General features: G+C 33.7%; 1 long non-coding RNA gene across 1 annotated transcript; it reads left to right on the top strand.

Annotated features, from left to right (window-relative positions):
• The first annotated feature begins 17,424 nt into the window (after nucleotides 1-17,424).
• On the top strand, nucleotides 17,425-25,599 carry LOC128552009 (uncharacterized). Its single transcript, XR_008368949.1, has 4 exons — nucleotides 17,425-19,954; nucleotides 24,193-24,332; nucleotides 24,926-24,975; nucleotides 25,358-25,599. It is a non-coding gene; the product is annotated as an uncharacterized LOC128552009 (long non-coding RNA).
• Nucleotides 25,600-51,610: the final 26,011 nt, after the last annotated feature.

Below are 51,610 nucleotides of genomic sequence, written 5' to 3'. Positions count from 1 at the left end.
TTTTGGGAAAGGAATAAGATTTTGATTTTATGGTTTTATACCCCCCCCTTTTTTTCGTTTTTTGTAGCAAATGCTTTGATCGATATTTTGTTGAAAATAGGTCTTTCTAGAAACTGTATCAAATTGGATATGAAGTCGCCTATGTGTTGTTTATGCTCATGACGTACACATAATACACATTGAAGGAACCACATATACACTGCGAGGCTAGTACTACCTACGGTAGCACAGATGTGGCATAGATGTTTTATTACCTGTTTATGTTTTTATTTTTTTTCGTGCTCACAGCCACTAATACCTGCGTGTATTGATATAAAGATAGCATCTGCGCACGTATTAAGCAATATGTTCGCAGGTAATAGCTGGTAAGTGCTTACACAATAGTAATCAAAACACCGGTACTTTCCAACATGGCGAGTGATACATTTTTACATGTGCGAGGATATATGAGCCGCGCATGAAAAAACCAACTTATGGCTTTGCGAACAGCATGGATCCAGACCAGCCTGCGCATACTCGCAGTCTGGTCAGGATCCATGTTGTTCGCTTACGGTTTCTCTTATTGCTATAGGGTTTGAAACCGAACAGCATAGACTCGGGCACAGACTGTATGGATGCGCAAGCTGGTCGGGATCCATACTGGTCGCAAAGCCACTATGTTGGTATTCTCATGGCGCGGCTCATAAAATATTTTATATTGATATGTGCGCAGCTATTTAAAATACAAGAAATGTGCGCGTTTAAGATCTAATACGTCCGCCCGAAATAATTATTATCTGCTCACGTATTTGTATGAAATACAATAATCTTTATTTCTCCTCGGTAACATTCTGCCCTGGGGTTGACAATATCAATGTCAAACACGTACCTGCCATATAAATTTATTTTATGTGACCTCTGTGCCACCGTAACAATCACTATATTCCCCGATATTTAAGATTAGTACTGTTATTTTAGGAAACGAAAAACGGCAAAAAACACCTCTAAATTTTATCACCTCCATTTTCGGATTGATAAATGTTTATTTCAAAAAAGTATTCACTAACAGAGCAGACAGCATAAACCGCACCCACTTCTTATATGTGAGGTCGTGGGTTCATTTCTCCGACCGCTTATTTATGAAACCTCATACTAAGAAAATATTTAAACGGTCTAGTAAAACATGGCATTTTTTTCTACAATTAATGAAAAAGCACTTATCGAATGGTACGTTAAGTACATACAGGTTGTAGGCTTTCTGCATCATTATACAAAACACATTTTTGTAACATGTAACGGACATATAGAAAATGAAAGAAAATAGCATAGATAAATGGTTCGGAATATTTAAACTCGATATTAAAAATACAAAATATGGTACGAAAGTCTAGTGTTTTTAATCATCAAAGTAGTATGATTGTTCGAATTGACAGAATAATCCCTTTTAAGTTTTTGACCTCAAATACCACTGAGCTGCCAGCGTACCGATCGCGTCAAAGCAGAAACTAATTTTTAAACATAAAAAAATTATTAAAAAATTTTTAGTAGTTGCGTTGCTCAAGGTGCCCTTTCATGCCTTTTTAACATTTGAGGAACCAAACTTTTTTTTCTTTTGAAAATGCCGCTTAAACACAACACAACACTGTATTAAAACAGTTATGATCTCGTAAGTTTTAACATTAAGTACAGTATTAATTTTTCAAATTCTTATCAAAACGGGGGGGGGGCCTTTTCAGGTCTTATCATTATACGTCCTTCTGCTGATTTAATTTCTAAAATGGTTCTTGACTGGGCAAATTACGGAGGAAAATTTTTTTCCAGAAGGGCGTATTTTTTAGGTTGTTGGAGGATGGTCATTATGTTTTGAATTCGAGTTTATTTTTTTAATAATGTCATTATATTGAAAATTTTTGATTTCTTCGCATCGTATTTTTAACAATTATATGAAGAATACTAGTACATTTGCTGGAGATATATTAGGCATTTCAAATAAGAAAGGAAGTACTTTAATAATGATTTAAGTCTTTGACACTAGCATTATGACAGAGGCATATCGGGTTAGATTTGGATATGTTTTTCTTTGTGAACTTCAATTTAAAAGGAGAGTTTCCTCTAATCTCCTGCTTTTTTTAAATTTTTGGATTAAAAAAGTCCCGCGGTGCATATTTGTCATGTCAAATATATCGTCTATGCTTCAGTAAGTTTTATGACCTTATTATATTATTATGTGACATCGTTGAGATCGCAATGCTACGGTCATAATCAGCAAAGCGGGCCCGTGTTTAATCTGTCGGTGGCATTGTAATTATACAATGTATAATATTTTTCGCTGAGTAGAACCCAGATGTTACTTTATATGGAATTTAGTATTAAAATAAAAAACTGATGTTTTGTTCTGTCAAAATGTCACAATATTTATTTTTAATTTTTTTCTAACCTCCCACGGGGTTGTGCCCCATTTAAAACATGGGAGTTTTCACCCGTGGGGTTTATGATTATTTTTTATTTCGCACAGTAATACACTTTAAGTTAAATTTGATTGATATTGATAAAATTATAATTAATTAGCAAAAAGTGAAACATTAAATGCAATTTCAAATTCATCGAGTCGCCATGGGGGGTTTCCTCCCCTAACGAAAATGGGAGTTTTTTTTTAAAAAATCGTTTTTCAACGCGAAATCATGTCCCCAACAGTTTTTTATTGTATAAATTATTAATTTGAGTTAAAATATTTGATTTGAAAATTTTAGAAAAAAACCCACGGTTTTTTTCTCCCGTAATTGGTAAAGTGGGAGAAATCCACTCGTGGGACCTCCCATGGGGTTTGCAAAAACCCCATGGAGGAAAAAATAACTCCATGGAGGACCCACTTTGAAAACCCCCATGAATTCATTCTTTTAAAATATTAAAAAAGAAAACGACCAATTATTACTCTATGGGATTTGAACATCGTTTAATGTAAAAAAATCAAGAAAAGTCAAAGGCAAAAGGTAGCTGAGTTTGCGAAAATTCCGGATTTGCAAACTAAATCCGGAGACTGTTTACTACAAATATATATTTAATCTGCATTAAGGAATAATGCATTATTTTGGATGTTTTTCAAGATCTCTATTTAGTAGTGAAGAACAAATTATAGCAAATTGTTGAAAAGATCTATTCTTAGCTAAGTGGCAAAACAATGTATATTTCACTAATACCAATACCAGTTTGTGAATTTCTTCTTTATATTTTGTGCACATGTTCTTGCAAAATAATTTTTGTAATCTGTGTCCCTTCAATGAAGTTCTGTTCTGTTGTTTTCAAACAAAACATGACTGTCTTTGACAAACCCAAACTACAGAGAGGTGAAATAATAATGTTCCTCAGAAAAAGACAATGACTAAAAAACCGGGTAACTATACAATGCCAGCATATAATAGTATCTAAAGGAGCAAAGGGACTTTAATTGAGGAGCTCCAGGCTGTTGGCAGAGAATTCTATTCATTATCATATTTGTAAAGTGCAGAACCTGTGATAAAGCACAGGGTTTTAAAAAAATCAGCATATTCTAAAAAAGTTAGCCAACTAATACTGGACAGTGTGGTTTGAAATAAAGGATCACAGTGGGGCACCACTTGGGTACCGTCAATGACAAGCACACTTCCCAGAAGAGATTGTTCTTCCTATCAGTTTCTTGTAATTTATCACTGTATAATAACACATTAAATTTCCTAAAGAGGGGTTAAAATTATATTTAAAAAAAGTACAAAAAGGCAGACAACTTCATCATTATTCTTGGAGATTCATTGTTATTGTGTTATTCAACAATTCTTAGGCATAAAGAAAATTGTTTGTTTCCGGTATCCCGACTTACCCTAATTTTTTTACCCGACCCTAAATGTTTTTATGGCCTTGAATATTTTTTTCAACTTTTTAGCAAAAAAAATTCAAAACTGCCTTTTTTATGCTCTAAACATGGTCAGTGATGTTAGAAATCAACTTAGTGATTCTCTAAAGGCATAATACCCTGATTTGTATTCAATTTTTGACACAAATAATTTCTGAAAAAGTCTCCCGTATTAAAAAAAAAAATCCAAGAAAAAAAATTTCCGACCTAAATTCCCTATTTTTTTTAGCATGTTACCAGAAACAAAGAATTTTTTTAGGCCTTAACAACATGTACAAAAATACCAAGTTACATCAAAATTCTTTCAGTAGAATCAATACATGAATAATAAAGTTTAATTTTAACATAATTTTTCTGAAGATCAAAAGCAGAAGACAATTACCTGAATGTAGTTATAGAAAATTATTTTTAACAAAATTACAGTAGATAATTAGCAGGTTAATGTGGTGATAAAAGGTTGCTTAAATTTTAAAATTGCAAAGTAATTAGGAGCACTTAAGTTGTTAGCAACAGATCTTTATTAACACTGCACCCAAAAGCAATTAATACTTCTAACAAATGTCATCAATACAACACTTCTTAGGACTGTAAATGGCCCTTTTAATTTGTTTTAATACTATCTTGTTTGTTTAAATTCAACAATACAATACAATAATACAATACAGAGTTGTTAAATGGTGTAAAAGTCTGTAATTAATTTCTGTTAAATTCTATTAAACCAAATAAACACAGTAACATCTCCAGGTTAAAATGACAAATCAACTCAAATGTTGCTTCCTATTTCTTTATAGAGAGTTGATGTCCTACAATCGTCATTTTCATCTAGACATCAACCCTTCATAATTTCATCTAACATTTCTGTCTTTTATAGGTTATTATTCTCTCTATTTCCTCCATAAATGAAAGCATTTACATGATAAATATAAAGTACAGGAAAGAATACATCTGTGTAGGTTATAAGCCGAAAGATTGTGCACTTTGTAGAAGAGTTTTTGTTTCTTTATGATTCTTGTGCATCATATCGTAATATTACAATTCTGATGTAGAACCCATCACTGCATGAAGTATTTTACAAAATATAGGCCGATATTTATGAAACTTTACCAGTGGTGATTTTAATTGTACTTATCATAACTTTTTATTTTTTGTTTATTTCTTAAAATAGTTGTCTCTTGAATGCTGACATGATACACATATTTGTTTGGTGTTTGTTGCAAAATTACTGGAGCGTGTCGAACTTTATGAATTTATGCATTTAAAACATGTACACATTGACCTATTTTGTAAAAATGCATGTAAAGAACAAAGTTAAAGCTGTGCCAACTAGAACTGATATAAAAGTGAATATAATGTCAATGTAGACGAAAGTAAACTTTTCTGAAACTTTTTTAGTTGACAATTTCATAAATAATAATTGTAATGTTCTCATACAATGTTCTGAAGCATATGGCAAAAAACACTGGACCTAACAAATTGTATTCATTATGCACGTATTCATAATATAAATATTGAAAAATACTTTCTAAAAACATGCAGATGATAGCCAATAAGACGTTCAGATGAAATAAGGCAAAGCGTCAAACGGAGCTTGACGACTTTGTTACAATGAAACTATTCGCTACTGAAAATGAAGTGGAAATTCTTGAGAAAGTACTCTAATAAAACAAAGTGAGTAAATCGCTGATTATGCCTCTGTGGTCACAATGAAAGTAGTCCATATCAGTATAATACAGTGCAGCCTCTGTAGAACAACACCCTTTTGGAGATACAAATATTGACTGCTATGTAAAGGTTGTTGTTCTGAAGAGGTACATGTGATAGTATATTTCAACTTAGGTAAATTTTGATGATGTTGTTATAGAGACTGTTATAATTTACAATCTAATTTACCATAAAAAGGGTTGTTAGAGATGGGTTCTATATCTAAAATGTTTCCTTATATATAATAATAAGGTATCAGATAAAAATCCAAGTTCTTCTAAGAAGTGCACTATTCAAGCCTATTTTCAGTTTTATAGCCTCCACTAAATTATAAACACAATATAAATAAGTACATTTGTCATAAATATTACAGCAAATGCAGTGTTATAAGTGTACAAAATATACAAGAATATCTGTCATAAATAACAACATCAGATGTCAATATTATACATATAATCGGTTAAAACCAAATAGATGAAAGAAAATATTTGTGTTAACTTTTACTAGAAATTTATTGTTGTACATCAAATAAGATAGTCTTAATCAAAACGAAATATTAAGACGACTTAGATGTACAATAAAATCTAAATTTACTTGGCAAAACTGCCCATTATAACAGTTGTTAGTACAGACAGTATCAAAACTGTATCACACCATACATAAAAACCATTAAAAATAAATATTTTCAAAATTATTTCATTTTCAGTCTATTCTTTTTTGCAGCCATAATATAAATGGGCAATAATTAAAATTTCAAGATCTTGTATGTCTGTTTTCATTGCTGTTCTTGATATAAAATCTCTACATGCATTCAGTGACTTACATAAGCATTAGTATTATTGAAATAGTAAAGACAACTAGGTGTGATTGTTTTTGAAAATGTCAGTATCTTGATTTTTTTCTTTACTAATGCTGGTATTGCTAAGGAATTGCCAATATGAAATTCTATCTATAACTAAAGATATCTTAAGTAGCAATTACAAAATAAAGGTTTTCAAATGGTGCAAAATCTAAAACCACAATTCAGCTGGGGAAACTGTCAATTTCTTTCTTTCAAACAAACACAATTTCTATTCTTGTTGAACTTTGTTACAACTTTCTATACACCGATGTTATCAAACCTTAACTGAGGTAAACTAGGTTCCTTGCCCTGCTTCCTGCACTTTGAAGTATACAAGTTTCTCCTTTTCACCATCCGATGCAGGTAAAACAAATGATGCATCTGGGTCATAGAATTGACAATTTTTTTAAAGCGGCTAAGCCATGAGAATGTTTGCTCTGCTGCCTGTGTATTATAGCCTGTCGGAAGTACATCAGGATTATATTTCCTTTTACATGCAGTGTTTACATGGTTAGGCAAATGAAGTTTGTCAATAACTTTCTTAATAAGCTTCCAAAGACTTTCATACGGACTTGGCAGTGGAAGGTCTTCACGAACACACTTTAATCCATCCAAATGACACATATTGTCATATGCCAAGAAGTAATTTTCAAGATGCTCTTCTAGGTGGTCTTGGGAAACACTTTTGACATCTTCATATATAACTTTAATTGTCTGAAGAAACACCTGTGAAGGGCTTTCTGACCTGCAATTGATCAAATAAAGGATATTAAACAAATAATATTGACAGATTTAACACATGAAATTATATTCTTTAATAATAGCTGTAAAAAATTATAGGACAAGAGCTAAAAATGTCAAACATGTACCCAGAATGTGGTTCCACAAGCTAAGGTAGCGGACTACCTTAACATGCGATACTTAAAAAAATATCAATAGAAAGGTAGACTATCACAAGAATACACATTCCTCTTGTTAATATTTATCTGTATGTGATGTAACGATTGATGAATAATACTACCATCATAGGTTTTATATGCAGCAGATTAGTCTGTTTGATTCAGATGTAGAAGAACATATTTGCAAGCATCAAATCAAGAAATGTGTAATTTTGATACAGATGCATTTTGTTTATATACTTTGTATATTTAAACTGCGTATTCTACAAAATCACGATTATTTAAAATGCATTTTCTACAAAATCAATTTACATAAATAGGCAGTTTATACCTGCCGCTTTATCAGAATTTGGTACAACACTGACACGCAAGTCTTGAACTCCTGGTTAGTTGTGGCTGTTATTTAAATTTGAATGTACTTTTCCAGTATGAAAATTCTATCATTAACATCGGTGAAGAAATGAACATACTAAAGATACAACATCTTTTGATAAATATCAAGAGCACACAGCCTGACCTTCAACTCGGATATGGGGTCAGGCAATAAAATACGGTTTATATAATAGTAGCTCAATCTGGGATGCTGTATTTGGCATCGGTGGATTCTGCCAGGTGTGATCTCATCCAGTGTAACCAGTCCTTGCAAAAGCCATGAGAGCCGAACACAAATTTTCAGATGTAGCTAATGTTGCAATGACCATTTTATTAAATACCTTCACCTTTTCGTTTGTTGTTTTTGTTATGTACAAAATATTAAATGTTTGCAAATGTTAAAATAGTAATAAGTGATGTTTTTGTGTGCACTATTTATAGAACTGTCAGGTTAAGCATATTAAATGGAAGTAGACAGGCAGCATGCAATTTACAAAAAGGTACACTTCAGATTTTTTTTCTGCCTGTTCATATTAACATGTGAATGACAAAGTGTATTCTTGAAAAAATTCATATAGGTACATAATAAAAAAGTCTTACTTGAACAGTGGATTGAAACTCTAAGTTATTTAAGATATCCAGACAACTGTTGCCTGTGCACAATTTCTAGTTTACAGTATGTTTACAAATTGTATTGAATGAGAACAACTAAATTTTACTTCTGAAATAATCACAATGATATGTAATACACCACATGACTTTGCTGCAAGAAATATTATGCGCTGTCTGAAAACATTTCGCTTAAAAGATACTAATTTATTATGGTTTTCAGAAGCAATTTTTGTTTAAGTTTCAGGTCAAAGGCTTTGATAGTAACAGAGATACTACTAGTATTTGACTTTACCAAAAACTTTAACAAAAGAAATTCATATTTAAAAAGAGGCAAAACTCTGTCAAAATTCAAACTGGACTGACTAATGGGGATCATTTTCCAGGTTTAGACTTTGATAGTAAAGAACAATTTTAAGTTTCAAATCAAAGGAGTTGATAGTAACAGTGATATTTGACAGTAACCAACAGTGACGACAACCTTTGGCAAGTGCAATAGCTCTACCTGTTGTTTGAAAAAGTAAAAAGGTTCTCAATTTCAATATTCATGACACATTTTTCATAAAGTGTATGATCCCCAGCTGTATTAAAAACCCATGCGGAAAAACTGCAATATGAAGCAAGAATTCAATGTATAATTCACCTGTACAGCCAATATGTTTAAGAAAGTTGTCTTTCTTCACTGGAATATTATGTCTGGTTAGAAGTTCATGGTGATCTCTGCAAAATACTGATCCTGGCATGGGTTCTCTGATACATACATTAGGAAGAGACAACAGTGGATAGCCATCAGCTTTTTGTGGGACTGCCATCATACAATGGAACATGTTCAATTTCCAGCAGGCATCAATAACTCGCAAGTTTTTGCAACCTGAAATTAATATATTTTTCAACAAACCTACGCATGTAAGGGTATTGTTGGTAAATTTGAATACATCTAATATTGAGCATGAACTTTCTGAAATTCACAGATATAGATCTATTACAGGTGTTCCAATGAATTACTGAAATATTACATTGAAATATCTCTGGTGTTTTTACAGCCAAAAATATCAGTATTTATTCAGACGCAAATGATCTTCTTGTAAGTAGGGGACTAAAATACACTCAAACCTGTTAAGAATAACAGACATAAAGAGAAAATGCCTCAGAACAAACCTAAAATTCTAAGTAACTAGATATATGTACAGATCTACTTAAGTTATGTATATTTTCACTAAGATAGGAAGGACACCGCACCAGTTTATGTGAAAAGCACAGCATTCTTGTAAATGAAGGAGAAATTTATAATATAATTTTCTAATGTCACTTCAGGGGAAAATTACAGAAAGGTTTGGATATAACATATTTTGAGTGCTAAATGTTTGTCTCTCAAATCTGACATGACAATCCTCATCAGAAGCTGATTGAAGTAAAAAATGATCTTTTTAGGCAAACCATATGATGATGATTGCATGTTAGAAACATATACTTCATTATTGACAAGTTTGTGTACTAGAGAGGTGGAACCTATGCTCGCGGTATTTTGTACATATATAATCTATTTAAGAAGCAAGAGAAACTTGCAATTTTGATTGCCTATGCAAAAGCATAAAGTTATCCTCCTTTTATAGAAACATGTTGTTGATGTGCGTCATCATGCGACTTAGTGGTCTTGTGAGCTATCGACACGGCATACGCAAAAAATTGAAATTTCACTCTGAAGGGGACCTATGCTGGTGTTATGTTACATTTATTAAACTAAAGCCAAGAAAAATAATAAAAAGTTATAAAAGAACAAACTAGTATATGCGAGTATGAAATTAAGAACACTACACATTTATTTTGTGAAAATCAAAAGAAATGAGCATGACATTTTAATAGTATGTGCCTCTATGTGTATATTTCTCTTACATATATTTCGGCAGTAAACTGTTTTGTTTTATATAATTCTTTTTTTTTTTAATAATAATTAACTCTCTTAACTTCATTTTAAAGGAATAATGATTCTGTTTTTATCAAACTAATTCAAAAAGTAGTAATAAGTAACGTATGGGTTTAATATAATTCAAACATGTTCAGAACCAAATTTATATGACTTGTTATAGCTTACTCAATCACACTCGACATAAGTATGTTCGATTTGCGACTTCATCTTGTGGTAATTCTTCTGTTACTTATTCGCGGCCGAATAAGTAACAAGTAACGTGCGGGTTCAATATAATTCAGACATGTTCAAAATTGGTTTTATAGGACTTGTTGAGAGCTAGTCAATCATGCTGAACATAAGATTTGGCACTGCATCTAGTGCTAGTGCATGTTTTACTTATTTGTGCACAAATAAGTAATAAGTAACGTATGGGTTTAATATAATTCAGACATGTTCAGAACCAAATTTATAAGACTTGTTATAGCTTACTCAATCACACTCGACATAACTATGTTCGATTTGCGACTTCATGCTGTGGTAATTCTTCTGTTACTTATTCGCGGCCGAATAAGTAACAAGTAACGTGCGGGTTCAATATAATTCAGACATGTTCAAAATCGGTTTTATAGGACTTGTTGAGAGCTAGTCAATCATGCTGAACATAAGATTTGGCACTGCATCTAGTGCTAGTGCATGTTTTACTTATTTGTGCACAAATAAGTAATAAGTAACGTATGGGTTTAATATAATTCAGACATGTTCAGAACCAAATTTATATGACTTGTTATAGCTTACTCAATCACACTCGACATAAGTATGTTCGATTTGCGACTTCATCTTGTGGTAATTCTTCTGTTACTTATTCGCGGCCGAATAAGTAACAAGTAACGTGCGGGTTCAATATAATTCAGACATGTTCAGAACCAAATTTATATGACTTGTTATAGCTTACATAATCATACTCTACATAATTGTGATCGGTTTTTGAATTCATCTTGTGATAATTCTTCTGTTACTTATTCGCGGACGAATAAGTAACAAGTAACGTGCGGGTTCAATATAATTCAGACATGTTCAAAATCGGTTTTATAGGACTTGTTAAGGGTTTGTCAATCATGCTGAACATAATATTTGGCACTACATCTGGTGGTAGTATGTGTTTTAATAAGTAACGTACGGGTTGAATCTAATTCAGACATGTTCAGAAGTCATTTTAAATGACTTGTTATAGCTGACTGAATCATACTCAACATAAGTGTGTTCGGTTTACGGATTAATCTGGTGGTAATTCATCTGTTACTTATTCGCGGCCGAATAAGTAACAAGTAACGTGCGGGTTCAATATAATTCAGACATGTTCAAAATCGGTTTTATAGGACTTGTTGAGGGTTATTCAATCATGCTGAACATAAGATTTGGCACTACGTCTGGTGCTAGTATATGTTTTACTTATTCGTGCACAAATAAGTAATAAGGTACGTACGGATTTGATATGATTCAGACATGTTCAGAACCAAATTTATATGACTTGTTATAGCTTTCTAAATCATACTCAACATAAGTGTGTTCGATTTACGAATTCATGTGGTGGTATTTCATTTGTTACTTATTCGTTTTTATAGGACTAGTTCAGGGCTCCTAAATCATGCTGATCATAAGATTTTGGACTGCATTGGGTGCTTGTACATGTTTTACTTATTCGTGCACAAGTAAGTAATAAGTAACGTACGAGTTGAATATAATTCAGACATGTTTAGAAACAAATTTATATGACTTTTTATAGGTTACTTAATCATGGTCAACATAAGTGTGTTCATGTCTACCAAAATGTCAGAGAAGGTTACTGAAATCTAGCAGGGGCTTATCAGCTAGGCAAATAATCTGTAACTGTTAATATCCCATAAATCTCCATGGCCTGCTGTGCAGACCGACATCCTCTCATTAATTGGCTGCTGTTTGACCTTATCTTGACCATATGTTTTATATCATTTTACTAATCATGGCAAAAACAGGTCCAATATTTTATAGACGTCTGATATTGGGAATGTTTTTATTATTTTTTCCGGAGAGTTATTAAATAAATTTTATACTTCTTTGTTATTTCTAACAGATGAGTAATTATATATTTTTTGTATTTATCAATTATATTCTTGAAACAAAATGTATCTTGCTAGACAATTGGCAGCACAGTTATTTTCGAGGATGTTTTTTTTAATTAATACGTGTACAATAAATCTAATAAAATTAGTATTTGTCTCTACCTGTTTAACCAGAGGGTTTTATAGTTTTACTACTTCCATCCGTCTGTCTGTCCATGCTTTAATACGAATGGTTTAGTGCTTATGTTGTTACCGGAGACAATACATAATCAATTCCCTAATTCTTATTATGTGACTTAAACTTCTGTTAGGTGACTTAAAGTCCGCCCGCCAGAACGTTCGTAAAATTATTTCAATAAGTGTACAAAAAATGGATAATGCAATAGCTTGAACTTGTTTGATGAAACTTTTTATATTATATTAAAAAACATCAGGTGATAATGCATGACATTTTGTTTTTGCCTAGTTACATATTGCCTTGGCTTTTAAGGTTTAAAGCTTTTTGTATTCTTTCAGTAAATACACTAGCTAAATTAAGTTCGTTTGTAATATAAATGAACAAGATGTCAAAATATTTGCCTTTATCTCTTTACTTCAGTCACGTTATATTCAATTTTCAGGACTATTTCCTTTTTTTGTTTGAACATATAAATCAAACAAAAACAATTATTGTGTAAGCATTACTTTTCCGTCTGATATACGGATTGTATTTCACAAAGGATTACAAAACCTACTCAACTCCCATAGGATACGGAAAAGTATTCAACAGTGGTGCTTTAGCCGTTAGGTCATGCTGTCAGAAATGATGGTGCTTTGGCGTCCCATGCGTCCAAGAGAAAGAAAGGTCATAATATACATTAAGCGTTTTTCTATAATTTTTATTTTTCAACTGCTATGAAATGTATGAATATGCAATAATGCAAAATATTTTGTTTACCTTGCTTATTGTGAATTTATGGAATCGAGTCTGTAAATAAAATTTGGGGAAAAATCATATAAACTTAAAGGGAGATAATTGAATTTACAAAAATATGTTTAACAAAGGAATATGCGAGCCGAAATACAAATCACAAAGTGCATTAATATCAATATTAATACATTTATATCAGAAGTTTTGCACACGTTCGGATCAAACATTCTATACAATGTAGAATTTGATTAAACCCTGGTTTTTCAAAACTTCAGAATATATTCTAAGAAAATTCAGCAAATAAAAAAGATAGGGTTGTTTGTTTGATATTTTGCTAGAATTATTAAAAACATGTAGACCTTACGCAAAACTACCAATTGGAAAATCGCAAATTTCATTAAATTTTCGCGAATAGAAATTTTTCTACAAACTAAATTTCCATGATACTTCTCATAGTTGTAAATATGTAAATAAACATATGACTTATAATATTGTAAAAAAAAAATCTGTAAGTCCGTGTGCTTGATTTTGAAATATTTGTCCATGATCATGATGATTAAAGTTATACGCTCATTTCAAGCTAGTTTTCAGAAATTATTTTGAATTTTAAAGGTGTCAGATATTTTGATATCATATTTTCACTTTAGAAAGATAGTAACGTTGCCATTGTAGTATATGTACTCATTACTCAAAATAATTTTCATTTTTCCATCCGCCAAATCCATGCTTTATTCTACGTTATCCGGATAGATGACGTTACGTCATCACTTTCGGTTTATCAAATGTACAAAACTATCTTAATTTATAACATTAAGATTACGTATAACGTGTTCCATGTGTTATCCCCAATTTTACCATTTGTTATTTTGATGCCACGCTTTATAATTCTTCATGGTTGTTTTGTTTCAGTAATTTTAATTCTGAAACTGGCCTTTCTTATAAATGTTTAAGTAACTATTTTTGAAGGTAGGTGAACATGTATGTTAACCTTATATATATATGGGGGGAATGAAGATGTCCGTTAGTGGCCACATTTATGACAACTTGAAGTTATCTAGTTCTCTCAGATAGTCTTTAACCACCTCAAAATAGAAGCATAAATCTTTAATCCAAGCAGGTGTGAAACAACGATCGATTAATCAGAGACAGTACCTATTATAAACATAGGTATGAAATAAAATCAAATAATTTTTGACAAATAAATTCACATGTCTATACATGCCCCAATAAATATAATTATAATATTGTATTAACATTTTATATTTTCATATAAAAGAAACAAGAGCTGTCACTAATGGTGACAAATGCCCCCGCAGCGCCTTGACCTTTGACCTGGTGACCCCAAAGTCAGTAGGGGTCGTGTACTCAATAAGTACTATCAGCATGTGGAGTTTGAAGGTCCTTGGTGCAGTGGTTCGCGAGTAAAGTGCCTTCATGCAAAAAGTTAATGTTTGCCATGGTGACCTTGACCTTTGACCTGGTGATCCAAAAGTCAGTAGAAGTCGTGTACTCAATAAGTACTATCAGCACGTGAAGTTTGAAGGTCCTGGATTCAGTGGTTCGCAAGTAAAGTGCCTTCATGCAAGAAGTTAACGTTTGACCTGGTGACCTTGACCTCTGACCTGGTGACCCGAAAGTCACTAGGGTTCGTGTACTCAATAAGTACTATCAGCATGTGAAGTTTGAAGGTCATGGGTGCAGTGGTTCGCAAGTAAAGTGCCTTCATGCAAAAAGTTAACGTTTGACCTGGTGACCTTGACCTTTGACCTGGTGACCCGAAAGTCAGTAGGAGCCGTGTACTCAATAAGTACTATCAGCATATGAAGTTTGAAGGTCATGGGTGCAGTGGTTCGCAAGTAAAGTGCCTTCATGCAAAAAGTTAACGTTTGACCTGGTGACCTTGACCTTTGACCTGGTGACCCGAAAGTCAGTAGGAGCCGTGTACTCAATAAGTACTATCAGCATGTGAAGTTTAAATGGTCCTGGGTGCAGTGGTTCGCGACTAAAATGCCTTCATGCAAAAAGTTAACGTTTAACCTGGTGACAATGACCTTTGACCTGATGACCCGAAAGTCAGTAGGGGTCGTATCCTGAGTAAGTACTATCAGCACGTGAAGTTTGAAGGTCCTTGGTGCAGTGGTTCACGAGTAAAATGCCTTCATGCAAAAAATTAACGTTTGACCTGGTGACCTTGACCTTTGACTTGGTGTCCCCGAAGTCAGTAAGGGTCGTGTACTCAATAAGTACTATCAGCCTATGAAGATTGAAGGTCCTGGGTGCAGTGGTTCGCAAGTAAAGTGCCTTCATGCAAAAAGTTTACGTTGTGACGAACGAACGAACTCACGAACGGACGGACAGTTGAAAACTAATATGCCTCCATTCGGGGGCATAAAAATGTGACCAATGCAATGTAACTGTTGCTGGACAATGGTCCTATATAATGTTCGCTAAAATATAAAACAGTGTCTTACATCGACAGATTGCATCTATCTAAGCCCAGATCGGAACTCGAATCCATGGCCTCTCTCATCTAAGGGGACACTTTACCATATCGTGGTAACAGCAGGTTTTATCGTTACGTAGTGTAAGTGCACCCTTATTTCCTACCTGGCATCTTAACGTGATCTGAAACACTATTCTCCGGATCATCGATGTATTTGTTAGCTTACGGCTTTTTTTGTTTACATTAAGATTTGATATTGTTTCCTCAACATTTTTAATCGATGAAAATTACCAAATCTTCTCTAATGTGTTTCACCCTTCACTTTTATCTACCCTTTACCTATTTTGGTATTTTGTATATAATTTCAAAGTACATATTGTTGGAAAGTTGATGCAACCTGTCTGCTATAATTTTCAGTTACAGTTTCTGTTTGTTGTTGGCTTACTTGCGATGCATGGCTCTATGGATGTATTTGTGGTGTTCTGTGCGTCCGTGATATCTACCCTTACCTTACCACTAGTTTGAAACTTCCTCAAACGCAGATGCATTTCCGAGGAAGCGTAATAGATATTAGGCTGTCTTCACATTTGAGCTATTGTGAGTTTGTATTGCGTAAAAACAATTTTATCCATCATTTTGCAAACATGAATTTTAATTTTCATTCTGAGTACAATTTTAACATAATTTACAAAAAAAAAAAACAAAAAAAAAACATGAATGAAACTTAGTTGATTTCAGTATCGCGGTAGATACGGCGGGACATGCAGATGCTATTGTTACATATGACATACTTTGAATTTGTCACAGTGATACATGTAGGTCTGATTCTCAATTTGTTATTTCCTTCCACTTGTTTATTGAACTGCAGTTAAATGTATAAATATTACCGTCGCGAACTACTTAAAGTGATATGACAAAGTAAATTTTCAAATCTCACATGTATGATTTGTATCTTAATATAGCCATAATCTTCCTAACCCATTTTTTTGTAGGTAGAGGTACAGGTATGAATGATAACGCCTAACATTGTCATTTTCTTAACGGTGAATGGTAATTCAACTGATTATAGCATGATCACATCGAATGTTTTTTGTTTGGGTGCGTTACGAGGTTGTCAAGCACAATGACATGACATGTATTTACAAGGTAATTGAGACATTGAACAAACGCATATGCAGAATAAACAACGAGCATTCTATTGAAACTATTACACCAGACGCATTGACCTTGAAATACTACCCAACCAGCAATAAATCAACAACCAAGAAGGAAGTATTGATTGTACCTAACTTTGTTGTATCGTCTGATGACAGAAATGCACTGGGGTCTTCTCAATAGTGTCTAAGATTTTACTGGCGTTCTTGCAATAACTCTACCCTTTTTAAGAAACAGTGTATTTTTGTATTAACAATATGAAAAACAATTTGAAAGTATTTGTGAATGTAATTTTCAACATTTATGGCAAACATGTGTCTTAATTTTTTCATGCCTTGATATGGTCCCTATTTGAAGAGTATTACCTAACTTAATGCTGTTTTGTACAGCTAACTTGTAGAATATACGCATATATGCACGATCTGAATGGATATTACCTTTAAAAGAACATACTTTACATAACCTGTTGAATGGAAAAAATCAGTATTGACATGATGTTAGGACAGCCTGAATCCGTCCCACAAAGAGCCAATTTTTAACAGAAATTTACCAAACAGTTTTCATTATGGCTGCAACTTTTATGAACAGTTTTTAATGTGTTTTGTTATGTTCGTCATGTGTATACATCAAGAAAATTTATAAGTGATTTAATATATATGCTGGTTTTGTATATGTTTACGTTATCGTTCATGACTGAAACTGACGAAATTGATAATTATGATCCTACCCTAAATGGGTGGCATATAGTGATAGGACCGTTCGTCCGTCCGTCTGACCGTCCGACCCTTCGGTTTACGATCGATGACTGAAGAATTCTCAAATTTAATTGGCAGTTTGGTCGTGACAGGCAAATGAACCCGATTTACTTTGAAGTTAGTTACTAGGAGGTCAAGGTCAAAATGATGCCACTGAGAACAGATTCTGCTAGCGCTTTGGGCTACGGTCGACAAACTTAATAAATATGATAATTGCCAGTCTATAGTAGATGATCCCTATTTGTAGGTCTAGACCTTTTACTGAGCCCGATACAAGATGTAATTTTAACACTTGGATGCAACGTTAATTCAAACAAACACTGCTTTTCGAAACATAGTTAAGGAATGTTTAATATCACTTCGGTCATTAAAACACCGTATGTTATAGGCAGTAGATACTTTTGGTTTACATACCAATAAGAAAATGAAATAGTTTTACAGGACGAAACAGATGCAAATTTTCACTTGCCAAAGTGTCTGTAAGACATATCTGATATTAGCATAGAGCTAAGCATTACATCGACTTCGCTCAGAGCAAAATCACTCATAATATTGATTAAGTCATAAGTAGACAATGAAGAGAAATAGCACTAATGGAACTCTACTAACGCATATTTGGTTGACAATATTAATTTTATATACCACAAATTGCTGAGCTGTAACGTGTGGTCCGATCAACCCGAAAGTCTAGTTTGCACTAATCATCACCTAAGTTTTCATTTTTCAAATGAAATCATACTTACGCAGCAAAAATCCGGAAAGTTAAACTTTGATCATCTCTTATCTGCTGTGAAAAATGACAGACTGACAATATCGCAGAACTGGGCATTATATCGACAAAGCTCAAAATCTCTATTTGTCATTGAATAAGTCCCAAGTAGTCACAGAATAGAAGTGTTTTGATATAGAATTATGCCGGCGTACAGTTTAACTCTACATGGGGCACGGATCGTCTAGTTTGAACCCTACATGGGACACGGATTGTCTAGTTCAAATCCACGCTGGACATAGAATGTCTAGTTTGAACTCTACATGAAACACAGATTCAGCTTCAAGAAAGACATAGCATAGAGTGAGATTAGAGAATGACAGCTTTTGTAATAAATTCATATCATGTATCATTGTATTCATCCGTTAATAAAAAGTTTGGATTATCTAATGCAACGTTGGTCGTGTTCTTATTATGAACCAATTTATTTTGAATATCAATGTACTAAGGTTTTCAAGCCGAAATATCATGGCAGAGAAACATGTTTATAATTCTCACGTGCATGATCTGAATCTTAAAATAGATGTTTACGTCTTAAACGAATTATTGCACAAATGTGTAGTACGTGATATGGTACAAATATGAGCGCCTAATATTATCTTTTGAGTTTCAAGGTTTCTCAATTTTAATGGCATGATCACTTCAAATGCATTTGTTTAGTAAGGTTATAAGGTTGATAAGCAGCTTTACAAAATGGGACTTACAAGGAAGTTGTTGAGCATTAACTAAATATAATAAATTAAAGTGTACAAGATAAAATCAAACTATTACACATAACGCAATGTCCTTGACATAGTAGCTAAACAATAGTAAATCAATAATCAAGAAGGGAGTATTAATTGCACCTAACTTTGCAATATCATCTAGCGTCAGATATGCACAGGGGTTTTTTCAAGAGTATTTTCGATATAACTGGCGTTTTCATTTATATTTCTAGCTTTCTAACAGTAGCATATAATTATTGTTTGTATAACATGAATCAATTAGTTAAAGTTTGCGGTTGCAATGATCGATGTTTATTGTAAAAAGTTGTTTTTATTTTTTCATGTCTTGAAATGGTCCCTATTGGAAAAATACTTAACTGCGAGCTCCTATTTATAGCAGTGTGGGTTATCTTACAATGTTGATTAATGAAAAGTTCAATTGGCGTGCACTAAAACCCCGATGTTTTGACACAGGTTGTCCCCGTCAACACAAAAGGGCGCTAGACGTAGAGATATTTACGACTGATTTTCATTGATGGTTTTACTTCTATGAACAGTAGTTGAAGTTTATTGTCCTTTTTTATTCGTAATTGGTACCCACGTGTAGCTTTATTTGTGATAGCAATATGCATGTATAGGATATTTTTCAGCTTTATATTGAAAGTAAACCAAATTAAGTGAAGTGAGACGAAATTTGTGACTTAAATTACCTGTTTATATTTATCAATTACAAATTATGGGCAGACGACAACATATAGGACGAATCCACTCTTACTGAATCAACTGATCAGATAGTATGTGCTCTAGTGTTGGTGCAGTACAGAACGTCATTAACGTACTGTAACATGAGATAAAACATTAGAAAAAAGGCAGCATGGGCTACATGATCCCTTATGTATTCATTTTAATACAGTGATTGTTAGGTAATAATGTATCTTCAATTTACAGAGTCACAGTAATTTTACTATTACTTCAGTTTAATCAACTAATTTGTTTTTAACAGTTTTGATGAATGCTTCAAGCATGTTTGAACCACTCTCGTGTCTGTTTTCTGGAAAACAAGTGTTAGTATCATGACCAAAGTGTAGCTTGAACTCATGATACCGGGATAGACTGTCCGACACCTTAACCACTAAACCACCGCTCCCTTTCAAGAGAAGGAAGAGCAAGAATTCTATTATTAAAGATAACACCAGGGAGAACAAAATAAAAGAGGTCAATATTTACATGGAGTCAAGGTATCAAATAAACTGTATTTGTTTAACAAGCAGCTTTTAGTGCCAAAAAAGTCTTTGTTCAAGTATTGTATTGATTAAAGTGAGATAACCCTTATGAAAATATGTCACCTATTGAGTTTCTGTTATTTCCCTTTAGACTGTACGGTACTTTTTTATTATGAAAGATACATATTTGTTATTTACCATTAATTATTGTACAGTTGTTTTATGCGTTGTTATTGGTAGCTGTCTTTTTAATGCAAAATAATACTAGTAATAATATCTATTAATAATAATGATAATAATTTAAGAGTAAAGCAAAATATCAAAGGATTGAATACATGTCTATTGCAAATAATTGAACAATCACCACAGTAAGGGATTGCTGATTAGATCATTATTGCATCCTAGATCTCAAATAACTGTAGTGGAAATAATCACAATAAAGCAATCACACATGTTCTTGATTAAATTAATAGAAACTGATCATCTATCACTACCATCTTCTAAATCATGTGTATAGTATAATCAAACATACATCATTGAAACTGAAGTATAATGTTACATATGGTTGAATGGCAAACGATGAACTGAAGGACTGAGATCATGAAAGTATGTGTGTACAGATGTAATAACATTGGATGAAAGTACCAACGCTCATTTCCAGTGGGGTCAAGAAACATCATTTTATTCTTGTGATTACAAGTACAAAATTACTAACTAATTAAAGAAATAAAATTTTGGAAATTGGAAGTTTATGTTTATTGTTCTTACAATATCTTAGACAGAAATTATTACTGTTAAAATCTGTCGTTTAAAAACAGATACTTAGAAGTGGTTAGTTTAGTAGCATCTTAACCTGGTTGCATTTGATCTACTCCAGAACTCTTTAAGATTAAGACACAATCATGTTTAAATTAAAAATTGCTATTGTTTATAGTTTTGTATTTTTAAGGTATAAAGCAACTGAATTGAGATTAATTATTCTGTTAAAAGAAAATGACAGTTTTGCACATTCATTTGGTGCAAATGAGGTAAAAATGTTATCAAAATGATTTCAATTTATTTTTGTTTGTGACACTTTTCTCCATATATTAAATATAAAAAAGTACAGTTGTAGCTACATCCAATCCAGTTGTATCCAAATTAGTTCAGATGGTGCTACATACTCTCTGGCTTATTTCTATTCTTAGCAGTTAGGTCTGAAATGTTATGCCTTTGCATTTTAAACTTCCATTTGACTGGTATTTCCACATTTACTATAAAATGTGCATTTTTTCCGTTTTCAATGTTTTCTGACCTCATATTTTAAAGTCAAATTCCTGAGATCTATCATATCTTCCAAATCAGATGACATAAAAAGTTCTGTTACCTGTTTCAAAAGGAGCTTCTTGACAGAAGCTACACAATTTTACACGGATATAGAAATACCTATTACACTAGAAATATAAACTATAATCAGAACATAAACATTTAGTTCAATGAGACAAAAATAACTTAATCAATAAAGCTGTCTCTGTACAGTTTTGAGAAATTTTTCTTTTGTTTAGACGACATCTCTTTTACAAACTGTCATGGAATTGTCACTGACTCCTATCGGAATTAATTAATAATTAAAGGCAGTAAATTAATGTATTTTCATTTTCCACAGTAACATTAAATTCATTTTTAGTTTGTTTAATTTACCTTTATTTTAGCAAGATTGTGACGAAATCGTCAAGTGTATCCAAACTATTCTCGTGTCTATTTCCTTGAAAACCAATACGGGTGTCATATTAGGTGTGCTTGTGACACCAGTCTGGTTTGAGCCGACGGCCCCATGGCTGAGTGGCAACAAGACCTCCCCTCCCTTCAAAGGAAGGAAGAGCAAGAATTCTATTATTAAAAATAACACTAGGGAAAGCCAAAAGGCCCTCATCAATTACATGTATTAAACGTACTACAATACAATGTAACTGTTTAACTAGTAGTAATTAATGCCAATGATGTCTTTAGTTTATTCTAATTTGTTTTAGCTCGATTGTGATGAAAGCTTCAAGCTTCCTGGAAAAACCAGTACTGGTATCATATGAGAAGTCAAGATGTCTTTGTTCATATGTTGTTTTTAAGCAGATACAACTTTATCATTTTCGTATTATTTTTTTTTAACTTTCATAGTCGAAAGGACTGTTGTCATGAAAGTATGTGGGTAAATTCCTTGGATGATCCATAAAAATACCTATGGCGTTTAGAAACACTATAATTATGTTCATTGTGATTCAAAATTGTATCTGAGACAATAAATAATACTGTTAAAATCTTATCTTTGAAAGCAGATATCTACTCCACGGTACTTACAGTGTATAAAGATATTTTTATAGTTCCTAGCATTTTAAATGTGAGGTGACCTTTCTATTTCAATATGAAAGCGCATCTATAACCAACATCATATACACATTTGTTGTGAAAAATCTTAACATTATGATTTAACGGGAACTGTTCAATCCTGTTTTCCACATTTAATAGTAAGAGACAAACAGGAGAGGCGTTTTATATCAACATTTTACCTAGGCTAAGGTTACATGAAGAAATTCTGTTCTACAAACTGCATAAGAAAAGAACAAAAATGATTTCTTCTTTTGAAATCTAATATTTTTATACAGTTGAACATTATGTATGAAATCCTAACATCTATTTGCAAATAATATATATAATAATATAGCACACCCATCAGCATATGCATTTAACTTACCATCAGTATCATTGCTAATCATCATATCATTTACATAACATACAAACAATATAGGTACCAGAGAACTTGATAGTATAAGTAATATATATCTTTGTCATAATGAATTTCTTTTTGTGTTATGAACATCAAAAATATTGATTTGTTGTTGTTGATATTCTCAATAATTTTTTCTAAGATATGTGTCTGAGATTTGAAAGTTTGATCAATAGATCGATAGAAAGTAATATTGACAATCTAGTTGTTTTTCTTTTTTTTTTTTTTTTTTTTTTTTTTTTGTTTGTTTGTTTTATCATTAATTTTACCCGTAATTGCTTTGGATATATAAGTTCATGCACAACATGAAAAATATTGTTTTTTCCAATCCTTGTTATTATGCATTTTCTCTATTTTCGTCAAAATCAAAAGCGTAAAGACCTTTAAGAAAGCAAATGTATCTTAATCCGATTGTATTTGATTTACTCCAGTGCTCTTTAAGATTGTGACTCTTGTCTAAATTGAAATGTGATATTCTGTATAGTTTTATCCCTTTAATGAAAGGAAGAGCAAGACTTCTATTTTTAAATTAACAGGTAAAGGTACAGCCAAATAAAACCGTCATTAGTTACATGTAGTCAAAGTACCAACATACAATGTAACTGTAACCAGTAGTAATTAATGCCGAGGATGGGCAATGTTGTCAGAGCATACTGACAATGATTACCAGTTTAGATTTAAGTATCTATACGTTGGCCAATGAGACCCGAGGTGAACAGATACCGTTCAGAGTTTGGCATAACTCTGCTATCGTTATATCCGAACTTGCTTTTCTGAGTGATAGCCAGTACTAACATTGCAAATTTCCGTTTAATAAGTTGGCTTAGTGACCAAAGATTTGTCATGAAAGTTGTGATTGTGTTTTAATGTTACTGTTGTACAGGATGGCCAAGAATATCCACTTAAAAATAAATTACAAATAGGCATGACTGGTCTCAAATAAATGGTGATGGATGCAAGTTTTACAGCCATACAAACAAAATTATGTCATTTAACATCATACTATTGGAAGATGACGTCATTAATAAAACCGTGTATATTTTCTCTGTGTGTGTTGTTTTTTTTTTTTTCTTTCTTTTTTTCGCCTCCATTTTCCATTAAATGGGATTTAACTTCTTCTTTAGTGTCTGAATTTCTTTGATATAGATCTACTCAGTTAATATCATTTCTTTTTTTCAAGACGGATTCCTTGGCTGAAAGTGGCACATTCAAATAAAACCCCGAATATCATTGCTGCATATTTTCTGGAGTTTGTAAAATAATTAAGAGGTGAGCAAGAACATGCCTTGCCAAGAAGTAAATGCAGAAGTATTAGACCTGGTAAGTACGTAATGCTTTCTATTCATTATGTACATGTATATGGAATTGCTTTTATCTGCTCTACGAGTCACAATACGACAAAATTTAATGACGTTCTGAATTTCCTAATTCCTTGTATGTTCGCGTCTCTACGTCGTAATGTCTTCAGGGATCCTGGCATAGTACATTCTTATACTGATAGCAGATAAATATAAGATTGTCAAAATATCTTAGTATGACCAGGAACGTGCTTATGCCTTTTATATCTTGAGATGTATACTAGGTGCAGTCGCTTACTAAAAGTGACTATGTACAAGACTAACTGACAAAACATGTTGATTTTTCAATGCTATATACCGACCATCTGCTGAGATTCTATTGAATATCTCGTCTTAATTATTCAGATTTTTTGGTATAGCCCTGCTGTGGACTATTTTTCTGTGAATCTGTTTAGAAGGAATGTGCCATAAGTCTTTAATTTCCTTCTTTTTTTCCTTCTTGATTTGAACGTTTTTGCTGTTGCCTGAATAAAATTCCGCATTATTCTGAAACATTCAGCGGTTCCTACAATTATGTATGTATGTGATAAAAGTTTCCGTATTATCATTGCACAGGAGCAGCTGTAGAAACGAAAACAGATAGAAAACAAGCGAAAATGAAGGAGGTATAGTCAATTTAATTTGTCATGATAACATTATAATAAGTAAACAAAAGCCATAGAAATAGATATTGTAATTATAATGCAGAATGTTATTGATGACTATTGGAATTAAAACACACCTAATGTATATGATAATTACTTAGTCTGATGATGTCACTGTGCCTATCTGATAATATAATGTATGATTGTTGAATGGTTTACAATCCGTGCTTTATAATATCATTTTAATTGTTCACACTTATTGAATGGCTTGCCGGTAAATATTCAAAACTATTGCCCGGGGGTTGTAGGACAAATGGGCAATAATTTTGACTATTTGCCGGCACGTCATTCAGTACAAGTTTGATAATATGACAAAAAATGTATCAATTGCTACCTATTTCAGGTAAGACTGATCCTAAAATGCACACTAATCCAACAGATTATATGAATTTGGAAGAGCTATCGACATCAAAGTAGGGAAGTGTGTGATGATGGAAACTGACATCGAAACAGAAAATTGTTCCATCAAACATTTAACGTTTTTGTTAATAAGTGTTCGTTTATATCATTGCACAAATATGCCCACAAGTGGTTAAACTGTAATTTGTAAATATCAATAGAAACCAGATAAAAGCTTCTTTGTTACCTTTGTTGTTGACTGCTGTTATCGTTTGTTTTATCTATTAGTAATACGCTGAAACGTACAACTGAAACACAATTTAAGGAAGAAAAAACACCACACTGCTAGTTTATAGTACAGTGCGTTCATTTTATTATACTTATCAAAGCAAAAGAACATTTTGGTTGAAATTGATGTTTGTGTACGAAATTAATGTGCAATATGTACCGCCACATGAAAGACCATCTCAGACCCTTGTAAATTCCGTTTTATAAAGGCTCGTGATATGATAATATACTTATGTAAGAAAATGACTATATAATTTGTTGATGATACGAAAGATGATCCCTGTAAATGTATAATATTATATCTGTATTATTGAAGTTTTGATACTTTTCCTGATCAAAATGACGTTAAGTCCTTTTTAACATGACGTGGAGCAAATACACTTTAATGGTTTCAGTTAATAATGTATTTGTAACATGGCACAAATAAATGTACTACACTGGCAATTCATTGTTACATTTTTGTTATCTGAACACAAACCCCATTTTACTACGAGCAACAGTTTTAGGAAAGTTTTGTTTTAATTTAATTGCTGAATTATATACAGTATTCCCAGCTTTAGGAGACATGATACAGAATTCGAAAATATGTTTCCGAATTATTTTTGTATCCTTGTATGTGCAGCCGCATTGGTTTAATCCCTTAAACATTTATATTCTTAAGCATAATATAAAATTTATTAATGTGTTTACATTAAAATTAATAACTGAATGAAACATCTGTAACACGGTTCCCTTGAGTAGGGCGTGGTGTATAAAATGCAGTAAAGTGTTTGGATATAGGGGGTTACAGCTCGCTATAAGCCCTTTCAAATAAAAAAATGGCAAAGACATTTTTACTTCCTTGAGTGACATATACCATTTATCTACGATCTGTTTTACAATGTTTAGAGATATAAAAGACCTTTCAAAATATGTAAAGGTTTATATTTACTTATTTATATAACAACACAAATCAAACTTTTTTACGGACTTAACACTCAACAAGCGTTATATGCCGCCTTAACTGCATTAAAATTTAAGTTCAACTTCATGGTTACACAATCTTCAAGCGCTGATTAACGTATACACATACAGACATCTTAAGAATAATTCCTAGTCTATCCTTTAAATGTGTCAATATAAACAACATGCCATGCCTTGTTTCGCCTATTGTTAGAAGGAATTGTTCGGGTGGAGCTAAGATGTCTGTGTTTTATTAGAAGGATTTTTAAAGTCCCAACATTATGTGTAATGATTTTGACAAACTTTAAGCCAGATCAACTAAATAATCTCAAAATATTTCAACATTTTTTTTTTGTTATGAGGGGACTTCATCACGCGCTTCCAGAAACAGTTACAGATACAAACACGATTTTATCATGAACAGCTGGTTTTGTTAGAGCTGAGTTACAAGCGGTTTAGGTAGCAGGGTATTCTTCGAATTTTGCCCCCCGTCAATATTTGTTATAATTAGAACTTCGTGATTTTGGATGTCTGTAAATTAAGGTGAGACATAATGATTGTTAATTCTTTAGAAAAATTAAACAGCCGATATATGTAAAATTCTGATGTAAGTTGTAAAAACTAACTGCTGCTAGCTTTGTATGAATCGGCGAGTCACCTTAGCACGGGAAATTCAAATCACGGAAGTGTTCTGTGCTTGTTGTTTGATACTCAAGAAGTTTTTCGCTATTTTGTGGAAAAAAACAAGCTGGATGGGCCCCCATTCCGTTTATATCCTGTAGTTCAGTAGGGACTATTAAATTGAGAAATGCAGAAACATTGGGCATTGTTCCTGCAGCGGGATCATTGCAGGCTGTTCAAAAAGTGCAAAATTGATGATTTTGGCATGCTATTTTTAATGGAATATGTAAAACCTTCGTTTTGATAACTTTCTGTATTCTTGTATGAGAGTCCTGATCTTGCCAATAATTAAAAGCACAAAACATGTACGCAATTTATAAAATGGCCACCCTGATTCTGCTCATAAGGAAAGTGCAATATTGCAACTCGCTACATGTAAGCCTGGCCGTGCCCAAAATGTTTGAATCTAAGTGTACCCTGCTACCTTAAAACACACCGCGCTCATCCACATTAGTGTTATTTTGTTGTAAGCATGGAATAGGCCCTTCATAAAGACGCGCTGTTCTCTATACCAGTCGGACAGATTCTGCAAGAATTTGAAATTGCTTACGGTGATTCCTCCTCATCCAAAGCCACTGTTTGTAGGTGGGTAAGGGTACTTAATAAGAACGAATCTAGAGTCTAAGTGTGTGCGCACTAAAACATCAGCATCCTCTCATAACGTTGTGGCTGCATCAGTAATTGTAGCATGTTTCCCAAATAGCTGCATCCGTTGGCAATCGACAATACGGTGGGTGCCCCATCTTTGGACAAAAATATAATAGAAATGTACAATGGAAACTGATAAGAGAAATTTTATACATTGAAAACATATCGATCAATCGGAAGGAAATAGATCTATGAATTTTGATGTTATGACACACTAAACTGCATATATTCAATAACATATTAATTAATGTAATACAATTGCTCGTATTTTTAAGATTAGATATTACTTTGTATTTTGCAATATTATATGACATTAAGTCTTCTGTTGGCTTTAATTTCTTTTCTGCAGTCATTTCACACTTGTATTACATACAGACATTATCATGAAATATATTTACAATAACAGTTGATAATTTTTTTTAATATTTTCGCAAGTAAAAAGTAAAATTTCGAAGTTTAAGTCCTGATTGTTAATCTTTAACTTCTGAAGAAATATTGTGTAACAAAATGGGTGCAAATCAGCCTAATGTAAAGTGTTTTGAAAGATGATATGTCTGACAATATAATATAGTATTATATCGACAAAGTTCAAATTACTTTACGAGAGCGATTAAATCAATAGCAATCTATTTACCTTATTATTAGACTTATTCTAATGTATCTGTGGTTGGCATAATGTAACAGTAAACACATTCCTGCTATATTGATATTTAGAATGGACCTTGAAATGGAACTTGTGCATGCTGAATTCTTGTAAATGATGTGGTAACTTGGGTGTAAAGTATGACTTGATCAGCTTGCACGTCTCCAGTATGAACACTGCCTGCTGCACGGATAATAGCGTGTATTTCAATAATATATCAAACTATCTCAAAGTCGATCCTAATGATAACTTCGTATATCATGTAACCCTTCCAATTTATATTTGGATTGAATGCGGCGCTTGTCGTGTACACAAAAAGCCCATATATTTTGAATATCGGGCCAAAACATCATGATAGTTTTATTATTCTCATATGTATGACTTGGACCTTGAAATAGTTATTTACGTCTTTTTTTTCATCTTTTTTGGTTTGTTTGTTTTTGGGTTTTACGCCGTCTTTCAACAGTATTTCAGTTATGTAATGTAATGAGGGCAGTTAACCTAACCACTGTTCCTGGATTCTGTAACAGTACGAACCTTATCTCCGCAAGTAACTGCAAACTTCCCCACATGAATCAGAGTAGGAGGACTAATGATTTCAGACACATTGACTTCCATCAAATCGTCACAGAGAACATTCGCCCCGTCCGAGGATCGAACTCACGACCCCGAAATCCGTAGAGGTGTGCTCTCCTTGATGAGCTTAGCGTGAAGGGTTGTTTACGTCTTAACCGAATATTTTTCAATCTGTAGATGACAGGTGACTGTAAGCGCCTAACATTATTAATATGATATTTTTGTGCTGAATGGTATTTCAATTATTAACATTGTCATTGGAGAAGCATGCTATCTCGGTTAACATGACCCCGTCAAAGGTATTTCGCTTCGTACGGTCACATAGTTGTTTTAAAGGTTGACAAATTGGTTCTTACACGGAAGGTATTGAGGCATTTAACAATTGGAACAAAACAAAGAGCGCCAAGATACAATCAAACCTTTTTATTTGGCTATGTGAAACTAATACGCCAAATGAAATGTCCTTAAAATACTACATTAAGCGGAAAATAATAAATCAAGTAAGTATTGATTTCACCTAACTTTGTCATATCACCTGGAGACAGATATGTATTGGGGTTTTCTCCAAAGTATGTTAATGTTAGTTTCCTTATTTTCTAAACGTCTAGCTTTTTTAAAGTAACTTTTTACATTTTATATTATTTCTATTTAGCATCTGGTACGAACTTGACATGTATTGTTCGAAAATCATAGTAAACAGTTGTCTTCATTTTCACATGTCTTGATACGATCCCTACTAGGGAACAAATACCTAACTTCGAGCTGTTTTGTACAGTGAACTAGCAGCAATGTGCACAGTTAGTGACTTTAACCTTTTACAATGTTTAAAGATTAACACACCTGATGTAAATTGTTGTCATGTGCATACATTGAGACCCAGTTGTTATAATACAGCTTGGACCATCAACCCAAAATGCCCATGAACGTATAGTAATACCCTTGCCAACATTCCGTAAGCCAGCTGGATGGCCTCCTCACGCCCCAAGCAAGGTTTCGAACGGACATTGGTGAGGGGCAATTGATTCAAAGTCAGCGACATTAACTGCTCGGCCACGAAGGCCTAAAACATTAACACAACAACAACACAAACCATTTAGCAAAAATCGGCATTAACTTGCCTTTGGCTAATGAACAAAACAAAAACATTTTATATCTTAATCATAATGTGCACATATATGAAGATATTTAACAATATATTTAGATAATACTATCAAATATAATTATGGTAACTATATGAGCCGCGCCATCAGAAACCAAACATAGTGGCTTTGTGACCAGCATGGATCCAGACCAAACTGCGCGGATGCGTCAGATTCCATGCTGTTCGTTTTCAAAGCCTATAGTTATTAGAGAAACCGTTAGCGAACAGCATGGGTCCTGACCAGACTGCGCGGATGCGCAGGCTGGTCTGGATCCATGCTGGTCGCAAAGCCATTATGTTGGTTTTCTCATGGCACGGCTCATATATAAATTATACAATTTATCACGAAGCTTCTTCACTATCACAGATTTTGAAGTATAGAATTATAAATCTGGATTTCTAACATGATATGCTTCTTTCAGGTATTTGCAAATTAAGTAAAGCCATACAAAATCAATGATTTAAATAACTTATTACTAACACATATTGAACGAATAATAGACCGACGTAACAGATACATGTAGCGCGTGCTCTAGTGGAACAGGAACATGAGACGAAAAATTTTATATTTACCCAAGTGAAAAAACAGTATGGGTTATTTGAATCCGCACATCGATTAAAGATCTTAATTTTTTTTTTTTTTTTTTTTTTTTTTTTTTTATGTTGTTGTTGTTTTTTTTGCACAGTCCATTTTTGTTATTTAAGATAGCACCTTGAAGAGCCGAAAAAGTGGTCATTATTTACATGTAGTCATAATGATTATTAAAAGGTAATCAAGGCATTGTAATAGTTTGAATAACAAATTATGCTAGTAGTATCTAGTGCCCAAGAAGTCTCTGCTAACATGTGGCCTTTAGCAAAGGGTGTGATTCTCTGATTAATGGGACATAACTCTTATAACAGTTTGTCAGGTAACGGGTAATTATTGTCTCCCGTGAGTGTATCTGATATCTAATTTTGAGTGAAAGTTGTACAGTTGTATTTTGCAATATAATTGGTAAAGACCTATTTCATGTAAGGGAATAATAGATAGATTGATGTTCAGATATTTCTTAAAGTTAACACCAACATTTGTGGTTAATGACCACATCAGCTGATTTAAACTGTGTTACAGATGTTGCACAAACTTAAAACATGAATGAGGCAAATTATAAATTGAAAGCACTCCACTGCTGATAACATGAATTCTTTATTTTATCCTAAAAATAGGAGTTTTCACAATAAAATACTATCACATGTCTCTATTCATAATAAGAGGAATAAAAATTATCATTTCTATCATGATAATCTCCAAAATCAGGTATATAGTATAATCAAAATTACAACAAGGAGACTGAAGTATAATGTTGTAAATGTATCATTACTATTATACATGATCAAGGTCAGGGTTGAAAAGACTATTGTGAAAGTAGAAGCTTATTTCCAGTAGAGTCTATCAATAGGTAAATACAAGGCCAAATATAACTGTAATTATTTATTTAGAAATAGGATATGTCTGTTTCTTGTGCTTCCACACTATATAGTGTAAGTAGGTAGTTTCTCTCTGTAGTTCTAAACATATATAATAGATGAATTTACTTGCTTATGTTATTAATCTTATCTTGTAAGGAATGTTAGTCTATACAAATGTTGTATTCTCTTTGTTGAAACTTTTTTAAATAGCTCCAGTCCAGGTTTTCCCTTTTAAAGTCAGAATTTGCATCCCTGAGAAGATTTAGGATGGACATATATTGTGAAAAATCTTTACACCATGATTAAATGTCTGTATTGGATATATGATATACAAACAGGAAACTTAAGGTGAATACCACCAACTCTTTCTCTATGTAAGGGTACATAGAAGAACTGGCACTGTATAAGTGCAAATTAAAAATAACTGCAGGTTTTAAAATCTTATACTTAGCTTGTCTATGTACAATGACATGTACAATGAAGAATGTACAATGAAGATGAGAATTAACTGCATAGCAGATGTGTGTTCATTGAAAACAGTATTTAAATGTCTGCCTGTTTCAACTTGTGTTTGATGCTTAGATTTACCAAGATGTAAGAGCAATTTATTGTCTACCAGGCATGATTAAAATTGTGTACGAAGTTTTTTGTAGATACTAGATTGGTTCCTGGATCTCTGTGTGTAAATGATGTACATTTGTAATATCACTTTTATCAACAAATATCTTACTATCATATCATTTATGTAGCATATAACAACCAACATTCCTGGAATTCATTAAGATATAAGTAATGTTTAATTCTTTAAAGATATTTGAAATGTGGCTGTCTTGAAAACATGACATTGCCGACGATTTGACAATCTGGCCAATATTTTAGGAAGTTTATGGACTTCATTGTTTTTTCATCTACCTTCACGGCTAGTACTTAATAAGCTCTTGTGATATTAAAAAAACGTGTCTTTGTAACTAAGCATTTGCATAATTTCCATTTAATCAGCTATTCATATATTTTTAGGTGAAGTATAATTAAATTTTAAGCTGGTACTCTATCTAATCCGGTATTCTTTTACGAATTTAATAGTTAAGTTCTTTACAAATAAAAGGATCAGAAATATGTCTCAGTTGAAAGGTGCAGTCTTTATGATTTCCATGATTCTTAGATTTATATCAATTGAATCTTTGACCTTCATTATATCGTACAGTGACACCCGATGTTATGTTTCCTAAGCAAACTTCTTGACAGGAGCTATACTATTCAACATTGAAATAAGAATAACTATAAAGCTCGTCAAATGATTGTTGTAATTGTCACAATACAAACATTTACTACAAAAAAACTGAATAATTTTATCAACTGCAATGCGTTAATGTATTAATTTCTGACACAACTATTACATATTTTATAAACTTTTGCTTCTGAATATGTCATGAAAACGTCATTGACTCCTATCTGCACGCGCCCTGACTGGCATATTTTTACATCTTGGTTTGTAACAGATGACGACGTAATTTCCTGTAGATCATTTGTTTACTACTATAGTGCCACTTTACCAATAGCAAGAGTTTTCTGTTTATAACATAATTCATGTCAAAATTCAAAATTCCCAGGTGGTATGATTTACAAGCACACATAAGGTTGGATAAATGATAAATGCAGCTTTATTTTTTAGAAAGTGAAATTTTTTTAGTTGTTTAGTTCTTCCAGGAAATCTGGCATACTTTTATTTCAGAATAACTTTAAATCACTTTATATAAAACCTGATATATAGCTAATATCTTGTTCTACATTTGATTTGATATATACTTGAATATTTAAACAATATGTGCCAAAAGACAAGTTCTGAAACAGAGTATAGGTTCCAAAATGCCATATTTATTGAATGGAACTTGGCATAGAAACTGCTTATTTTAAAGTATTGTACATGTCATCGGAGTAGTCCACAAACTGATAAGCTATAACGTGTGGACCAATCAATCCGAAAGTCTAGTTTAAAATCATGTTGACGCAGCATTAATCTTGGTCATTAATTTTAATCACGACTTTATTACTGCACAGCTTGAACCTGTGAACACAAAGGGGTGATACGCATAAAGAAATGTCTTTACCTATTTTCACTTTTATGAACTTGTTAGTTTGAACCCAGATTCAAAATTCATAAGAGATTCAATTAAAATTCTACCAGTGCATATGTATGAACTATTTCAATTCTATATTGAAAGCACAACAAATTGAGTAAAGCAATACGAAATCAAAACCTTTATATATCAGTTACAACTTTAGATAATGTCTAAAAATTGTTTGTGTCCGATATCCCGACCTACTCTAAATTTTTTACCCGACCCTAAATGTTTTATGGCCTTTGAGAATGTGTTTTCAACTTTTTATAAACAATACGTTGCAAAACTGCACTTTTTATACTTTAAACATGGTCAGTGATGTTAGAAATCACCGACCTACCCTATTTGTTTAGCATGTTACCGGAAACAAACAATCTTTTTTAGGCGTTACATGTAAGCGTTATCGATCCATATACATACTGGATGAAAAAATGTACTTACTGGCAAGATAGTATGCGCTGTAGCATTGATCTGCAAGTAAATCTTTTCTCTGCTCATTTGATGTTACACTTGTATGGATTACTCGAGGCCAAATTCATCCAAACGCAATGTATTGACTTTTAATATTAAATATATCTCTAAGAAGAGTCGAAAATGCAGTTATTTTTACATGTTTCTAAAAAGAGTAATAAAAAGGTAAGAGAATACACTCTTATTGTTCAGCTAGCAAGTGAGACAAAGAGTTTAGTTTTTAGTGCCCATGAGGTATTATTCACATGAGGTCTGACTGTAATATATCTTCTAATACTGATATTTGATTGATTACAGCGGTATAACTCTTAGTAAATCTACCGAAAACAGAGCAATTGTTATTTCCCTTAAAACAAAACTATACTTTTATAATCAGTAGATTTTTTTTTAATTTCAATTATTTATTGTATAGTTCTGCTTTGCAATAAAATTGGTAAAGGTTTTTTTTTTATCATGCAAAATATTAGTAATTGTAAATAGATAATTGTTTTTATATCTGTTTAGGCTGAAACCCAAATTTAAGATTTAGAACTTAGCTATTGAGTACAACACATTTAGTGCACTAACTTAAACATGTATATTTAAAGTTATTTAAAGAAACAAACTCTACCGCTGATTAGTTCACTTTTGCATCTTAAAACTCTAGAAGCTGTAACAGAAATATTACAATAAAATCAGATCACATGATCACATACTGGAACTTCTTGATAGAAGCTGCATTTCTAAACACATTAATATATCTCTTGAAATAGTTCAAACACTGTTTACATAATTGGAATAATCATATTTAATCAATCACACTGAACCAGATTATCAGTATTAATGCTTTTGTATAAATGCATTGTGAAATTATGTACAGAAAGTGTTTACTTGAACAAACAATGTCTTATGAAATGGTCACTGACCCCTATAGCAAGATAGTTTTAAATTTAGTGGAATATTCTCTTGTTTGGATTTGCAACATTATTATCAGTAATTATACTAGAGGAAGCTTAATCTGATAGCTTGCTGCATATTAAAGAATATCAAAGGATTAGAGAGTATGCTTTAAAAGTAGCATGAGATTTTTGTGTAAAAGATGTGATAATATCCCATAGAAAGTAGAACATCAGACCTGAGGTTCAATATAATATAGCTTTATGATGTAGAAAGTGAAAATCTTCGCTCAGTGCCTCTAAGAAATCTGTATCGGTACTGATTACACTATACATGTATATTGATTTCAATCTAGAAAATCTTATGAAAAAATATTTGACATGGAAATATAAGAACAACCCATGTGTGAAAAGCGTTACAAGTACCAAAAATAATCTAGAGACACGCGCAGATGTGTTAATATGGCGGTACACATGGTACCTTCCATGATACACTTGTGTGTAATTCTATGAAAAGCGGCGTATGATCCCCAGTTGAAATAATGGGCTTTCCGTAAACGGGAAAACAATGGGTAGTAAACAGAAAGGGAATCTCAGGTTTCGGAGCCTGCATATCACAAAAACTGCCAAAAGACAAAATCAAAAAGCAGACAACATATCCAAGGGATGATTATGCAATATTCAAAGCTATGAAAGCCCCTCTTGGATCACGACCGCAACTTCTCATACAAATCTTTTTCTTGGACGTGGGTCTGGCTCTGATTAAAAGTGCTAATATCTTTCTTAGATGTTTTAGTATAATTGAATGTGACATAAAAGTAACAATCTATAATAATAATAACAATGATTATAATCAAGTATACATTACATTTTCTATAGCTTTATGGAAAGCCATAGCTGTCTTTTGGTGTTGATATAGCAGTTTCTGCTGTACATATATATCAGTATACGAAGTGCCTATACTTGTATGTGCAGTGTTTATACATGTATATGATGCGCTTAACACTGTATATAGTGTGCTTTCATCACTATGTGCGGTGCTTTTAACTTTATAGGCGGTCCTTTCAGATGTATATGCAATGCTTTCATCTGATTGACAATGTGCGGTATATTTAACTTTTTATGCGATCAATTCAACTGTTTATGTGGTGCTTTCAACTTTATACATGTATGCGTCGCCTTTATCTGTATATGCTGTGCATTTAACTATGTATACTGTACTTTTAACTATATGCGGATTTAACTGTACATATGTATACGGGATGCTCTTATTATGTATATACGGTGGTTTTCGCTTTATATGTTATGCTTTTGACTTTATATGCGATGCTTTAAACTGCATATGCTGTTCTTTTAACTTTATATGATATGCTTTCTACTGTATACGTGGTGCTTGCAACTGTATATGGATTGGTTTTACATTTTCATGTGGTGGTGTCAGCTGCACATGCGGTGATTTCAGCTTTATATGTGGTGCTTTCTAATGTGTATGCGGTGCTTTAACGGTTTATGCGGTTGTTTCACCTTTCGTTGGTCCTCTTTTCATTATGTGTAGTGGTTCGATTTTCATATTGGTACTTTCAACTTTATTTGCGGTGATTTCAAGTGTATATGCGGTGCAAACTTCATTATGGTTTAACAACATTTTGAGATCCTGTTATAACAAAAAATAACGAGCATCGTCATCTATTTGTTCATCCACAAAGCGCTGGAAAATAGCGCCAAGATCTACTTCGTCAAGCGCAGCTTTCAGTGCAGACGACATCCTTGACAAAATGGCGCGGATGAACCGGCGTAGAAGAGGCAGAATGCCCTCGAATAATAACATATGACGGATGTTTTCGGCACTATTCGTCAACTTTCGTAATATTCCGATCTCATAATGTAGTTTGCACATAATGTTTTTTGTACCGCATATAAAGTTGAAAGCACAGGTCTGGATATAAATATAAAAGTACAGCATAAACAATTAAACGAACCGTATATACAATTGAAAGCATCACATATACAACATAATGCCCCGCATAAAAAGTTAAAATCACCATATGTAAATTTAAAAAAAATGCACATACAGTTGCAGGTACCTCATATACAGATGCAAGCTGAAAACACCGCACATAAAGTAATTCCGATATAATGTTATAAGCTCAGCATATGCAGTTGAAAGCACCACATATACAATTAAATGCACCACAGTAGAAAGAACTGCATATAAATTTAAAAAGACCACAAATGCAGATGGAATCACCGCATATAGTATTAAAAGCACCACATATACAGTTAAAACAGCCATATACACAGTTAAAATCACCGCAAAAATACTTATGAAAGCAGCGCCTATACAATGTTAAGCTCTTTATATACATATATAAACACCGTATATATTGGTAAAGGCATTTCATATACCGGTATATGTACAGCATAAAGTGCTATATCAACAGCAGAAGACAGCTACGGCGTTTCATAGCTTTAGGATAAGAGTTTTGATATGCTTGAATCATGCAAAATTGCCTAGTTGTGCCAATAAAAGTAGTGCTCTGTGTTCTCTGACTTCGTACATTGCTGTACCGTTACTTCTTGGTTACCTACTTGAATGTTATTCTATACTATATATAGTCTGGTATTTGTCACTTATGTTCGAGTTTACCTCAATTCGGAATCTTTTTTTTTGCACTGTCTCATGTAACTAGTTGAAAATAGGGCAAGTGAGCGGCTGTCATGCCCCAAACGCTTTTAAAAGCCGTGTATCGTTTACATAAACTAATGGCCGTTTCCTATTTTCAGCTTTTTTCTGTCTGTTTCGTTTTATATGTTATCTATACTTATACACATTTGTAACTGCTACATTTGACTTGTTTATCCTGAAATCATGTACATGCTAGTGGCGTTGTAGACTTATTGCTAAGTTGTATCGTTTGAAAGCTACCTCCCACAAGGATAGATGATATATTTAGCTGTCTTCAAAGTCGATGTTTAATAAATTCATACAACTTGTCAGCATTCCAATTAGTATTTGTTAAATGGTGTAATAATACGCTACTTTGGCGTAGGTTCGTTGTTCTTATTTATTTATTACCCAGAATTAATTGGCCTAAAACATACATATAAACCTATATTAGACAGACATAAATTTTAAAATGATTAAAACAGTACAATATTGCACATATATAATCAACGCGATCAAATACAACATACATAATAATATATCAATTCACTGGATAAAATCTTACCACAGCGTCTGTATAAGTTATTTTAATAGAAATTGAAATAAACTAAGTCATACTATGGCTGCTCTATGAAAAACGCTGCTCTCATTCTAACACCCATAAAAAAAACAACACGAAACGGACAATACGATTAGCCATGTATAATACAATAGATTGACAAGTGTTTACCAACTATAGTGCTTCAGTGAACTTCTGCAATTTCCGCGACAGGCGTTCATTGACGAGTATCACCGATTCCCTATGATTAAGTGTTGAAATTATAAAACGCCGCATTAAACACGACAGTTAAACCATAATAAAAGTTCGTTGTATTTAATGCACCACTGGTGCTGTACGCTTCGAGTCCAGTTATGCTGAATATCGAGGCAGTTTCTTTTATCTAAAACAGCATGGTATATGTTTGACTTGGACATTAAAATAGTTATTAACTTTAGCCAATTTTCTTCCAACCTGTAGGTGACTGTAAACACCTAACTTTGTTGTGATATTTCAGTGATGAATGGTATCTTGGTTATCAACATAGTAACTGGAGTAGTATGATATATCTCATTTTTGCGTGATCACGTCAAAATCATTGTTCCGTAAGGGTATTTAGTTTTTAAATAGGTTGACTTATTGGTGCTCACAAGAGTGTTATTGAGTCATTAAACAATTGGAACAAAACAAAGATCACGAGATAAAATCAAACCATTATATTTGACTATATGAAACTATTACACCAAACGCACTGTCCTAAAATAGTACCAATAACGTAAATGATCAATTGCACCTAACTTTGTCATGTCATTTGGAGAAAGATACGTATAGGGGTTTTCTCCAGAGTAATAATAATGTTAGTTTTGTTATTTTCTATATTTGTAGCTTTTTAAAAGTAACATGTTTCATTTTGTTTTACTTCTATTTATCATCTGGTAGAAATTTGTGATTGTAACATTCGTAATTCATGGTAAACAGTTATCATCATTTTTGCATGTCTTGAAACGATCCCTACTGGAAGATAATAACCTAACTTCAGCTATTTAGCAGTAAATGTGCACAGTTAGTGGCTATCACCTTACAATTACTAGATATAAATTGTTGAAAGAAAAAAAAAAGAATTATGTCTTAAATCGACCTCTCCAGGCATTATTTCGGACATGGGTGAGCACCTTTAAGTTTGTAACTTTGCAGAACCATCAACATCCCAATGACTTCTCCATATAAAGAATTTGACACCTAAGCGAGGTTTTGAACCCACATCGGCGAGGAGCAAGTGATTCAAGTGATAGGCCGATGGTCTAGTGGTAACACACTTGACTGTCAATCCAGAGGTCCGGGTTTCGAATCCCTGTCCAGGCACTGGACATTTCTAAGATGCTCTTGAGTGTTGTGGCAACGTTAAATGTCGCAACGCCGCTAAATGTCGCAACCACCGTTATATGTCGCAAGGTTGACGTTATATGTCGCAAGGTTGACGTTAAATGTCGCAACCACCGCTAAATGTCGCACCTTTAACGTTAAATGTCGCAAAAATTTGCCCACCGTTATATGTCGCAACACCAACGCTAAATGTCGCACTATGACACTATGACTATCAATTCCTTGTGTATATTTACTTTTTCTGAGGGAAGAAAAATTAACAGGGTTATGTAATACAAATAATTATCTTAATGATAAGTGTTGTTACGTATAGCAACAAGCGGGCCTTGTTGGCCCTAGATCGCTCACCTGAGTTCCACCTTGTTTGAACAGTCACGCAAGAAAGATATTTATTACTTTGTAATAGGACCAGTGTTTTAGGACAGAAATATTCTGAGGTTTCTTCTAACTAAATACGATTTGGTAATGATACTGTTTGTTTTGTGGGGTTGGGTATGGGTGGGGAACGGGGTGAATAACGACACAGAAATCTAAGACACAAACACACAGCACCAAGACAATTAATAGAAAATATAAATATTTACATTTCTGAAGGGGGTGGGGGGAGAGAGAGAGGGGGTTATGTGTGGGTAGGTGGAAAAGTAGGATAATTAGGGGAATGAGACTAAACCAAACAATTTTAAGAGACTAAAAGTAAAATAATATCAAAATTCCCGCTTTACCTAAAAATATGTACAAAGGGCCACATAGGATCTTTCTCCGCCATTGAAGCTTGATAGTTACCTTATGATTTGAAATGTAAACCTCCAAACAAAGAAATAGAATCCATGGCTGATTAATAGAAAATATTCGTTTTCTACAGGTGGTACAAAACACAGTTACAGTCTTCGTGTCGCGTAGTTAAACATCCTGTTGTGTAACAGGCCCGGATCGCGGCCCGAGCCGATCCCCCACCCCAACCCCATCCTTGTTGGCTTAGTAGTGACTTATACTCATCTAAGTTGCACCCGACTACTTTGGAAATAATATTTTCTCAAAATGTAGACCCAAACCGCCCCAGAGGCGAACATTTTATACTTATATTTCAAAATTCCCCAGGGGGAAGAACCCTTGACCCCTTAAAATGAGGGGAGTACCCCTCCAGTACCTTAAAATTAAGACAAACAAGAGCGCCGCCAAGCGGGGCAATATACGCCCGAAGGATTACATCATAGGATGGGAGCAAAATTTTAAGAACTTAACTTTTGTAGCCCAAAGGACTGGAACAACAAAAGGAAAACTTCAAAAAACAAATCCACAAAAAAATATTCAAGGCCTACAAAAAAATCCTTATCAGGTACAGGTATGTAAAAATAGACGTAAAAATTGGAAGTACCATCCATGTTGTACCACAGAAAAATGGTCTCGGTTTTTCCCTACGGCCAATAATAAAAAAGTTTCAAAATAAGCTATTTATAGTAACATAAAAGGGAAGTAATTCAAAAAAAAAATTGTAAGTACAAAAAAGAGATCTGCCAAATAAAAACAAGAGCACTGCAATGCAGAGCAATATACACAAAGCAAAGTCATATATGACCTTTGACCCTTAAGTGTGACCTTGACCTTGAAGCGAGTCATCCGGAACATGCACTCCGCACATCGTCTCAGTGTGGTGAACATTTCTGCCAAGTTTCTTTGAAATCCTTCCAGCAGTTCAAGAGTTACACAGCGGACACAAAACAAACTGATATGACTTTTGACCCCTAAGTGTGACCTTGACCTTGAAGCGAGTCATCTGGAACATGCGCTCTGCACGTCGTCTTGGTGTGGTGAACATTTGTGTCAAGTTTCTTTGAAATCCTTCAAGGGGATCAAGAGTTACAGAGCGGACACGAAACAAACTGAAATGATCTTTGACTCCTAAGTGTGACCTTGACCTTGAAGCGAGTCATCCGGAACATGCGCTCTGCACGTAGTCTTGGTGTGGTGAACATTTGTGTCAAGTTTCTTTGAAATCCTTCAAGAGGTTCAAGAGTTACAGAGCGGACACGAAACAAACTGATATGACCTTTGACTCCTAAGTTTGACCTTGACCTTGAAGCGAGACATCCAAAACATGCGCTCTGCACGTCGTCTCAGTGTGGTGAACATTTGTGTCAAGTTTCCTTGAAATCCTTCAAGGGGTTCAAGAGTTACAGAGCGGACAGGAAATTGCTAACGGACAGACACAAAATTGCTAACTGACAGAACTGATATGACCTTTGACTCCTAAGTTTGACCTTGACCTTGAAGCGAGACATCCAAAACATGCGCTCTGCACGTCGTCTCAGTGTGGTGAACATTTGTGTCAAGTTTCCTTGAAATCCTTCAAGGGGTTCAAGAGTTACAGAGCGGACACGAAATTGCTAACGGACAGACACAAAATTGCTAACGGACAGACGGACAGACGGACACCAGCGTCATAACATAATACGTCCCTTCGGGCGTATAAAAATGCACCAGAGGCAACCATTTTATACCTGCTTTTCAAACGTTCCCGGGGAGAGCCGCTGAGCCCTCGAAAATGGCAGGGATAACCCCTCCCATACACCGAAATTTTGAATAAAAAATGCAGTAAAAGTCCAGCATTCCATACCTGTATTTCAAAATTGTGAATGGGAAAAGACCCTAACCACCTAAAATAAGGGGAGTGCCCCTCTAGTACGTACCTCAAAAAAATAGACAAAAATGCACCACAGGCCAGCATTTCATACCTGTACATAAAAAACTTTCCCACAAATACGAATAGAGGAACCCCGTACCTACCGCACGTCGCCGATGACGCTTTTGTTTTAAACTGGTCCCCCACCCCCCTCCACCCCCACCCCCTCCTCCATCAACAATTTCTGGCCCCCGGGCTGTTGTGTAACGAAATTAAGGTCGACTAAAGACATGCGATACAACGCGCGACAATACGGAGCGCGAGCTTAATATCTCATGAGCTAAACAGGACTCCATAGAATTACATAGTTCAGACCTGAAATAAATTTGGTACTGTGGCGAGTACTACGTTAGTGCTCAAACCTTTAGATATAGAATATATAACGTATGTATGGTGCGGGACCACTGAAAAGCAAACGTGCAGATTAGAGTAAAAGGTCATTTCAGCCCTTCCAAATCAACACATTGCATACTGATGCATGCAAGCATGCATTACCTCTTATCTTATCTCTAAGTTGTAAAGACTGTTTAACTCTTATTTTGCTGTGCGACATTTAGCGTTGGAGTTGCGACATATAACGATGGGCAAATTTTTGCGACATTTAACGTTAAAGGTGCGACATTTAGCGGCAGGCGATTTTGCGACATTTAGCGGTGGTTGCGACATTTAACGTCAACCTTGCGACATATAACGGTGGTTGCGACATCTAGCGGCGTTGCGACATTTAACGTTGCCACAAGTGTCTCACTCCTAATTTAGAGGCCTGTACTTGTACTGGTGCTATACACCGAACACGTTAAAGAACCAGATTGTCTATTCGCAAAGAGCTAGGCTCAGTTAGTCGGACATGCCTGTATCTATTAAGGATTTCTCTCTATCTATTCTTGGGGGTGAGGGGGGGGGGGGGGGTCTCTATCCCTCTGGTCAGATCGATCTGTGTCTGTTCTAGTAGGGGATGAATTTCGCGCCCTGTACGGCTGCGTTTGCTATTTTGAACGTGTTTATCATGAGAAGGGCGCTATATAAATCTGGTATAACAATAATAATAATTCGTCCAGCAACCATAAACAGTCGGCCGCGGAGAAACCAACAGATTAAGAATAAAGTAAAGCGATACAAAATCAATAATTCATTAGTAGTTTATCAAACACAACTGACTACAAATAAAATGAATAATAGCTTTATGTACAAGTTACGTATGCTCTTGCATTACAGATACATATGACAAAATATCTTTCTGTCTATGGGTTACTTGAACCCTTATTCATCCGTATAACAATAATTAAAGGTATTAATGTATTTCTATTTTGCACAGTTCCATTAACTTTGTCATGAAAGCTAGCATCTGAGAGAGCAGAAAGAGTGGTTATTATTTACATGTAGTCATTTATGAAGTGGAACAATGCACTTTTACTGTTTAAAAAATATAGTATTTAGTGCTGATAACATGATGCCTGTTATACATATAACATAACACAGGGATCACCTTCCGACTGAAATACAAATGCTGAATAATAGATACTACAGGGTACAATATTTATGGTGTATCATATTTAAAAAAATTTTACTGAAGTTTATATAGATATTTTCATTGATTAAAGCGTGATAACTCTTATACGATTTTGTCGAATACTGAGTAATTATTGTCGCCCGTAAGTATACACTAGTTGTATTTTGCAATGTAACTGGTAAAAGCCTCTTTCATGCAAGAGAAAAGTAAATACATTGATGTTCAGATATCTCTAGGTTACCTAGGTTAACCCCAGAGTAAAGCAGTTGACTCCATCAGATAAAGCACAAATAAAAAAAAAACATATGTACAGTTTTGCAAGTAAAAAAATCACGCACTGTTGATTAAAATTTTAGAAGGTAGAGCGAGGCTAGATAATGCAGATTGATTTTGTTAAAAGTGAAGTTCTTTACATTGCTCATGCTTCTTGCATTTTTGTGTGATTTAAATTTCATATATAAGTATTGATATCTTTGGAGCTTGTTATTAATTAAGTATCGGGAAAGTCTGTAATAACACAAGGATGTTCATAGTCTCAAGATGAAGCAACTCTTATACGCTTCTTTTCCTGTGAAAATGCCTACTGAGATTCGACTCTTATTTTTTATATGTTAGTTTACTGTTTTCCGCTAAAATATTTCATCTTTTAAATAGATTTTGATTCAAATTTAGAACATTCCCATGAAATATATATTTGAGATAGCTAAATGTAAAATCTAACATGAGAATGTAAGGCCCAAACGAATAAAGTAATATTAAGTCACAGACTTATGTTAAAACTTTTTGTCGCCGGTTTCTCATTTAAAAAGAGAAGCTTTTTGGAGATTTAGCGATAGTTTTATAGTAAAATCATATCGTAATATCTACCCGCTGAGGCGATCTGGCATTACTCTCCCGAACGGATGTACGATATTAATAACTAATAATTGAAAATTAAATATCCTAGTATATGCATGCTTTGCTGGCTGAGTCACCAGAAGACTTCGTTATATCTATACCAAATGCGTTTGCGACAGTCTAAAGACCACGTCCGTCCTTTTTTTCGTAATTTTCATAGATTAAGCAGAAGTTAAAACATTTGTACATAAAGGTCTTAACAAATGCGTTGTGTAGTCGTTATGCTTGATCATAAGTGTCTTTTATTAAACAAATAAGATACATCTGCAACAGACAATATCAGTGCTAAAGTATATTCTCAAAGTACCTACAGCTGTACTATAATATGAGTATGCAGCATTGTTTTCTATCTTTTTGCTTAATATCTTATTCTGCAGAATGTAAGGAAGCACGGAAGGTCGGTGGTTCTACCCAAGTTCCGCTTGCGATGAAACATTGCACGGAGTAGCACCTTGGGTCTTCCTCCACTATCAAAGCTGGAAGGTCACCATATAACTATTAATTGTGTCGGTGCGACGTTAAACAAAACAAAATAAACATAAATAAATTATTCTGTAAAACTTAATTACATCAAAGTACAAGGGCGTCAAACATTTATCTATCATTTTAATGTACAACGCCGATATCACTTTAAAAGAATTATTCATCTATCAAATTCATATTAGGACGGTAATGCTATTGTAGGCCTACTGCATTATATGCCTCGGTTTTGAAGACACAAGATGCATGACGTGTTTGAACTGTCCGTCAGTTCGCCAGTCCATCACACGTTCGTTTGTATTAAACTCCTCCTTTAGATTCCATCCAAACGAAATGAAACCTGGCATACATGAGATGAACACACGCATAATACCGGGAATTATATGTCCATTTACTTTTTATCGGAGTAATGGCCCTTTATCCGACTTTGAAATATTACATCTTCATCCAGATTCTGTAGTCATCACCACCTGCAGTTTCTGTCAAAACCACTAAACATAGTATACATCATTTACATGAATGTTTACTAGCATTTTGGGCATGTACCATACAGTGTTTACATCATTCTTGTTTCTATCTATTTAGCGTGTGTTTAGAAAGTGCAAGCATTTGGCGCATCAATTATTGTCGTCTCTCCACCTAGGTAATTGTTTTGCATCTAGTATTGTTCTTGTAGCTGTTCCAAAACTTTCCATCAATTTAAAAAAAAAAATCAATAAATATCCAGCAAAGTACGTGACAAACATTTAGGCCGTGATTGGTGACCTTTAATAGGATCGTTCTTTCATCAAAGTAATTTAAAACTTCAAGAATATATATTTGGACAGGTCATTCAACATTATTCTGAAACATAAATCTGCTGGTACAAAAGGAAGTACAGCTTTTTATTGTTAATATTCTGTGTAGTGAATAGGAGTTGGCCATTATTTTCAATCCTTATGACGTATTTTAAAAAAGTAACCAAACAAACGAGTATATATATTTGCTAGACTCGTTTCGTTAGTGGTAATAAAACGGCAACAACTCTCACGCAATCATACTGAGCCCTTTAAAACTCTTCTTTCATATGTATGTTTAAGCAGAAATATATTGCAAAATGATATGAAATGGACATCATGATCTTATAAACCAGAAAGTGACGGTAGTTCAATGGCAAGCATCCTAATGTTAATGAAACACTAAATACATTTGTAGGCAAATATAAAAGTTTTGTATCCTAGTAGTAGTATCATATAGATAAATTCAATTCGCTAAGATATCAACATTTACATCTACCAGAAGTCACTACAGATATTTCCTATTGGCGTTACCTCAAATTTGAATCAGTCATCAAAATTTCATTTGATGGAATATAAAACAAAATAGATATAGTAGTAAAATACTATAGAATCTTCAGAAGACAATATAATATTACTAGTCTCCGCTCAAAGCGGACGTACAAATAGGTGAATGGAATCCTACAAATGTAATTCGCTCAAATGAAATTAAACTAATTTGGTGTAAAACAACGCCCGTGTCTTATATTCCTGTTGCAGTATTCCAAAATTAAATGTACGGGTCATTTGACGGGAAACAGTACAACCTAGATTGATAAATTTCCAGTCGATACATGTACACTAGAAAATTAGTACATTCTGTGTTTCTTGATGGAAAAGTTGCAAGAAAACACGGGTTAAATACATTTACATTATCTCACCGGAACAGAATAAATGTCATTATTACACATATGCATTAATTTCTACGGTGTTCCGTTTGGACAATCGTGACTTTTTATTGGAAACTAAACCGCGATGCACGATCGTACGATGACGATAACGCGATGGCGCGATGGCACGATGATGAAATCGCGATGGTGCGATGGTACGATGGTGAAATGTCGATGTAATATCGCGTTTTCATCGTCGTACCATCGCGTTTTCATCATCGTGTCATCGTACCATCGCGTTTTCATCATCGTACTATCGCGTTTTCACCATCGTGCCGTCGCGTTTTCATCATCGTACCGTCGCATTATCACCATCGTACCATCGCGTTTTCACCATCGTACCATCGCGTTATTACCATCGTACCATCGCATTATCACCATCGTACCATCGCCTTCCGGTGGTCATGCGCAGTGATACAGTATATGTGTCAGTAATACAGACTTGTTAAATCTCATTTTCACATTGCACTATGTACCTTCAACATCCTAACAAGAATAACTATTACATCCGGCTTTTTATTTACCTTCATGCATACATAAATACAAAGGACGTGGCCTTGAAAATTTTACACAGTTTTAATGACTTGAGCACTGAACATTTTGAAAAACATTTTGCAAAACAGCAGAATCTAAATGGTAATTTCTTCTCACAAAATACATAAAGATACATTCATCTATTGTTGACAAAAATTCAAGTGTACGGAACTACGCATTTCTAACCGGAAGGCGATGGTACGATGGTGAAAACGCGATGGTACGATGGTGATAACGCTATGGCACGATGGTGAAAACGCGATGGTACGATGGTGAAAACGCGATGGCACGATTATGAAAACGCGATGGTACGATGATGAAAACGCGATGGTACGATGGTGAAACCGCGATGGTACGATGGTGATAACGCGATGGCACGATGGTGATAACGCGATGGCACGATGGTGATAACGCGATGGTACGATGGTGAAAACGCGATGGTACGATGATGAAAACGCGATGACACGATGGTACGATGATGAAAACGCGATGGCACGATGGTGCGGTGGTGTAAACGCGATGGTACGATGATGAAAACGCGATATTACATCGACATTTCACCATCGTACCATCGCACCATCGAGATTTCATCATCGTGCCATCGCGTTTTCACCATCGTACCATCGTTGTTTCATCATCGTGCCATCGCGCCATCGCGTTTTCGTCATCGTACCATCGTGCATCGCGGTTTAGTTTCAAATAAAAAGTCACGATTGCCCAAACGGAACATTGTAAATTTCAGACGTGAATATATGTACATTAAAAGCAAGATGTACAACAATTGCAAAAACAATGTTTTAAAAATCAGGTATGGTACGCAACAAAGGTCAAGTCATCATCCCGTTAATGATTGAATAACATCAACGCTTCAAGTAAGCGCAAAAATAACGAACAACTAGGAAAAAGTCTGCTTCTGGTAATTGAAGTTTTAAACAGATCAATGGAGTTTAAAGTACGACATAAATAACGGACTGTAATTTGTGTAGTTTCTGTGACTTGTGGCAATAACGCAGATTAAACCAGTCTTTATCAGATATCATTAAAGTCTTATGGATACAACGAACAGTATGCACTAGGGATTTAAAATTGTTAATGAATTGTTTTGATTGTCACTATTTATTGTTTGAATAGGATATATAAAGATAATAAGGTAGTACAAAAAATGTATATAAGCTGTATAGTTTTCTAAATTCAATTTGATAAACCGGCATTAAATTATCATTAGACATTATTCCCGTTTTGAAAGACCAGTATTAACGAGCAGATACATTGTTGATTACTTACATTTCGGGAATTAAGGAGTGCGACCTTTAACAAAAATTTAGACAGATCTACAAAAAATTAATGGAGTAAAATCGTTTTTTTTTTAAATTTATTCTCGTTTTCCGTTTTGATCTAATTCAAGCCACATATGATCATATCTTTGGTACGCTGTCAAACCTAGCCAGTAACGGCACTTTTTGAGCATCATTCCTCGGCTTCATTTTCACTGTTTCTCCTAGGTCTTTGGCATATCTCTGTTTTAGTTGAAAGCTGACACATATGAAATTAATATAGTTTTAAAACACTTAACTTTTTTTTTCCTGTGATATAAATTTCATGGATGGTCTGTAAGTTAAAATTATGACGTATTAAAAACGTATTAAAAGGCGACAACCCAGAAATATCGCTTTTTCGAGATGTCGCCTTCCTGTGGAACATGTGCTGAATAAAATATACATTCGTTAGGGAACATTTTAACCGGAGTATCCAGGTATTAAAACCGGGTGTATGGTTCCTGTAACTGTCACATCTTATAACAATGGTGTGCTATTCAACAGATATTCCAGAAATTAATTAATATGCATATCTACCAATTTAAAATGCTTAATCACTCTTCAAAAGTAATAGGAGCTAAACGTTTCAAATCTAAGTTATTCAATTTTACGATAGAAAAAGAGACGGTAACATTAAAAAGAATACGAACATTTTCATACATAAAATTCTTGGAAATCTTAATTGAGACCTTATGCCGGACCAGGAAGAAAGAATAAATAATCTGGAATATAATATAATTGAGTTAAGACCGAACGTGCGCTTCCGATCCATTTTCACATTTTTTCTTCCCTCCCATAAGTCAAATTATTGAAGTTAAATAACATAATATTTATATAGTTCTATGAAAATAGAAAGGATAGATGGAACCTTTATATAATACACAAATTAACATGATATCAGAACGTCAAAATCTGTAACATTTGTTAGAATAATGTTTTACATAATTACAAATGTCTTTAGAAATGGTATAAATCTAAACTTAATTGTCTTAAATACTAAACTTGTTTTAATTTCTTTCTATTCTGATACTCTTGGGCTGCATTAGTATTGCACGCATATAACTAATATACATCTGCAATACCATTTTGACGGAGGGAAAAATGTAGTTACCTTTAAGTAGAGTCCAACCAATATGTCCTCTGAATAAATTGTTTTGTGTGACATAATATAGAGCTAAACGTCTGAAGCTGTCTAGTTTGTGGTCACATTTTTAAACAAATAAATCCGTAAGTTTGTTTATTTTTTAATAGATACAAAAAAATGAAACTCGGACCACCCATTGGAAGGACAAAATTTGATATCTTAACACAAATGGACTATTAAAACCACATATAAAAGAATTGAAAATGTTTTTTAAAAATAAATACAAGCGGTCTCAGAATAGACATGGCCATTTAAACAAGTTGCCTGTTTAAATAGAAACTAGATATAAAACGTTTTGCTTCCATTTCATTACCTACTTTTTTATTATTCAAATTTGCTTTTCTTAGGCCTGATCTGACCGACGTGTCCTCATTTCGAAAAGCACATTGTAGGATTAATGTCAAATGAACATCTTCTGATATACATTATATTAATTTATATTTTTAACTCAAAAAGCAGGAAACATATGTGAAGCACCATGACATTTTGGGTCCAAATTCGGCGTTACGTCATTTGAGAAAACCTCGATTAAAGTTACGTCACAAAAAATGGTGGACTTTACCACGTGTTCGCGGCAATTAATGCATTTTTGTTTTCAATAATAATCTACCTTTCCACAAGAAATAAATGAAGTGACAAGCTGTATTTATGAAACTTTTATGTATTTTAACATTTCCGTGTTTTGCAATTTCGTTTCTATGATTAAATGATTGATAATTTATCGCCCTTTGAATTGGCACGCCATTTGTACTGTAAACATCGAAGGTCGTGGAGAAAATGAAACTACCAAAACATAGATATTTGATGATTTATTTCAATGGTATAAAGAATGACAGTTAGCGAAGGTTCAGGTAAGTAAGTATTTAAGCGATATACAAGGTTAAGAAATATTATTTGAGTACATATCAACTGTTTTGTTCGATATATTTTCCAAAATAGCCCGGATATTGAACGTTTTTGACAGTAATGACAGTTTGGAGGTAGTGCAATTCATATTTGTGTCACTATGTTGTAGACTATATTATTAACTAAACCTGACATGAAGAATTAGTAGAAGCAGTTTGCAAGTAGATTCTATGCAATGTTGTTGGCCAAAAACACAAATGTCAGTCACAGCTTTTAGTTACATAATTTAAAGCCCTACTGTAGTAGTCATTTTATATAGCCATGTTATGAAATTGATTGATCAGGAACAGTTGAAACACATCTATTGTCAGCTTCAATTACTTATTTCTTACTTACAATGTGTCAAATCAATACATAAAAGTTCTACAAGGCATAAATATTGTTTTTACTTTATGTGAGACAGATTTTCCAAAGCTTTTCATGTTACATTTTCCATGATTCTGGATTCCTCACCTTTTTGTACTGTTCTTGGCAAGTTACTGACAACCACTTTGTAAAATGAATAAACTTTAGATACATTTTGTTTTGAAAGTCTTGCCAGTGATTCAAACCTACTCTGTTGATAGAAGTGTTTGTGCTCTATGTAAGTTCTGAGCTAACTGCCCAGACCATTTTTATCTTACACTTCAGCCTTTTTCAGTATTTGTTTTATTTTACAGATC

This window comes from Mercenaria mercenaria, unplaced genomic scaffold (genome assembly GCF_021730395.1).
Source record: "Mercenaria mercenaria strain notata unplaced genomic scaffold, MADL_Memer_1 contig_1937, whole genome shotgun sequence".
Classification (NCBI taxonomy): Eukaryota; Metazoa; Mollusca; class Bivalvia; order Venerida; family Veneridae; genus Mercenaria; species Mercenaria mercenaria.
The sequence above is the reverse complement of the archived record's forward strand: the minus strand, read 5'-3'. Positions and strand labels throughout refer to the sequence as shown.